This window comes from Phyllostomus discolor, chromosome 2, assembly GCF_004126475.2.
Source record: "Phyllostomus discolor isolate MPI-MPIP mPhyDis1 chromosome 2, mPhyDis1.pri.v3, whole genome shotgun sequence".
NCBI lineage: Eukaryota > Metazoa > Chordata > Mammalia > Chiroptera > Phyllostomidae > Phyllostomus > Phyllostomus discolor.
Genome location: NC_040904.2, coordinates 147301757 through 147373845, shown reverse-complemented (window position 1 = coordinate 147373845; position 72089 = coordinate 147301757). Strand labels below are relative to the sequence as shown.

The 72089-nt window shown below is 34.6% G+C and overlaps 1 protein-coding gene across 1 annotated transcript; it reads right to left on the bottom strand.

The window, feature by feature from the left end:
• Window positions 1-33280: 33280 nt before the first annotated feature.
• LOC114512923 (protein BRICK1-like) lies at window positions 33281-41225 on the bottom strand. The gene is made up of 2 exons (XM_036016527.1): window positions 41176-41225; window positions 33281-33953 (listed from the first exon to the last, which is right to left on the bottom strand). The coding sequence occupies exons 1-2, from the start codon at window positions 41223-41225 to the stop codon at window positions 33650-33652; spliced, it is 354 nt and encodes a 117-aa protein (XP_035872420.1). The 3' UTR covers window positions 33281-33649.
• Window positions 41226-72089: the final 30864 nt, after the last annotated feature.

Genomic DNA, 72089 nt, shown 5'->3' with positions numbered 1-72089 from the left:
ATCAGTTCTACGTTCATTTTCATGATATAATACTGTTATTAGAATTATCATACATTTAAAATGATAGGCAATTCATATCTATTAGACAAAAAGTCATCTACTATTTATAACATTATTACTGTACAGTAACTCACAGGTTTTAAATAAAATTTCCTGATTTGCATTAGGTTTAAAACTGTAAATAGCTGTTTATACTTATATATAATTGAATTTCTACACAAGAGCATCCTACTAAAATATAGAAATTTCTATTAACATTTGAGGTATGATTTTAGGGACAGTATGAGAAGGCACAAGCCAGGCAATATATTAGTGTCATACACAGTGCTGCTAGGTTAAAAAAAACTCACCAAAAAATCATAAAAGAAAGAGAATCAAATAATAATGAAATTAATGGTCCCCATAAAACCATATTTTAAAGTCACTACAGATGCTATTGGGTAAGAGAAAATACAAAGAATAAATATCTTAATATTGATCAAAGGAAAAGCATGTCAGTATTTTGCTTGTCAAATACAGGGATGCTTCCAAGCCTAACTTAATGCAATCATTGCAGAGGAAACAAATAAGCCACTTGACCTGCATAAGAAATTTTATGAATCAAGTGAGTACAATAGTGATTCTGGAATTTAGTAAAAAAGTAAAGTCATTTACATTCTGAAGTTGGGTTGTTTGAAGGTTAATACTTCAATACTCTTGCCTTTGGGCATCCATGACAATATATTTTCATGTTCTTTTCATTCTCCAACTACATCTTCACTATTGGTTATTTTTTCACTTTCATGCAGATGATTTTTAATTGGTTTTAGCCTCCTTCTCTTTTCATTCATTTCCATGAGTTCCAACTGTCACTCTCATGCAACTAATCCTTAATCTGCATCTCTGCGAGCCTGTTCTTTAACCCCTGCCCACATTTACTAACATGAATTTATTGAAATTGCTCTGCATGCTCTGATGACACCTCCAAAATAACATTGACAAACTGAATTTCCTTATTATTTTTCATCACAAACTTTTTCCTCTTCTTGTGTTCCCTCTTTCTACTTACAAACCACTATTCTTTTTGCCACATTTTGCATCTTGGAATGCTGGCTGAGTTTTTTCACTCTCTTTTATGTTCAGTCATTTCCAAAGCCTATCACTTGGTGTTACTATAATCCTCTCTCATTTCAGTCCTTTTTTCTGTATTTCTACTGCCATGTGGCTTTTTATTCTATGTCTTTAACCATCCAACACATATGTACTACATATCTGCATGTATTTTGACAATGATGAAAAATCATACACTACTTTGCTCATTTGTTTCTAACCTGCTCTGGGTTTCACTCATTGGTCAGACACTGCTTTAACTTATTGTCAGACTTTTTTTCATTATCCATGCCAATTTTTGGCTGTGGAAAATGTATCCCATCTTTCTGGCTCTAAAGCAAAACTGTTGTTTAAAGGCATTGGCTTGTGATTGTTCAACTCAACACTGGGTGGTGGGTCAAATCTGGGCCTTTGTAGAAGAACATCAGTGTCTGCTCTGTATATCTCCAACTATCAGTGTGTGGTTACACATGTTAGACAATACAAATAGGAAAAGTAACTTCATGCCCATAAGCTTCTGGAGAAGATACCTGCTACCTGAGTTTTTTTTTACCCCGTGGGCCCAGCAGCAAGTATTCGGTGGAATCCCCCCCAAAAGTTTCTTATACCTTACATATCACTCTTTAAACCTGCTCTTTTCCTCACTTACAACCCAACCAAACTCACTTTAGACATCAGACACATTGGTAAGGATTCAATACCTATAAAAACTCCTGCCCTAGAGCTGATTGTGGAAATACTTTGTTTTGTAAAGATAACACTAACTGCAGTTCTTCTGGTAAACTTCCTGCCATTTATATCTAATTACTCCACAGTGTAATAATGATTATGCAATTCAATAAACGCTAGGTTAAATTGGTTTTAAGTTTTGTTTGACAGCAATATTCAACCTTGTATCTGCTCAGAATTTACTATATATTGCTCATTTTCTATGAGTATCTATACCCCATTTAAGCCAATGAAGGAAACAATTGAAATAGTGGGAAATAATCCAAATAGTGATGTAAAAAGTAAAATTTTCTTAGAAAGTTGTTCAAATTTTGTAAGGAAAAGAAAAAAAAATAGAATTCACAATGGGGTTGTATAACAATATATAGCCCAAACAAGGTAATTCCTGGGAAAAGAGATTTTAGTGTCAAGGATTATAGTAGATTACGATGATCATCTATATTTGATTCCCAGATTCAGAATTCTTCATGGAACTTAACACAATAATGCTTAATTAACTCTGATAATCCTTAGCATATAAGATTTTTGAGCCAGATCACCCTCACTTCTGAACAATAATATATGTCTAATACTATTTTTTGTAGAAATGTAGATTCTCGACATATGCTTGTTGAGTAAGTTTCTGCTCTGACTAGGTATCTGCTCTTCTCAGATTCATATATTTTAAAAAGCCTTTAATATATAGTCTCTTTTAAATTGTTTTGGCAAGTAATGATTTGTGCTAGTTAATATTAATTTTAATTATTTAGAAAAAATGTTCTAGCATCCAAATAGTCACTTCCACTCTTAAACAGAGGTCATTTAGCTTTATGATGACTTTGGAACCATAAAATGGTAATGAATAAACTTCAGAACAAATGGATATTCTATTGATTTTATTTAACAAATACTTATTAAGCAGCAGAGGTTAGCCTTCATAATAATGGGTACACACCCTTTAAACAGGAAGTGTCTGAGCTAAGCAGTTCGGGAGTTTGCTCAATAGTTTAAATGATAATCGTATTCACTATAGTGGTACACAGATTTTTTATTGACTATAACTTACTTGGAGGCAATATTCATAATGACAAGGCTATCTTTTTGGGTGTGCCATCTGTGCAGTAGTATAGGCTCCATGCTCTGAAGGGCCCCACAGTTGTTTGCATGTTCTGCTGTTGCTGTCTTATAATTCTTAATAATTTTTGAACTAGAGACTGTGCTCTTTCATTTTGCAGTGAATTCAATAGATTACATAGGGGACTCTACATAGTATACAAAGAGATTTGGAATCAGAGTATTTGGGGTTTGAATCCTGGTTCTACCAAATTTTAGGTATGAAACCTTTAAACCTAGTTTCTTTATCTATAAGATTATGCTTGCTCTCTTCAATATATTCCATCAACTTCATACTTACTGTATAAATCTGGTGAAATATTATGTAAAACACTCTATGCAGCCAAGGTGAATATTAAGTAAGTTATATCTCATTGTTATCCTTTTAGAATGTTTTGCTAAATATTTCAATAGATATAGGATAGGTAAAAAAGAGGGGAGTCTATGGTTAAATCTCCATTTAACATGGGGATTTAAAAATCTATAAGACTTTTCAGACTTTTGTATCACACATGAACTTTAAGAGGGAAGTGAAATATGCAATCTGACTAAAATAATTTTATCTTCTAACATATTTCTTTTTCTTTTAATGAACAGTGCAAAACAGAAAATAAGTGACTTCTGAAATAGAAAGTCTTCTCCATAAGGTCAGTCTATGGACAGTTTATACATTACACAGAAATGAACTTGGTCTATGAACAACTGGTCCTACATGACAATAGATTTATGGGTTGTAGCTCTTAATCCACATTTCTGTAGGAAAATGGAAGCTTCACTCCTACCTGTATAACCAACACTTTCCAGAGACCGTGGTTCAAAAAGTACTCAGTAAACAGTTATTAAACATGCACTTTTCAAGTCTTCTTGTTCTTTTTGAAAATATCCTGCTACTCAACTCATCCTGGGTGACTTCAATGTCCCTGTAGATAAACTCTGTAGTTTCTCAGTATTTTTAACATCAAGTCTTGTGAATCTTTTTCAGCATTTACCTCACTTAAACTGCTGCTCTTAAACATGAGAAAGAAACATTAAACTTCTCTGATTCCAAAAGGATTTGATTTATTGCACTGTTCATTCACAGCCTACTGTTCTAAATTGTTTGTTCAGGTTCTTTTACTAACATCTTGACCTCTTCGGGGCCTCCTGTCCATTCAAGCCTTTGCTTTCTCCCAGATTGTCATCATTCTCTTTTCTCCTTTTATCTTAGCCAGTTTAGAGTTCATGCATCTTTTTCACTACCCAAAATACTCACTTACTTTACATGGTGCCTATATCTCAAGAATGTAAAAGCATAAGTTGCAATTTATCTTGAGGCTTAGAATCTGGAACTTGCATAAAGTCATCTTAACCAAATTTTGTAGGTCAAAACAATTCACACGGTCTATCACATTCAAAGTGGTTTGGAAATCTACTCTGTCTCTTGATAAGAGGAGTGGTGATATCACAATGCTAGAGAGCACTGTAGAAGTAAAGATTAATTGGGACCATCATTATCACCACCTACCCTGGATCTCCTCTTTTCAATCTGTGCTCTCTCCTGCTGAGCTCCAGGCCTATATTATTTTGTTTGGGAAATATTTATTGAGCATTTACGTATTTCTACATATTATTCTAGATTTTGAGGACTAGATATAATTAAGAGAAAAAATTGTGGTTTACTTTCAGCTTGAACTTTAAAGAGGTAAAAGAAAATAAATAGGTATAAACCTTTTTAAAATAATTGTAAATGATAATATAGTCCAACAGGAAAATAAAATGGGACTTAGTAATTAAATTTCTATTGAGGGAAGAAAACCTTGGGGATCCTCCCTTATGAAGGAATTTTTAAGATGGAAGACTTCGGCTTAGTCCTGACTCTGTATTTCTATATGGAAAGAGTCAAAACAGTGCCACTCTGATCTCTCTCTTCCTTGTTACTCACACTCTTCTTCTTATTCATACCTCCCCATGGAAGCAGGGTTGACTTCACTCAGTTTGGGAGAAGGAACTGAGCGGCATAGGTCTAACAAAGCAAAATAAGGTATTCCTTGTTCTTCCATGCCTTGAAATTTTATAGAAGACCATATGCCATATATTATTTCTACAGCCCCACTTTATGCTATTTTCTCTTGTCTCACTATGTTCTCTCCAGTGGACTTCATTCATTTCCTTGAATGATGTATTTTATGACAAAGCATTAATACATGATACTTCTTCTGCCTGGAATGACTTTTAATACCTTAAGAAACATATTTCCAGGCATTAGTAGCAGATGTTGTCACTTCCTAAGTCATCTTTTTTTGATGTTCAGAAAAGATCATGTTCCCTATGTGATGCTTAATAAGACATTAAGAATTTGACTATAGGGAGTATTTTGTTTTTGCCTAGTGTCTAGCCTGGGTTAACTCTCTGTAAATACTAAATAAAGAATTAGAACAAAAATTTAAAAAATAAAAAAGGACTAAAAGAGAAAGAACAGAGCTTCCATTAGTGATCGCACACAAGAAAACCTAACCTTATTTTAAAAAATAAATTCACTGTAATGTTTGCAAGATATTTTTAATCTCTTATTCCAGCTGGGGAACTAACTTATATTCCAATAAACTCCATAAATTATAGGACATGGTTTTGAGGAATTATTTTGGGTGTTGTTTATACTTTTAAGTGTTTCATTAACTACTACCAACCAGTTGATTATTTTCTCCACCTGGTCATATTAGGATTTCTTATAAACTGTCGACTAAAGCAAACTAAATGATTTCTCTATGTGAGTATTCTTTATTTAATTAATAGTTACTTGTTGAGGTCACTTTTGTCCTAGGCATCTTGTTAGCCATGGAAATACAGTGGTGACATAGGTATGCATAGTCCTTAGATTTAAGAGGCCTTAACTATAGGAGTAGTTTGAAAAGGTAGTTTGAAATGAATGCTTGATTACAATTGTTCTGAGTTCCAGAATATGTGCTAATTATGTAAATATTGGGACTCTCAAGAGTACATGTCCCTACAATGCTATCCTGGTCCTGACTGGAGTGACATGCAGGCTTTCTGATGTTCTATTTTGCTGTTTTTGAGACCAGGTCCTTTGCAGGGAAGCCCCTAAGAATTGCTTATTATAGACAGAAATATCTCTGAGTTAGTTTACATTCTCCCAACCCCCTACAATAGCTACTGTGCTGGGGAGCTGGAATGAGAAGGGATTTGAAAGAGATATATAATTGTGCATAGGGCTCTTTAGGGACCTGTTGAGACTCCTAAGAGAAGACAAAGTAGAAATTAGAAATGTTTTGGATGCATACACTTACCTGTAGACCTGGGAGAGCCACCTGAGACTGCAAGACATGGAGAGCCAGGAGGGGTTGATTGGAGTTCTTAAAACTTGGGCATGAGAATTGCGCCATCCAAGACCTTGTAGAATTTGCAAAGGGTAGGGCAGCCTGACTGAGCAGCAGAAATGCTACACTGTAGAGCAGAGTTTGCCTGAGGTATGGGAAGCAGCTGAGCAAGGAAATCTGCTGTGCCTGGAGACTGCAGCATGGGCAATCCACCTGTGAATAATCAATTTTTGGCTGATGACTGTATATGCCGCTGGGTGTTTTTGAAATATTAATCCTTACTAAGAGAGGGTCTGATAATAATTAGTTGTTCCACAGCCTGCTACATTTCTCAAAAATAATTTTTGTTAAGCAGAATTATCCCCTGTTCTAAAACTGGCAATTCAGATTCTCATGTTACTTATTTGTAATTATTCCAAGTCTTTCCTTTTCACATAGGCAACTTATTATTTATATTGCAGATTTTTTATTAACAATAATCACCATATAAAGCTACAGACACTCTTGCAAGGTATTAAGATGTAAACAACTGCTGATTCTTAGGTAAAATGATTTGGTTTATAGGAATTACTATTCCTTGGGGATCTGCATCTAGTTCTTGGGTATAGAAGTTAAACTCGTCAAAGTTGTCTAAGTAGAGTTTGCAGAAGTTTAACTTTGATTTTTATGCACTACTAAAAGTATTCAAACAAAATAAAATTATTTTTATGTGTACAGAAATGTAGGATGTAAAAGAGATCATGTTTATTTTAGAACTGTATAAAACTTGTGACACTCTTATACAGGTGAGCATAAGAACAATTATTTCATTTTTAATTAAAAAAATGCAATTGTAATTGTAATAAAAATGTAATTAAAGAGTATTACTCTTTCATAAATACACTAGTTTCACCTTAATGTAAAATTATCGGTAGTAATGTTTTGTAGATTATGTAGCAACAATAGATCTATGTTTAAAATGTCTAGTATAGAAACATATTTTTCATATAGTGGGGGGCTATCCTGATTAAGCCTAAGGAGATAAAGGTCAAATGACATAAATTCAGTCAGACTTTGTCTAGAATTGATTGAGGATAATTTTTGCCTTCTTTAGTTGGAACAGTTTGCAGAAGTGCCTGAAAAGGTGCATATAATGGGAGTTGACTATTTGGAAAATGATCTGAAAAGACCTAAACAAAGGCTTGGAGATGGAAGGAGCCGCAGTAGAGAGCACCCTGAAAGAGGGCAAATGGAGGGAATCCACATGCTGGACACTGCCTCTCATGGTCCACCTCCTTTTGTGGTGATCTTTCTGATAGTGCCTGCCTTACTAAAACTGCATTTAGTGAATGGCAAGGCTTCACCTGGAAACTAAATTTTTACATTGTATTGTTTTAATTAACTTTGTAAAATAAATAAATTCATGAATTATAGAAATATGTGATTTCCTCACAGAGGAGGTACAGATAAAAGGAATCATGCAATAGTTTTTACAGACAACCTATTTCCTCCTCCTCAGTTTTGGGTAAGGGTGAGTATTTGCATTGGACTTATTAAAACTACACAGCATTTTAAGATATTATCTAATTTGTTTTTCAAAGCAATATCACAAATATAACTTATTTGACCTGATTTTATAGGTGAGAACAACGACTTAAATATTAAACGACTTTTCCAAGGTTACAAAACTAGCATTTGATCAAGGCAAGGAATGTGTACGTGTGTGTGTGTGTGTGTGTGTGAAAGTGTTTTTTTAACCAAGAAATAACTTCTAAACTCAAGAAATAAATGCAAACCATTTTAGCCCACTATATCTTAAAATTTTTCCTTTAAAGCCTTGAATGCCCACATTAAAGCACATGCATGCCTACTCACTGGGATAAAATTTGAGAAAATTAAGCACAGCAATAGCAGTAATGATCACAACAAATGCTTTCATTTATTGCATTTTCACAATGTGCTAAACTCTGTATATTTAGAGAACCTCAGTTAATCTTTGTAAAATCTACAGGGATAGCTATTATGTTTATATGGTAGCTGTGTAATCTAAGCTCAGAGAGAATGAAAAATTTGGCATAGTAGGATTTTAAAACAAAGACTATAAAACTGTTTATTGATCTACATACAGCCCTAAAGCATTGGTTAGACAATCTGTGGTCTATGATAAACACTGTTGTTTGAAAAAGTGATGCTTGTCATATATAAAAGTGTTCTTTATCTTTTCATTTTTTTCTTTTCCAAACAAGTGCCAGCATGACAGATGACAGCATGGGTAAAGGGAGAATGTAATACAATGTGTTTTGTGTTTTTAGGCCACTAGCAAGTCCTGCAAAGGTCAGGTATTGAACATGACTACGATAATTCTGAACCAGCCTTTGGAGCCATCAAATCACATAAAACTCAGCCGTATGAAAACAAGTCTTCAGCCACCAGGGAGACATTATATTCTCTTCTTTCTAAATTCCTACACATATCACACTGTCAAAGTGAAACAATTGAGGATTAATACCAAGTAGCTACGCCTACAGCTGTATCACAAGAAATAAGTCTCACTTTTTTCCCTGCTATCTTATCAAATTTTTGCTGTTTCCTGCCAGTCATTTTTGGCTCCTTTCCTATTCTTATTTGTTACCTTCTGATGTTATGCTGGGATCTTCCTGAGTGATTATAAATACTGCTGAGCTTTGGATTGTAATTCTATTAACTTTACCTCTATTTGTGACTTGTGGGACACATTTCATATCCCCATAGGCTTTCTTTTTTTAAAAAAATATTTGCTTGATTATGCTATTACAGTTGTTCTGATTTTCCCCCTTTTGCTGCCCTCCACCCAGCAGCCACCGCTCCATCAGGAAAACCCCTCACCATTGTACATATCCATGGGTCATGCATATAAGTTCTTTGTCTACTTCATTTCCTATACTGTACTTTATACCCCCATAGCTATATTGTAACTATGTATTTGTACTTAATCCTCTCACCTCTTCACCCATTCACTCATACCCACCTCCCGTCTGGCAACCATCAAAGTGCTCTCTGTATACATGATTCTGTCTCTATTCTTCTTGTTTGCTTAATTTGCTTTTTAGATTCAATTGTTGATAGATATGTATTTATTACAATTTTATTATTCCTAGTTTTGGTCTTATTCTTTTTTTTAAATAAGTCCCTTTAACAGTTCATATAATAATGGTTTGGTGATGATGAACTCTTTTAGTTTTTCTTCTCTGGGAAGCCCTTTATCTGCCCTTTGATTCTAAGCAATAGCTTTGCTGGGTAGAATAACCTTGGCTGTAGATCCCTGCTTTTCGTGATTTTGAATATTTCTTGCCAATCTCCTCTAATCTGCAAAGTTTCTTTTGAGAAGCTGACAGTCTTATAGGAACCACTCTGTAGGTAACTAATTGCTTTTCTCTTGCTGCTTTTAAGATTCTCTATCTTGAAACTTTGGCATCTTAATTATGGTGTGTCTTGGAGTGGTCCTCTTTGCATACATTTGTTTGGGACTCTCTGTGCTTCCTGGACTTACATATCTATTTTCTTTATCAAATTAAGGAAGTGTTTGTTCATTGTTTTTCAAATAGATTTCCAATCCCTTGTACTTTCTTTTCTCCTTCTGATACCCCTATAATGCAAATGTTGGAATGCTTGAATTTGTACCAGAGGCTGCTTACACTATCCTAATTTTTTAGTCCATTTAAGCAGCCATTTTTCTTCTTATTGTTCTGATTGCTTGTTTTTTTGCTTCCTTATATTCCAAATCACTGATTTGATTATCAGCTTCATCCACTCTACTGTTGTTGTCCTATAAATTGTTCTTTATTTTAATTAGTATCTTTTGTTTCTGACTGGATATTTTTTATGGTGTTGAGGTCCTCACTAAGTTTCTTGAGCATCCTTATAACCAGTGTTTTGAACTCTGTATCTAATAGATTGCTTATCTCTATTTTGTTTAGTTCTTTTTCTGGAGTTTTGATCTGTTCTGTCATTTGGGCCATGTTTCTTTGTCTCTTCATTTTGACAACCTCTCTGTACTCCCTGTTTGTTTCCATGTACTAGGTAGACTTGCTTTGCTCTGTGTCTTGATAGTGTAACCTACTGTAGTAGGTGTCCTGTAGGGTCCAGTGGCATAGCCTCCCCTATCATGCATGTGGGTACTGGAGGTACACCTCCCATGTGGGCTGAGTATACCCTCCTCTTTTGGTTGAGTGTTAATTGCTGTTGGTAGGTCAATGGGAGAAATTTACCCAGACCAGTCAGCTGCAAGGATTGGCTATGATCCTTATCACCAGCCTCAGCCTTCTTTGGAGTGTCAGCTATACAGTGGCAGGGTGATGGTGCTCTGATGTTGTCTTTAGCTGTCCACTGGGCATGCTGGACCTGGGGTTTCCTGGGTGGTGCAGGCCAAGGTCAGCCTCCATCTATGTTTTTCCTGAGGCTACTCTGCCTGAGCTATAAAGCAATTTGAGATGCCTGCTACTTGTGATGGGCTTGGAGATTCACAATTGAAGCTAAGCTATGAATCTAGGCTGGCTGCTGCTAGTGCTGGGCCTGGGGCTCATTGAGGTCAGCTGTTGGTTGTTTGAAAGGATTTAGGAAGTTGTGAAGCATGACCAAGACTAGCAATTCATATGGAAAAGCTGCTTGGGTGGGCCAGTATTGGGTAGGGCACAGTCTCTGGGGATCTTCAAGGAGGGTCAAACAGTGTTAGCCAGGTTGATAGAGTCTCAAATATGGGGCCAGCTTGCCAATGATTTAGAGGGAAGGTTTATAAAAGGGACAATGGCCTCTGTCCACCTTGATGCCAGATATTTGTTTCTCCCTGTATGCCACTGGTGCCTTTCAATCTGCTACCCCGGTGTTACCAAACAGACCCAAGGGGGGTGTACAATATACTATTACCAAAAGGATACCCCACTAGTTTCACTATGCTTGCTGCCAGAGGAAAGATGACTCTCAATGCCAGAGATTTGTGAAAAGGAAAGGAAATATTTATTTAAAGGTATACAGACTTAGAGTAGTGACTTAATGTCTTTATTAAAATATTATTGTCCTTTAGGAAATCCACAGACATGCACAGTCCTTCCTTCTCCCTCTGCCCTAATATGGGGTATCATATCTCAGGAAAAGAAGTAGAAGTCTGTGATTCAGGCTCCCTGTACCATCAGCTGTGTCACCGCCATGATCTCCAGTTAATCCAAAGCCATGTGGCACCTTCTCATGGCCCACCAGCAAGAGTCCTTTCACCCCTTTTCTTCCAGGCAAAGTCTATCCTGCTTCCTAAGCCATGTGGCAAAAGGAAGTACCCCAAAGCCATGTGGTCCTCACTCTCACCAAAGCTGTGGGGTCCCCATATTGCTAAAGCCGCGTGGTTCTCCCTCTACTGCCACAGCCCAAGGGACCCCACTGTGCCAAAGCCATGTGGATCTCCCCTTGTATGGCTGCCATGCCTGGGTTTAAATCCCCACTCCAGTCTTCCTCTGCAGCCCAGTTCCGACTACTCCTACAGTTATACTTGCCAGCATTCTTGTATTCCAGCTTTACTGGGCTGCCATCATAAGTGTGGGCAGGCGTGGCCCCATGGCATGGAGCCAATCTTCTCCAAGCTCTCATGTAGGCACTATAACTGGGGGAGCTGCCTCCCAGTTACATCTTGGGTGGAAGTCACTTCCATCCCCCTGGCTCAAAGTATGGCCACATCTTGTATCTATGAAACCAGTTAAAGGTTATAGATATGTTAAATGACCGTGCCACAGGTTAGCTACAAAGCTGTTGCTGTACAACACAGCTCCCAATTGCCCTACTCCATGTGTCATCCCATCCCCCAACTTAGCCTTGTCTGGGGGGGGGTGCGGTGAGGACATCTGTGTATTTTTCTAATATTTCCTGGACACCTTGAGTTCTGGACCCCATTATAAATGCCTATTTGGGGCCCCCCTCTTGGTTGCACCCGGTTACACTGGTGCTGGAGCTCAGCAGGAGTTAGTCTGCTTAGGTGAGTCCATGCGTGGGTTCTTTAAAAGGAACTGCTTGGGGTTTCGGCAGTTTTTTCCACCAATTGAATCCCTGCTGATTTTTTTTTCTTTTTTAAAAAAGGCTTTAATTATTTATTTTTACAGAGAAAAGGAGAGAGGGAGAGAAGGGGAGAGAAGGAGAGAGACATCGATGTGTGGTTGCCTCTCACATGCCCCCTACTCAGGACCTGGCCTGCAACCCAGGCATGTACCCTAACTGAGAATTGCACCAGCGACCCTTTGGTTCACAGGCTGACATTCAATCCACTGAGCCACACCAGCCAGGGCTCCCTGATGATTTTTGCAGCCAGAAGTTGTGGGGACTTCCTTCCTACATTGGAACCCTGGACTGGGGCAGGGACTCCTTATTCCTGAGATATCCCCTTTGAATTTTTATCCACCACATGTGGGTGAGGGATCAGCCCATTCCACCTCTGCACCCTCCTACTAGTCTGGATGGATGTGGGTCCTTTAATTCTGTAGTTGTCAGACTTCCATTCAATTTGATTTCTGACAGTTCTGAGTGATGGTTCCTCTGTATTTTAGATGTCATTTTGATGTGGTTGTGGGAAGAGGTGAGACATGTCTGCCTATGCCACCATCTTGACCCAGGCTTTCAAACTAAGAAATCAAAACCCACTTCTTGAAATAAATTCTTCATATTTACTTGAAGTAAATGCTTCATATAAAATAAGTTTTCTAAGGGCTTTTAAGAACTACTCATTCTTATATGTCTGTGCAATATTCCTGGTTTCTAGTGGTGCTTTTAGCCTTTATATTTGTCCAATGTTTCCCTTCCTCAGTATCTGTTTTTTTCTTTAATTCACTCACAATTTCCTAGGTACTGTAATTTATATTTTTCTCAAATGCTATATTTTCATTTTCTATTTCTTGGCAGTGTTAATGTATTCCATATTGTATTTTAGCTCTTCCTTATCTTTTTAATAGGCATATTTAGTTTTTTTAAGAATGATTCCTGTACATTGTCTTTGTTGTCATAATACTTTATAAAGTGATCTGTGGAAAGCTTTTATTTATAAGAAATAATTCCCCAGCTCCAATCCTACTCTTGAAGGCTTTTTAAGAACAATCCCTTTATCCCTGAGTATTACTTTTGGGGATGAGCAAAACCTGTAGAAATTGCTGTCTGACTGAAAGATTAGGCATGCGAGAGGTGGAAAATAATTTAAGGGCTAACAGAAGGAAACAAAAACAGAACAGGAGGATGAAAATGAAGAGAATTACTGACATATAAGAGAAAGAAAGATAGTGAATAAAAACTGTCCACATTGGATGAAAGGGGTTCTGTATATATTTATACCAAGCTACTTTAAACATTGTACTATTCCTATGTCACATTTTGCTTTCTTCTATTATTATATCTCTCTGCATTCTGAAGTTTGGGATAGTACTTAGTAAAAATCTTTCCTTTACTATTTTTTTTGCCGTAACTCTACCCTCATCTCTCTGCATTTGACACAAAACACTCCAACCTTCTTAAAACCCTCACTTGTCATTGGGCTCCAGCAGCTGCCCCTTGGATCCATCAACATGTCAAAATCTCAGATGCTAAGACTGTTTTGCAGGTATCACTTGTGGCAGTTTGATCATTGTAGAAAAACATAAAGATTTTACATCCAGTATACATTCATGTATACTTTGTATACTGGATGTAAACACTTTGTATACTGGATGTATACAAAGTATAACTTTGCAGCAGTAATTATATAATGCCACTATGTTATCTCTTATTGTGAAAACAATTGGGCTAAAATACACAGTGATTATACTTTTTCTGTTTTGCAAATTTAATGGAAACAATGAATAAATTTTAGATATGTGATACTATCACTCTTCAGAATGACTAATGGTGCTAATCAGTTTTAATTATTTGAGAAATTTACCTATTAATATTGAATAGATATAAAAGCATGTGTGTGAACAAGTTTCAGGAATCAATTTGGTTTATGTTTCCACAAATCTGGAAGTAAGTTTCTTGAAAACTTTCAAGACTGTCATATAGAGTCCTGAAACACTAATTCAAAAGAACATATCACCCCAATGTTCACAGCAGCACAGTTTATAATAGCCAAGTGCTGGAAGCAACCTAAGTGCCTATCAGTAAATGAGTGGATCAAAAAAATGTGGTACATTTACACAATGCAATACTATGCAACAGAGAGAAAGGAGCTCCTATCCTTTGGGACAGCATGGATGGATCTGGAGAGCATTATGCTAAGTGGAATAAGCCAGGTGGTGAAGGACAAATACCATATGATCTCACCTATAAGTGGAACCTAATCAAAAAAACAAACAAGCAAGCAAAATACAACCAGAGACATTGAAATAAAGAACAAACTGACAGTAACCAGAGGAGAAGGGTGAGGAAGATAATGGGGACAAGAAGGGGAAATGTCATCAAGGAACATATATAAAGGATCCATGGACAAAGCCAAAGGGGGGTAGGATTGAGGGTGGGAGGTGGGGGTAGGTGGGGCAGGTGAAAGTGGTGGCAGGAAAATGGAGACAACTGTATCTGAACAACAATATAAATGATAAAAAAGAAAAAAGACTGTCATATAAATATAAATATATATATATATATATATATATATATATATAAAATATATTATGTTTCCACAAATCTGGAAATTAGGTTCTTAAAAATTTTCAAGGCTGTCATATATATACCCACAATATATTTGAAAGTGAAATATCCAAGCTTTGCATGTAATAATGTGTACTAATGGCCAAAAACCTATAAAACATATAATATTAATTGATATCAATATCAATTTGTAATATAATTTTTTTAGGTGTTGTCTTCCTTGTACACTACAACCTTTATAGGTAACCAGAAGTTTCAAGCCAGGAAACAAGTTAATGCATCATCTTATTGCCAAAGGATCTTGAGAAATTTTGTTAGGCCATCCCTTTTTACATTGGCCTACTGTCCTATTTTTTTCTATGGAGAGGGTTTAATATAGCAGGTCCTGTGGCCTCCTCTTTAAATTTAGGTTCTTGAAGCTTTGGTGCCCCACACTACACCACCAGTGGGTAGGGCCTTAAGGAACCTTTCCTCATAGGACATTCTGGGCATGTTTTCATTGTTTAGACACTGAACTTATATTGTTTTCTCTAGCTACCTAGAGAAGGAAAGCTCTAGCTAGCTAGTCCTTGCTCTTGAAAGATTAGATTTCTTGTTTGGCTGCTCTAAGTTTCCACTCACCTGGGACTTAAAGCATCAGAGACAAAATGCTTCCTTCATATTTGTCAAGTGTCAGTGTTAGTGGAAGTGAATAAAATTGAACTTACCATGTCCAACACTACTAGGGGCATAAGAACTGATCAGTTCATACTGGTGATAAACCCATAATCAAAGGTTTCACTGTGAGGAGTAAATGATATAGGAGAAAATCAATCAGCAGCTATAGCTGGGTATAGCTGGTATAGTGAGGTCCTGTCCTTTTGGTCTGAATGATCCAGATTTGTATCACTAGACAAGCAACTTTAGGATCATAAGCTCACATATGACATACATTTATAGTGTTTTACCACTATTTTGCAATGTAGATTGAGAATAAACCATTTAGCTTAATCATTATCTAGAATAAACCATTTAGCTTAATCATTATCTAGAAAGTGTCTGGTTTTAACCATTTGCAATCTGTTTATTCATCAAGTTAAGATATTTATATATAAATTTAGGAATACACTTTTTTTTAAACAATGATTAGGCCTTATTCTTTTTTTAAAGATTTTATTTATTCATTTTTAGAGAGGGGAGGGAGGGAGAAGGAGAGAGAGAAACATCAATGTGCGGTTGCTGGGGGTCATGGCCTGCAACCCAAGCATGTGCCCTGACTGGGAATTGAACCTGCGATGCTTTGGTTCACAGTCCGCGCTCAATCCACTGAGTTATGCCAGCCAGGGAGGAATACACTTTTTAAAATAGTATAGATGTTAGAGAAATCCTGGAATACTTTAAAAATATTACCTGAGTCAAGAATGAGGGCTTTTTTCCTCTGGAAAAAAATCCCCGTCTTTAATGTATCCATGCATTTTATGAGTCAATATTGATCTGTAATATTTTTAGCCTGCAGGTATGATGTGGGGCAGGTGATACTCATAATTCCAAATATTTAGGTAACTCTCCTCTGGGAAATATGGTAGAAATGTCTTTCCTGAGAGAGAGAAAAGGTTAAATTCCACAGGTATAAAAAAAACACAATCACATATTTGTTTCTGATAAAAATAGAAAGTTCAGAAAACAAACTTTTAATGTTAACAATAATTATCCTTGGAAAGTTACTAAAGGAACTTAGTAATAAAGTTTTAACTTTTAAATAATAATCTAGGAATATATAAAGAAAAATGTCGATTAACTTTTTACTTTTACAACTTTAATTTTCTCCATTGCATGTTACTAGAAAATATATTTATTGTATTTTATATTAATATGAAAATTATATAATAGTGTATTTGTGAAGCTACAGTGAAAAATATTACTCCATCAAACCTTCAGTGTAGACATGTACTATATGCTTATAAAAGGTGTATCAGGGGCACAGAGTGTTTATTTATTTATTTTTAATATATTTTGTTGATTATGCTATTACAAATGTCCCCTTCCCCCCATTTATTCCTCTCTGCCCTACACACCCCCTCCCACCCACATTCTCCCCCCTTAGTTCAGTTCCAGGGGTCATACATAAAAGTTCTTTGGCTTCTCCATTTCCTATACTAGTCCTAACCTTCCCCTGTCTATTTTGTACCTACCATTTATTCTTCTTATTCCCTGTACCTTTTCCCCAATTCTCTCTCCTCCTCTCCCTGCTGATAACACTCCATGTGATCTCCATTTCTGTGATTATGTTCCTGTTCTAATTGTCCGCTTAGTTTGTTTTTGTTTTTGTTTTTGTTTTTAGGCTTGGTTGTTAACACTTGTGAGTTTGCTGTCACTTTATTGTTCATATTTTTGATCATCTTCTTATTCCCTGTACCTTTTCCCTTTAACATTCATATAATAAGGGTTTGGTGATGATGAACTCCTTTAATTTGACCTTATCTGGGAAGTACTTTATCTGCCCTTCCATTCTAAATGATAGCTTTCTAGATGTAGGCCTTTGCCTTTTATTTTAAGAATGACAGTGTGCACCTTTACTAAAATGGAGTGTCATGTTTTAAAATACAGTCTTTTTATTTCACTGTGGTAGACATGCCCCCCCTACACACATTTTATACAGTGTCTTCACACACTTATTTTGAAGTTGCTATTGTTTTGAAGGTGCATCAGTGGTTCAGATGAGGACAGAATTCAAAATTTAAGCCTCTAAGCCTGAACTTTGTTTTTAAATAGATTTAAGTAGTGTGTGAATGTTGAAAGTACATAGCATTGAAAATGAGGCAATCCCAGAAACATCACACAGGCTTACATACACAATGGAAGGAGTAGATAGTTGCTTCCTTAAAAAATATTTGTTTACTGTTTTTCAGTTTCTAAACATACATGTTTGTCTCTCATGTCCTGTGTCTTTGGGGTTTACTTCATTGGTGAGCCCGGGTGCTATACTGTTAATGATGAAATGGTGTATTGTAGGTTTTCATAAAATGAATCTTGTTTTTGGAAAAGTTTACTTACCACAAGTTTTATTGAAAAATTTTGTATTGCATCTACTTCAAATATTTATGTATTATAGTAATATACTGTGGATCATGGTTGTTAAAACAGCACTGTGTTTCGGAGACTTCCGTTCCAGAGATTTAGATGATTAGGTGTTCAGTGCACTTCAACTCTGTTTGTTTATGTAATGCTTTTCTATTTCATCCTGGACAGTGGAAAGAGTATAGCCTTCCTGGACTTACCCATACCCTCTCTACCCACCTACTTCCAACAGCACCAGCTTGGGGAAATACAGAAATGGAGTTATCTGACCTTCTCAGCTGAATGAACTGTTAGTTTTGGTAGTTTGCAAAATTTATCGTGTATTTGAATCACCTAGGGATCTTATTAAAGAGAAGATTCTGATTCAACAGGCCTGGATGGGATATAGCCTGAATTTCTAACAAATTCTCAGGGAGCAAAAAGTTGAACAACAAAAAAGTTTCATCTCAACTGCAGTTATGACCCTCAACCAACCTGCAATGGTTGTGAAACTATGGGTGGCTGTCTGTTGAGTAAAAGAGGAAAAAGATGTTTTTGAATAATGGAATACATACAGATAGAAAAAATTAAGAAATTAAGAGGTGAAATAAGAGCTAAGAAGAATAAAATTAAAAGTGACAGACCAGAAATTGGAACTGGGGAACACCTTGGAAGAAACTGGTGTCCATGCTTATGCAGAAAATTGATAGCCCGTGTCAGAAAGCTGAAGCCAATCATCTGGCCTAAGGATGAGAAGACTGGATGGCCAAAGTAGAGTAGTAATAAAATCTTAGCAAATTGTACATCACAGTGTTGGGGAAGAGCAACATTTTGAATTAGCTCAACTTCCTAGCAACAACTGGCTCTGATGTTTCAATATTGACAATGTGTGGTCTGGAGCCGGGGCTCCAAATTTCAAATAACTTTTTAAAAAACTTTGTTATGTAGGTGTGGCTTAATGCCCAAGTTGGTTCTTTGTCAGTAAATACATTTTTCCATAGACATAGAATTTTCAAGGGCTCAGAACATTTTCCAGAAATTGTATGAAAAATATTCAGTGTTTGAAGTGAACTAAATCTGCCATGATTGAATATAAGCTAGGCAGACTCAAGAAGAATTTTAAATGATTCAGCTATCAATAAAGACCTTTTTGTAATTATGAGAATAGCATAAATTTGCAAGTATTCAACTTTACAGACAAAATAACTATGCATTTTTAATTAATAAAGTACCTATCTTTTCTTTCTTTTAAATGCTCAACTTTCCTCTTGACATTTTAAAAGTCAGTTCAGTGCATGTGATTGATGATAATAACTTTCACATTTAGCCATCTTTCATCACTTTATTGATTTGTCTATTTTCTTATGGCTTTTTTCATTGATCTCATTTAGTATTTGGGTGCACTTTATGGATTTTATCCTGTGGTCCATTTGAATTCAAAGTTTGCAATTGGTTCAGAGAAGCACTTGTAATATTGGGTATGATCAAGGAGTTTCAGAGACCAGTGTCTGAGTTATCTGCTAAAGCTGCCTAAAGCAAATCATAGCTGATGAAGAGGAAATTATTCACATACAGTAATTAAAGGTTATTTAAAAATGATTTTGAAGACACTATTGCTAAAATGAAATTCTCTTGTAATATTATTCTAGCCACAGCTCTGCAGGGACACTTTGTATTTATGATGCATGGTGGGGTGGAAAGGATGCAGAGGAGGAGGGGAAATTAGTCTCTTTCCATGTAGAGTCCATACTTTCATTTGCGTTATACATTCACCTATATTTAAAATCAACTGCAGGTTGTAGAATTTTGCTATCCCTCCCATTTTTTGCCCTGTTCAGTTGATCAAATTTGTTTTTTAAAGATGTTCATCCAGTTTAATAACTCATGTATAATCGGAATGTATATCATGGCAATAGAATACAATTCAATTTTACCAAGACATCATTTACATTATAGGTGTTTGCTGTTGAAAATCCCTGGTGGCCTAAATGTATTTTAATATAGAGTTTCACCTTATACTTTGGTATTATTGTGTTAAAAAATGAGGTGGTTTACTGGAGGAAAATGCATCTGGAATTGACGTGAACTCTCTCTCTCTCTGTTTCTCTGTATGAGGTGATTCAGTGACAAGCTTTTAGAGAGATGATGAATGTAGTAATGTAAAGTTTCTGAACTTTTGTGTGTGTGGGGGGGACCTAATTAACCAACTTAAACTACTTTTATTCAAACATTCCAGAAAGATAACACCAGTCACAAATATTAAATATCTGTTTTGCTTTCCTTTGCTTACTTATGCATTTATTCAACACTTGCTATGGCAGTTTATCTAAAATTAGGTTCAAAGTAATTTAGGCAGCTATACCCAATGTGAAAGATTCTGTAGAAAGCTTTAAATCATACTGACAGCCATTAGAACTTGCTTAAAAGAAATGCATTTCTGAATAACTCCAGAGGAAACAATAGGCAAAAAAAGCTACAAGTATATCCATAAGGTCTTATAAGAAATTACTCAGCACTTATATATGTGGTCCTTTGAAACAATAGAATTAGATATATCGTTTTCTGGATTTTTTATATGTATTTAAAAGAAAAAGATAACTTCTATTTATTGAGCATTTATTCTGTGTTGTGCACATATCTTGGTACTTGGATATTATTTCATTGTATTCTCAAAATTTTTGAGTTAAACTATAAGGCAAATCTCATTTTACTGATGAAGATACATTAGCACAGAAAGATTAAATGATTTTCCTGAAGTCACATAAGTAGTTAGTAGCAAAGGTGGTCTTTAAATGCCTGCAGAGTGATTCCAGGGCCAGGTTCCTCACTTCTGTGTCATTTTCATTTTAGTTCTATCACAGATTTCTGTAAATATGATGAAGTCCTTCTCATTGGTTTTTGTCACCTGTCACAGGTAAGCCAAAGTCACTCCATAATGTTTATGGGGACTTCTAGAGTTAGATCTTCTATAAATTTCTAAATTTTGAAAACACACTAGATGAATGATTTAATTATTTGTTTATTGGTTGGATATTATAAATATGTCCAGAAATACAAAATAATAGATGTCTGCAATATATCAGTTTAACAGTCAAGTGTTGCTATTTTAGGTCCAAGAATGTTGATAAATTCACGTAACTTAGAACTGTGGGCACTAAGTACATAGAATATCATTTTAAAAATCTCAGGATTTTATCTGGAAAAAAATATTCAGAAACTCATTTGATTTTGGGAGATATTTTCTTTCAAATTGTGTCAAGTTGCAAGACTAAATTAGCTTAGAATATTAGTAGTGAAACTTTAAAAACTTTATAACAACATTTTCCCCCAGCTAGATGCTCTCAACTTTGGATAGAAATTGGTAGGAGGAAAGGTACACATAATTTTACAGAAAAAAATTTAAATACTTTTTTACAATTAAGTCTGTGTGTAACTTTGGAGAGTTTTCCATGAAACAGTCTATGCTGACATGCTTCGAAGAAAGCACCTGAGACATCTGGGAAAAAATGTTGGGCTTCAGAAAATAGGTTTTGAGGTGTTTTCAGCCTTAACATTTTCCAAAAGCAAAATCAAATATATCTCAAACAGTCATTGCAATTTTCACATTTATTTTTATTTATAATCATGGAACATGACTACCTTTTTTAAAAAAGAAAATTGAACAATGACTCATTTAACTAATCACTGAGTGTGTAGTTAAGAGAGTCATAGGGAGAATAATATTATATCTACTCCTGGGTAAGAAGATACAGTATCAGATTTGGTTTGCTTTGGCAATGAAAGATTACTGTACCTGGCTAGATGATTCCAATTCCTTCCAGTGGCTTTCTTCATGCAAGCTCTGCTCTGGTCTTGCAAAGCAGAAATAAATATTCTGTGGACCCTAACATACACACCTTGATGTTTTATTTGATTATGGTATACCTCAGTCCCATTTTTAAGGTTCAATTAAAAATCTGCACTAACCATGAAGCCTGTATTGACTAATTATTTTAGTGAAAATAATGATTCTATCTCCAAATCTCAAAACTCTACTAAATCTTTCATGATAACACTAATTTCATTTTCTATTTCAGAGTCCTCAGTTTATATGTATGTGTCATATAGTTCTTAGATATTTATAGTGTGGATCATATGTTACTGTTATTTTTTTTCCTTATAAAAGTAATAATATTCTAAATTCTATTATAAAAAATTTAAAAATTACTTATATCTGCACCCAAAGTTATCTTTATTTTTCTGCTTTCATTACCATTATGTATACATATACATAAATATCTACATAATAAAATAAGATCATGTGGAATACACTATATTTTATTCTTTTATTTTTAAGATAATTATGTGAGTAGACATATTTCCTTATGTTTATGTGGATCATAAATTTTAACAGCTGTATGCTATCAATCTGTACTGTATTATTTAAGCAGTTTCTAAAAATTTAATATATTATTATTTTATAATTTTTAATAAAATAAATTTAATGTAAATTTATATAAATACTTCTGCACATTTCTTTGTATTTTTCTAGATTCAAAAGTTTACTTTTTGACATTTTGCCATTTTTCTCTCTAAAACATTTATTCTACTTCCTACTCTAATAATCACTGACCCTATATCCCTCATCAATAATGACAAACAAGCATAAGCATTTTTTAAACAATTCACAGTTGTTATTTTGTAAATTTTTTGTTCATATAATTTAACCACTTTTTAATTGTTGAGGTTTTAAAAACTTCATTGATTATATATTAATGTTAAATGTTTTACTTCTAGAAATTAAACAAGTATAAACTTAATTTTTCATTTATTTTAATTGAAAATATTTTTAATTTACTTTTCTTGACAATACTTTCTCAAATTTACTCATCAAAACATCAATAAAAATCCCATCACTTTGGTTGTCTAACACATACACATTTTATGTAAGAAAAGAATGCTAGCTGGTGGAAAACTGAGTTCCAGTCAGCTCAATTTTTTTATTCACCATAGCTGTAACCTAATAGACAACTAAAACAGTTACTATATGAATAAACTAAAGAATGAAGGACTGAGTGATGCTTCTTCATCTGATACTTATTTTATACCATTTTTAGCTTTATGTCCACAAATAATGAGGTGGAAATTCTTACTGATCAAAATTTTGTAACTGTAACCTAATCAACAAAGCAAATGAGTAAAATAGAACCAGAAACTTGGAAATAAAGAACAAACTGACAGTAATCAGAGGGGAAGGGACAAGTGAAAGAACACCAACAGAGGGCTTATGGATATTGATGATGGGGGGGGATTGACTGTGGGAGTGGGGGGACAGGGTAGAGGAAGAAGGCAGGACAACAGTAACTGAACAAGAATAAATAAAAAAGGAAAAAGAAAATTAAAAGGTATGTTTGTTTCTTGCATCATCTTCTAAATAAATTTTTAAAATAGGAATTAATGTTGACTGGCCTTACCTTTCAAATAAACAAGCTGAGTTATGTGCACCCCTATTTTCTCAGCAGCACTATTTACAACAGTGAAGTTCTGGAAACAGTCCAAGTGTCCATCAGTAGATGAATGGATAAAATTTGTGGTACATTTACACAAATTTTACATGGCATACTGTGCAACTATGTAAAAAAGAAGAGAATCTTACCTTTCATGACAGCGTGGATGGACCTAGAGATTATTATGCTAAGTGAAATAAACCAGTCAGCAAAAGAAAAATACCATATGAACTCACTTATATGTGGAATCTAATGAACAAAATAAACTGATGAACAAAATAGTGACAGAGGTATGGACACATAGAACAGACTGGCAGCTGTCAGAGGGGAAGGGAGAGGTGGGCAAAGGGGGAAAATGGGGACATTTGTAATAGTGTCAACCATAAAGAAATCACTGAAAGTATTAACCTATGAGGAAATATAAATTATGCATCAGATAGTTTTGATATGTAAAAATACTAAATGTGTATAGAAGAAAAATTAATTGATATATTTCATATATCTGATAATATCTGATAATAACACATATAACTTTCGGTGAATTTAATGTGTTAAAATTGGTGCTTGAAAATTATAAGTGCATGGGAATGAATATACTAAAACAATTACTGGATAGTATGCCCTGTGCCATTTACTAATTTTAAAACTAGAAGAACAGGTACATGGAGAATTCACATTTTTTTTTTTGTCATTGCTAAAATGAAGGTATTTCAAAGTCCATGGAGAGCACACAATCAAGTTTTACATAAGAAGTTAGAAATATGTGCAAAATAGTGTGACATAAACTTCATCATATAAAAATTCAAATCACCATATCTGGAGAAAAATAGTTTGAAAATAATGTTTGGATGCTGAAACAACTTAGAAATCAGCAACAATGGGTAATTTTGAAAAAAAAATTTCAAAGTATAAAACTAGATTTTACTATACCTTAAAGTGTAGTATAGTGTAGTATTAAAATCGTGGAGGTATCTACTTAGAATAAAGTTCAAAAACCTTTAGGATGATTTAAAAAGCCTCAGCAAACTGCCACCTGAAGATTTCTACAGCTTCTCTCTACTTGCTTCCCTTGCATTATCAAAAATGTTCCTTGGCTTCTAGTCTGTGCAGTAAGTTAATTTTGTAATCAGGCTGGAGGGTAGTGGTAATCTCTAAATAATGATCACAGGGAATATGAACATAATGTTTTGTGGGTTACACATGTGTGAAGTTTTGTGTATGTTTGGAATGGGTGAGCATCTTGGAAAATTAAATTGTGATACCCAGGAAGAAATTAAATACATAAATATGGAATCCCTCTGAAAGTGACATAAGCTTTGATACTGATTTACTTCCATATTTTAGTAGAGGAGAAACTGATACCCAGTTAGTGCCTATTTGGCCATGATGCGTAACTACAGATGGCCTTCTTTTCTGTCTCTGAACATAAGGGCCTATATCATACCTATTGTTAACTATTTTGAATATTTTCCTCAAAGTAAAGATTGCTTTTATAGAGAAAAGTAAAGATTCAGTTGGAGATAGGCTGAGTTTTCAAGCCAATCCAATGTATATTTGATTTTGTCTTAATCAGAGTGAGTGATCGTGCCACTTGGCATGGAAACGAGAGACACTCATGCTGTCTATAGCTCATATCCACCTAAAATGTAAAGAAGGAAGAAGAAAGGAGAAAGAAATGTAAAAAGAAAGAAGATTTTACTTACTTTCAAATTTCACTCCTACCCAATTACATTTGTTCTTGAAATTATTTATTAAAATATACAAATAGATTTTAAATTTCTAATTTTTAATAACATGTAGAAAGTATATTGCATCATTTCACCAAATTGATGTTTAAGGTCATTACATTTATATAGATAATATATATCTATAATATACAATAAATATAATATTTTATTTGGAATTCCTATATAAAAATAAGATTTTTTTTCTTTTTAGTTTTTATTTGGGTGCATAGATTTGGTTCTTTGTTTCTCTGCAATTTGGGAAACTCAGACTTTGGGGTGTGGGAGTAATCTTACAAAGGCAAGAGACAAAATGACATTGGTTATTCATTACACCCTGGTCACAAGAGAGACCAAGATCTCTGGCAAATTCTATAATTTATATATATATAAAATACATATGGATTTTGTGTGTGTGTGTGTGTATTTGTAAATGTATGTATGAAAAATAGTTGCTATGAGGGGACAGTAGATACTATCAACTCCACAAGAATTACCCTCTTCCCAAGACTGAGTGTGTAAAAAGTATCATTGAAGGACTCTGAAGGTGGCATGTTTCTGCAAAACCCAAGCAACCACGTAAAAAACAGAAAATCCTAAGCAAGCTCATCAAGAAAAATGGAGAGAGGACCCAAATAAACACAATCAGTAATGAAAGAGGAGATTACAACTGACACCACAGAAATACAAAGGATTGTAAGAAATTACTACAAAGAACTGTATGCCAAGAAATTTGAAAACCTAGGTGAAATGGACAAATTTCTAGAAAAATATAATCTTCCAAAACTACATGAAGAAGAAGCAGAAAGCCTGAAAAGACCAATAACAGCAGATGAAATTGAAGCAGTAATCAAAAAACTCCTGACACACAAAAGCCCTGGACCAGATGGTTTCACAGGAGAATTCTATAAAGCATTTAAGGAAGAGCTACTAACCCCTATCCTTCACAGAGTATTCCAAAACATCCAAAATGATGGAAGACTCTCAAACTCTTTTTATGAAGCCAGCATCATTCTAATCCCAAAACCAGATGGAGACACAACAAAGGAAGAGAACTTCAGGCCAATATCGCTAATGAACATAGACGCTAAAATCCTCAACAAAATAATGACAAACTGCATCCAAAAATACATTAAAAAAAACATACACCATGACCAAGTGGGATTCATCCCAGGGATGCTAGGATGGTACAATATTCCCAAATCAGTAAATGTAATACATCACATAAACAAAAGCAAAGACAAAAATCATATGATCATATCAATAGATGCAGAAAAAACATTTGATAAGGTACAGCACCAATTTATGATAAAAACACTCAGAAAAATGGGAATAGAGGGAGCATTCTTCAACATAATAAAGGCCATATATGAGAGATCTACAGCCAACATCATACTCAATGGGCAAAAACTAAAATCTTTTCCACTAAGATGAGGAACAAGACAAGGTTGTCCACTTTCACCACTTCTATTCAATATAGTATTGGAAGTTTTAGCCACAGTGATCAAACAAGAAAAGGAAACAAAAGCCATCCAAATCAGAAAGGAGGAAACAAAACTGTCACTGTTTGCAGATGACATGATAATGTACATAGAAAATCCTATAGACTCCACCAAAAAACTGCTCAACCTAATAAACGAATTTGGCAAAGCAGCGGGATACAAACACAATATCCAGAAATCGAAGGCATTTTTGTACACCAACAATGAAGCAGCAGAAACAGAAGTCAAGAAAAAAATCCCATTTGATACAGCAAAAAGGAAAATAAAATACCTAGGAGTAAACCTAACCAAAGAGGTAAAAGACCTGTTTTCAGAAAACTACATGCCACTGAAGAAAGAAATCAAGGAAGACACAAACAAATGGAAACATATACCGTGTTCATGGATTGGAAGAATTAACATCATCAAAATGTCCATACTACCCAAAGCAATTTACACATTCAGTGCAATACCTATTAAAATACCAATGGCATATTTCACAGACATAGAACAAACACTTCAAAAATTTATATGGAACCATAAATGACCAATAGCTGCTGCAATTTTGAGAAAGAAGAGTAAAGTAGGAGTGATCATAATACCTGATACCAAACTGTATTACAAGGCCACTGTAATCAAAACAGCCTGGTACTGGCATAAAAACAGGCACATGAACCAATGGAACAGAATAGAGAGCCCAGAAATAAACCCAAGTCTCTACGGTCAATTAATATTTGACAAAAGGTGCAGCAACATAAAATGGAGTAACAATAGCATCTTCAACAAATGGTGTTGGGAGAATTGAACATCTACATGCAAAAAAAAAATGAAGCTTGAGCACCAACTTATACCATATACAAAAATAAATTCAAGGTGGATAAAAGATTTAATATAAGCTGTAACACTATTAAAGTCCTAAGAGGAGAACATAGGCAAGAAAATCTCAGATACTTCTGTCAGCAACATTTTTACTGATAGGTCCCCTAGAGCAAGGGACATAAAGGAAAGAATAAACAATGGGATTTCATCAAAATAAAAAGCTTCTGCATGGCTAAAGAAAACAATATTAAAATAAAAAGAGAACCAATCATATGGGAAAACATATTTGCCAATGATACCTCAGACAAGGGTTTAATCTCCAAAATATATAAAGAACTTACATGACTCCACTCTAAGAAGACAAGCAACCCAATTAAAAAAATGGGCAAAAGGCTTGAGTAGACACTTCTCCAAGGAGGACATACAGAGGATCCAGAGACACATGATAAGATTCTCAGCATCACTAGCTATCAGAGAGATGCAAATTAAAACCACAATGAGATACTACTTCACACCAGTCAGAATGGCCATCATAAACAAAAGCAACAAACAACAAGTGTTGGAGAGGTTGTGGAGAAAAAGGAACCCTAGTGAACTGTTGATGGGATTGCAGACTGGTGCAACCACTATAGAAAACAGTATGGAATTTTCTCAGAAAACTTAAAGTGGATCTGCTTTTTGACTCAGCAATTCCACTGCTTGGATTATATCCTAAGAACCCTGAAACACCAATCCAAAAGACCCTATGCACCCCAATGTTCACAGCAGCACAACTTACAATAGCCAAGTGTTGGAAGCAACCTAGGTGCCCATCAGTGAATGAATGGATCAAAAAACTATGGTACATTTACACAATGGAATTCTATGTAGCAGAAAGAAAGAAGGAGCTCCTATCCTTTGCAACAGCATGGATGGAACTGGAAAACATTATGCTAAGCGAAATAAGCCAGGCGGTGAAAGACAAATACCATATGATCTCACCTTTAACAGGAATCTAAACAACAAAACAAACAAGCAAGCAAAATATAACCAGACACTGAAAAGAGGCTGACAGTGACCAGAAGGGATAGGGGAGGGAATTTCAGGCAAAAAGGGGCAGGGTTTACAGGAACAAATATAAAGGACACATCAACAAAAACTAGGGGGGTGGGTAGAAATAGGAGGGAAGTGGGGAGGGCTGGGTGGGTGGTCTGGCATGGGAGTAAAAGACAGAAAACCATACTTGAAAACAATTAAAATAAAATAAAAATAAAATAAAATAAAAAGCAGAAAATCCTAGGTCCTATTAGCCATTGTTTCATTTAATAATAATGATAAATGAGCCCCTAAAGTATGCAAAGCACATTAACATGTGTCATATATTTTATTTACATTTAATCTTTGCAACAACACTGGGAGTAGAGATTATTATTCTTATTTCCAAGACTTTACATCATTCACATTTGGGGTCGATGTTGAGTCTCCTGCTTTGAAATGACATGTCTAGCTATAAAAAATTATTCAAGAGTACATAATAGTAAATAGAAGACCTACTGGTGCTTTATACCAAGTAAAACCTGAATATTTAAATAGAAGTTAAATATTTTAGAATTAAAATTTATGTTATTTTTATACTTTTATTTCAATAATAACATAAGATCATAATTTTATAGTTGTGCTTCTGAATATAGCAACCTTATGGATTACTTCAGATCTTCAAAAGAAACATTCAGTTAATTAAAATGATAATCACAGTTTATATTCTTGAACTCATTTTGGACCAACACTAATCTTATTAACTATTTAAGCATAATATCGTCAAAAATTGGATTGCATAATTTTTAATCCAAAATTTTTAAGGCAAATTCTCATTGTTAGAGATTAGCACAATTGCGATGATTTTGCCTACTAAAATTATTTTTATTCAACTATAGTATGCATAGGGAATAAACATTAATTTTCCCTAAGTGCTTAAATTTATTTTCTAAACATATATTTCCTATTAGTTAAACAAATCATAGTCCCTTTTGAATAAGCAATGTATATGAAGTTAGAAGTTAAAATTGTATTTGTAATCAACCTTTGAAATTAGCTATATTTGATAAGAAAGGCAGGTTCTTGATTCTGAAACTGTTAAACTATCTTTCATATATTACTCTCCTCATGAACATGGTAATTATTATGCTATAATTGCTAGTTAACTAAACATTAATTTACATGTGATTATGTTGTAATTTTAGCTAAAGATGTTTACACCAAAATGGAAGAATATTACTGTGCAATTAGATATTTTTTCTACCTTTATATTACATATTTGCATAGTTAGCAAATTGCATGAAAATTACCACATAAATATGAACATTAACAGAATTTTATAAACTATGTAGTTGATGTAAAAGATACTAATAAAACAAAGTGACATAAAAAGTTTCACAAAATAAAACACAGTAAGAAATTCTGTTTGAGGAACATTTGTGTTCTTAAGAATTTTTCGTTAGTTTAACAGGCTTGCAAATAGAGTAGACACCGTCAACTGTCAGGTGAATAAACTAAGAATTTTGAGACTCCAAATATGCAAAAGTGCATCAGGACATTTAATTCGCCAGTAAGGTACAGTGAAATAACTGAAAAATGAAAACAACCTGTGTAGACTCTTTAATACTTTTACCATAGAGGACTGAAGTTTTTTTTGTAAACTATATGAATATACTCAGTATGAGCTCTTACTACAACCATGTGGTATCTCTTTTTAAAGTTTAACTGTTCATATGAATTATTCATACCAAGATGAACCATTGCCAAATTGTATATTCGTATTTTCTCTCTATTAAATATGTATTTTCTTTTTTCCCCAAGATTTTGTTTATTTATTTTTAGAGAGGGTAAGGGAGAGAGAAAAAGAGGGGGAGGAACATCAATGTGTTGTTTCCTCCTGAGCATCTCCTACTGGGGACCTGGCCTGCAACCCAGGCATGTGCCCTGACTGGGAATCAAACCAGCAACTGTTTGGTTCACAGGCCAGTGCTCAGTCCTCTGAACTACACCAGCCAGGTATAAATATGCATTTTCTAGCTAAGAATCATTACTTTTTATGTGTTAATGCAACAAAAATTATAGGGTGCTTAAATATGGTCCAGATACTGTTCTAAGCTCTGTAGTTATCTATACTCATCTGTCCTCTTCTAGCTTACATTCATTTACTCTTGTATTACCATCACTAGTAGTTTGTTTTGTAGTGTGTTAGTAATAAAATTCAAACATCTTATCGTGACTTATATTGTCTCATGTGTGCCTGTCTGCCTCCTTCTCCAACCTCACATCTCATTACTTCCTATGTACCTTCTGCTGGGGGCATGTTACCTCCATTCTATTTCTACAAAACAAAAGACACACTTAACACTTCCTTGCCTCTGCTTCCTTTGGATACCGTTTTTCTTCCCATTTTTTTCATGAATAGTTTAATAATAATCCTCCAGGCCTCAACTCAAATGTTATGTCCCATAGAGATCTGATGTGACTACAAAGTTCCCTTTTGCATTGTATTATCCACCCTTTACTCAACATTTAACACAGGCTGTGTACCTGTTTCTGTCTCTCTGCCATACAGGAGCCTAAGCTGGAGTAAAGAAAAATATGGTGAACACTTAGAAAGTAATTGATTCATCAACAAAAAGTGGAAACTAGCTAAAAACAAAAAGATTCCATAATTTTTGTAAAGAAATGCTGTTTTTTATACCTTGGAGATTCACAAAACAAATTAGCATGTTAAGGCTCTACATATTTTATTTTGTTTGACCCAGAATTTCCAAAGAGTTTTTTGAACATGAAACCTTTATTGTTTGTTTTTCAAATAGCACCTACTATTAACATATCTTTTAACTATTGCTCTTTGGAACATTTGATGGCAAACATAAGCATTTATTTTATCCTACTGAGATTTACATAATTCATAATATAATTTAAATAAGCATTCTATGGTAACAGAGGCTTAAAGTACTGAGAGGACCAGAATGGGTTTTCTGAGTGAACCAAGTTTAGTTCCAAAAGAAAAGGCATTTGCCATTAGCTTTCTTGCCTATGGTTGGCAGTTGATGGAACAGTGCATGGAGTAATATGTTTTCCTTTTGCTTTCTAAATTTGTATTAAGCCCATAGCAATTCTGCAGCAAATTTAATGATGTTGTGGGGAAAATGTCTAATATAAAATATTTTATTATAAAAGTACCAAAGCATTAAGCCTATACTATATCTGCCTCTATGTTTGACAGCATGGAAAAAAGTACTATAGTCGTAGGGAGGAATGTACAATGTTGTTAGAAATGAAAGTGAAAACCTGAACTGAATAGACATTATTCCCTAGTGCTTAAGTCTGTGGGATGTTTTTATTGTGCTTTGTGTTTGACAAAACATAGTTTTTCATGCTCAAATTTTTTGGAAGTTTAGCCTGTTCTGGCATAATGGATTAAGTTATAAATTCTCTTGCCATTTCTGAAATGATATGTGGAAATATATTTATGAAATGATGTGTTGTGGCATATTTACTATAATTCCTATGAAAGAGTTTCAAATTTTTAATGAAAAGGGAAGATGTATTTTAAAGGATTTAGAAGTCTTTTTCAGGGTACTAGTTTTATCTACTCTTACTTAGATTAATGAGTTAATAAGCTTCCACTTAAAAATATTGATTACTACAAATGAATCTTAAGTAAAATAAAAAAATCCTGTCCTAGATCTTGGACATTATAGCATTTTCTATCAACTACTACTTCTCAAAAATTAAAGGAAAAATAATGTCTATTTCTAGTGAATCTATTTAAGGCTGAAATTCAAGTTACTTGGATTATTATCAGTGTAAGAAAGTGTACTTTCTAATACAATAGACCATGTCCTTTGAGAACCTGCCACACAAACACTATTTTCTTTCTAAAATAGGTGAATCTCAATAAGGCCAGTTAGCTGATAGATTTTTTATTTTTTTAAAGATTTTATTTATTTATTTTCAGAGAGGAAAGGGAGGGAGAAAGAGAGAGAGAGAAAAACATCAATGTGCGGTTGCTGGGGGTCATGGCCTGCAACCCAGGCATGTACCCTGACTGGGAATCGAACCTGCGACACTTTGGTTCGCAGCCTGCGCTCAATCCACTGAGCTAAACTTTTTATTTTTTATAGATTACTTGGGTTGAACCATTAACCTGGTGGCCATTAAGTGCTATTAAATGGAAATTAAGTATTATGTTTATTTACAGAATCAGAATTCAAAAGCAAGCCAGAACTCAAAAATGGTCCTACAGAATGAGGATTTTTATTGATAAAATGTATCAAGGACTAGAGATGTAAGCTTTGAAATAATGTATAAATCATTGCTAGCTGAAATCAGACAAACGTGTAAATGTCCAGGAGGGAATTACAGATGGGATAGAACAGGAAGCAACTGCAAACTCAGCTTTTTTTTTCAAACATTGTACCTTTTATCGGAGCATACATAATGTATCTACAAAGTAAGTACTTGGCAAATGTCTACTGAATGACCATATGATTCCCAGGATGAATTAGTCAGCTCAAAGTCCAAATATGGGGGCTCTGGCTGGTGAGTTATCTAGGCTTTGATCAAGCAACTTCCCCTGAAAGTGTTATGTTAGAATAATAATCCCACACATCAGATTTCTGTGGAATATACGAGTCCCATCTCTAGCTCCTCTCCCCACCACAGACACAGCAGTGGGATAAAGTTGAGGAGTTTATTTGTGAAATATCAGAGGCAGACAGTCCAAATGACAGAAAGAAAATTGAAAATGACCCTTCAAGTCAAGCAGGGGCTGGGCCTTGACTTCCCCAGAAGGACAAAAAACTGGGGTTAACAACAACATTCTCTGGCAGCCACCGTGCCAGGGCATGAGAGTCTCAACAAGGACTGGCTGCCACCCCCAAACGAAGGTGGGGAGGAGACAAAGACTGTTTATAGAATCAATGCAAAGGCAATGAAAACTGTAAGGAGAGTCCGGGAGAAACTGAGAGGTGGGGAGGACCTTCACAAAGAGTCCCAGTCTTTTGGCTCTGAGCACCTCAAATACATTTACCAGTAGTTCCATGAAATGTTACTGAAAAGGTAAAATGCCTAATGTTTTCAAGAGTTCCCCTAGACTTTGCCCCATGTGCCATATCATACTGTCAGATGTACATGGCAGAGACCAAAGGCCACATGATTGAAGAAAGAAAACCAAGAATAAGCCCTGCTGTTCTTTAAGGAGAGAGGAAGGAGTTGAAGGCTGCTGGGACCTGTCCCACGGAGGCCTGGGTTCTCTAAAGCAACTTCCCAGAAGCAGCCTGGCAAAGTTCTAGGTGAAGGGTCTCACCTTTTGCCACCCGTGCTTCAATGTACTCTATTCTCCGTTCAAGGGCTGTCAGTTTCTCATTTAGTGTTGCGAGTCTTGAACGACAAGACAGATTGAATGAGTTGAGAAAGTACGCAATTTTCTTGATGCTGCTGGTGATGAGCTCAATGTACTTCCGATTGGCCCAGTCCTGGTGAATTTCCCACCGCACTGGGTCCTCCTGTCCAGCCACAGCTGCCGCCAAAGGAAGAGCCAACTTTTTTTTTTTAATACTGGAAATCAATATTGAAAGGGTAAGAGAAGAATCCCTTTTCAGAGACACAAAAAAGAGTGGTTTTAGAGCAGAATAATAAAATTTTCAATAAAGGTGGTCAATAGTGTTAAGAGAGGCATTGGAGCCAAAATTTTATGTAGCTGGTCTGTATTATCAAGTTAAAAGCACCTTATACATCAACTAAGATAATCACAACATGTTCAGATGAGAAACTGAGGCACAGGGAATAATTTGTGACAGTCAGCATTAATCATTCAATGAACATTTATTGAGCACCTACTATATTCTAAGAACTTAGCTGCTTTTCATGTAAAAATACTTGTCCTGCCTTTAAGGACTTTAGAAAGGGCAATAAGTGGGTAATTATCATACAATATGATACATATGGTAAGAGAGTTCTATGTTCAAAGATCATAGCTATGTTATAGGTCAATGTTATTTTGGTGAAAGTTATTAAGGCACAACCAAAAAATGTTTTTCAGAGAATATGATAATGGAAGAGTTTGAAGGCTGAACAAGAGATGCAAGCCACAGAATGAAGAAAGATCATTACTGGCTGAGGCACAAAGTGTGTGTAAAAGCTTGGGAAATGAAACAACTCAGTGTCTATAATATTGGGATATGTTGACAGCTGTCAGAGGGGAGGGGGGTTGGGGAAACTAAAAAAGGGAAGGGATTAGCCAAAAGAACAAAGAAGTATATGCATACATAACCCATGAAGACAGACAATAGTGTGGTGATGGTCTGAAGGAAGGGGGTAGGGGCTGGGTGGGTGTAGTCAAAGTGGGAGGAATGGGGGCATCTATAATATTATCAATAATAAAAATAAAGGGAAAAAAAGAAAGAAAACTCTTGTTTGCCATGGTTTCTTGGTTGTTTTTTCATGTTTCACCTCCATTAATGTCACATAGGCTTATACTAAAAAATAAAATCAGACAAAAGTGAAGCTTTCGATGTAGTATTATCTCTGGCAATCTTTAATTTTCTAGCCTATAATTGAAGGACTTTAGTAGTACTTAATACATTTATTGAATGATAACCTCTGTCTCTACTTGCTGGTATAGATGGTGCATTTTTATCGTATAGTGTATACTAAGTCATATTTACTCTTTGATTATATTTGGTTGTATTTTGAATATATTTGGTTGTAATTAACTAAAAAGAAAATGTGTTGTCAATCCATTAAATTCAAAATCACAAATGCAACCTCCTATAACAGCCAGGCAAACAAAATCCCTGAAAGAAGCTGGCAGGATGCCAAGTGCATTTGCATACTTTTTGTGGTTGGTGGAGCTGAGATAAGATGAGGAGACCCTGAGCCTCAGGGGAGCTTACTGCTTCCTTGTAGGAAAGTAAGTTCCAATTAAAAGCACATTTAGTCTGAAATAGCCCTTAAATACTCTAACCTATCAGTTTAATTTAAGACTAATTTAAAATTGAGCTGCCTTTTATTCTTATATTTTATATTGAAGTTATTTACAGAACTTTTATGATATAAATATAACCACTATTTTCTATGTAATTCTTTTGATATGTTATTTTTTGAAAATTTTATTTTGTTTTCTAAAGTTGCTCTGTCTTCCCTTCTATGTATTGCTTTGTTAAAGAAAAAGAATTAAATGCAAAACATAGTTCTAACAGTTTTAATATGAGTACACTGTGGTGAGAAAACACAATTTAAGTATTCACTGAGGACAACATGAAATAACAAAACAATAAGACTTACTTTAGGAACACAACATCTATTAGGGGAGGCACAAAAAACTACATTCTGGAAAAAATCATATAGCATAATTTTCAGCAGCAGGAGAAAACAGTTAACAAAAAATTGATGTGCAATGAAACATTTCTATTCTAGACATTATGATATTTAAGTGCATTTTCAAATTAAGCAATTTAAATTTAAGGAATGCCATATAAGGCATACATCTCATCCTCACCCTAATAAATCTGATGACACAATATTGTATTATCAAGTATACTGAGTTAATAACGAAATTTTAAAATCATTAGCTAAAACAGATAAATCACCTCATAATCTACAATGTTGCCACTACTATAGCTCAGTATATCATCAGAATATGCAATTACAGTTCATAAAACTTTATCAGAAAATATGTAATGCAACAATGATCAATGTATGTACCATTCAAAATAGAGAATTAGTCCCTCCTGGTGACTCAGTTGGTTAGAGCGTTGTCCTGTGAACCAAAATTTGCAGGTTTGATTCCCAGTCAGGGCACATACCTAGGTTGCCGGTTCGATCTCCAGTCTGGGTGAGTATAGGAGGCAACAAATTGATGTTTCTCTCTCATATCATAAGGTTTTTAGAGATTATTCAGCTCCACTGATCAGCACTGATCTAATTTTCCAAACCAGTATCGTTTCTCAGTCTTTAATCTTTTGTGTCTTGACTTTAGGCATGACCTCTACTGGAAATTCCATACATTTTTGTTATATAATTCATATTATTTTTCCATGTATAATGTCATTAGAAAGTTTATCTCATTCCCTTTAATCTAGCATATAACATGGCTCTCCATTAGAATCATGGGCGGAAAAAGTTTCTGACTCCAATAAATGTATTACAACCAAGATGGTAATGACTTATTTAATGAGGTTTTTTTTGTTTTTTTTTTTTTTGCTTTCAAGTATTTTTTTTTCTGCTCGCCTTTATCCTGCTTAGGATAAAGCTTTATCCTCCTTGAAACAAATTCAAACAAGAAAAATATTTCTATTCACTCATGAATTAATTTAGTAAATAGACTGTTTTTCCTATACAGTTGTATTTTTTTTAAATAGGCCATTTGTGTCTATTTATATTATATTTAAAAATATTATAAACTTTGAAAGTAGCTTATCAAACAATTATAAACAAATAAACACAACCAACCAAGAAATAAAATGCTGTTCCTTATTCTCTGTAATCATAATCAGCTGTTGTTCATGTATCTTTAACCTCACATAAGGGACCTCCTGCTTTGTCCCCATTCTTTCCCTGTTTGGTCCTCTAGAGGCTTCAGGTCTGCTTCTCACAACTTGAATTGCTATATCCTTTAAAACTGAGCCTTTGCTCTTCTGTTTTCTCTTTCTGCACCTTTCTGGCAATGTTATCTCTCACTGCAGTATCAACAGTCCTTTCAAATTACAGCCCTTTCCTCAGCTTCTCCCCTTAGCTCTCACCACAACTGCCTGCTCTTAGACATACCAACCTAAATGTTAGTTTGCTACATCAGTGTGGCTGGCAACTCTATCCCCAGCTTGCTCCCCTTACTGACCGACCAGCTTTCTGTATGTGGCATCATCCTACACCCAGTCATCCTACCCACAGTTTTCAGTCTATTCTGAGTAAACAAATTTCCTCAGTAGTTCCTAAAAAAAGCCAGCAGGAAATTCATTGTGTGGGTTTCTGGGTTCCACCTCTCTCTACTCCCTTTCAGCCAGAGCAGCTGTATGTTTATTTATTTGATACACAGGATTTCTGGATAAAATTTTACCAGTACAGTAGGCAGGTGAACATATAGACAAACAAGCCTGAAAGTCACTGGCTATTTGAAAAATCTCGAAGCCATTCTTAATCACTTATTAACACAACCCCCCTCTCATGAACAATCAACACCTCAATACTTTTATACTGGTATTTACATCTCCTGGAAAACTGGAATGTTTTCCTAATGCTAGACAATAAAGTTGTCATACATTAATGGATCCCCTCAATATTTTGGGTCTCTTTTTAGAGATTTATCACCTCTAAACAAATGTTATTATTTTATCTATTTCTTTCAGAAAGTCTCCTTCCATAACGTATCCCTATCACCCAACTCTTCATGAGATATTTCTACTTATTCAAGTGGTAGCACAAAGAAACCTGTACTGAAACTCCAGGCAAGTGTTGCATCTTTCTCCTCAGAACTTCTATAGCATTTTTTTACTCAGGTCTACTTCACATATTCCATTTCATGCTGAATGGTAAATATTAAGGACATAACTTTGATTTATACTGCTCTCCTGGGTCTATGAGATTTGTTTGTATCTTATTTGTAACACCTTTTATATCTACCAGAATGTCTAATATAAAACACTTTAAAATACATTTAATAAATCCATGTATTTTTTAAAGTTCTTTGTTTTTCAGACAAAAAACAAAGAATATCAGTATAATAGTTCCCTGCTTTCATAAAGCCAGTAGGCCATGGAAAAAGGACTCATATTTATTAACTCTCTGCCCTAGTGGTAAGAAATATTCTGAGATATTCACCGTGATATGCACCTGAATTATTCACTCAATATGTTTCTAGCAAATTTAGTGTGAACTGGCCCAAGGGATACTCGAAAGAAGTTCCAAAAGATCATTGGAGATTTCAGTTCAAGTCGGTTTATTTATTCAATGTTTTTTATCAGAAACCAGCTACAGATTTAGTCACCAAAAAGTCTTTCTCACAGAGTTTCTAGTAAGCTCATCAAAATCCATATGTTGAAGAAGAGTGTTCTATCTCAACAATATGTGCTGAGTTGAGTCTGCTTTATTAAAAAGCACACTTCAGTCTCTTTTGCAGAACGCATAACTTCATCACCAAGCTTATTACCAAAAAGAACATATATTTCATAAAGAATTTCCACAATTAAACTCTCTGCTTAGGCTACTCTTTTTAAAATGGTCTCTGTATAGGTAGAATGAACACAGTTTTCTAGTTTCTCATTTCAAAACCAGATGCACCTCCCAAGTGATGTACTGCTCTCATAACTAAGGTAAGAAGTCAATAGCATGGACCAGTGGTTGCCAATGCTGGCTGATGATCAGTATAACCAAGAAGACTTTACAAATTCATATTCCAGGTATCTAAAGCCAGGTCTATATTATCAGAATTCCCAGGGGATGTGAGGTGTGTGTGTGTGTGTGTGTGTGTGTGCGCACACACATCAACACACATATATACACCCCAACACCACCTCCTGAGGTTTCTAAACATAAACTAGATTTGGCAAACATAGATAAAAACTTAGTGCTTCTCTAGGGAATAAAACTCGAGTGATTGTTTAAGATTAGACTTAAACTCTAGAGGGAAATAAACAACAACACAGAAAACATGCTAGCAGCAAGGTAACAAAGTTGGGCTCTGTTTAGTTTCTCTAAACTCTGGCGAAAAAACACTGTAATATTACTGAATATGTTCATCAGTGTCTAGAGAATAATCTTCCAGATCTTCCATAGCACAAATTAACCTTAATTTAACTAGGAGATTCTATAGTTATAATCGAGGTATTAGAGTCAATGGCATTAAGTATCACTAAAAGAAATTGATTGCATCAACTGATATTTTGTTTTGCAAATCCATACTTTATTAATAAGTATTTATTTTCCTAAAAGTTTATTTTTTATTAAATATATTTCTTAAGTAAATTTTTAAGGATTTATTTCTTAAAGCATAAAAATTTAAAGTAATGAAATTTTAGAGTAAAAACTGGATATGCTATGAATATTATTGCATGAAGAACTATTTTGCTCATTTGTTTATATAACAAATACTTATTTATCATTTCCAGATACCAGATACTAAGCTGGGCACTAGAAATACAAAGACAGATGAAATTATTTTCATGGTTTTAGGGTCCTTGAGATTAGCAAATCTGCATCCAACTTTTAAATTTCTCTACAACCTGATTTTCTATTTATATGTTATTAATTTTTTCAGTACATCTTATTATAGTCATATCAAATTTCCCAGCTTTTTTAGAATGATATGAATTGTGATAAAATGTTTTAGAGGATTATAGATTATAAAATATAACACTTAGCATATAAATTTTCAAATTTAATTGTTAATTCATTATTTTTGTTACTCTAGCAAACAGTGAATTAATTTATCTATAAAAATGTTATCCATTTTGCATAAAAGTATGGCATGCAATTTATTCAAATTGAATGACATTATAACCTGACTTAAGATTTAGAAAAATTAGCTGAAGAATAAATGTATGAAGCATGAACAACCCTGGCAAATTTGCCACACACCACAGTAAGAATGGTAAAAATAGAAAGGGTATCAAGATAGTTGAAAAACTCTGTATGAGAATGGGCTTTAGGAAAACTATTGAGGAAAACATACAGTAGTTTTCACTCTTGTGTGGAATTAGAAGACCAGGCATGGTACATTTCTATGTGATTAGAGTTGATGGTACAATATTAACTAATAAAAGCCCCAGGACTTAATTTGCTTTTCTTTTGGGTTTCTCATTCTTAGCAAGGTCAAATACATGTTTTACCTGTTATGATTAAAATAATTATTTTGCATTGTTTGCATTGGAAAATGGTCAGGATTCAAAATAGTCTGGAAAAAATGTAATAATATGTAAAAATAACTGGGATTTGGAGAGTTCGGATATTAATTTTAAAAATCACCTGTGAGAGTTGGCTGGCACTTAGTTGGTTTGTACAGATGTGGCTCGACTGGGCATATTCCGGCAGACATCCAGTTTCAGTGGTCAGGCCTCTGTTTTGACTGATCAGAGTTCTGGCCTCCTACTGTTAAATGTTATGGCTACTTTTCTCTTGGGAAGTATAACTAAAAAATGTTAGTTATTGTAAAAGTATGGGTTGACCCTGGAATTAATATACTCACTTTTTTAAGAGCTCTAAAAGCATAGGGTAGATGTAGTAAATATCTTGTCATGGCAGAGCAAATGGAAATAACAGGTATTTTCTTGTCTTCAAATTCAGCATGATTGAAGAATTCCATAAGGCTTCTAAAAAGGATCATGTGATTTCAAGTTACATACATAGTTTGGAACAAAGATGAAAGTTCAATCACATTTCTGGCTGTATTTTCCATATTTCACACTGAGTCAGAAGAATTTGTTTACAAGTGTCTTCTGCTGGCACCCTGTTGGGAGGTGCTGAAATAGATGACATAATGATATTTAGGAAGGGAAAAGAAGGAGACCCCCTGCACCCTCTGGGAATAAGAAGACTTACCAGAAATACGATATACAAGGTAAAATCCTATCCACGGAAGTGGATATAAAAAAGAACTGTTGAAAAATAGAGAGTGAGAAAGTGAATTTTTAATCACAGATAACAATTCAAAGCGTGGCTACATGAACACTAATTTGAGGTAATAATGAGAACCTGTTGTGTTAAGAGTTGAACTATATAAATATTCAGTTATCATGCAAAACTGAGATTATTTTATTTTCTGATTGGTTAAATGAGTGGTTCTCACCTGGGGGAATTTTGCCTATTCCAGGGGCTTTCAGCAATGCCAGAATACATGTTTGCCCCCACTAGGGTGGTCCTAGTGGGCGTGTTGTTAACCCCCTACAGGATATGGGGTAGACAGTCTTCCACAATGAAGAAATATGCAGCTCAAACCATCACTAAGACCACACTGGGAAATACTGGGCTAACTTAACAGAAAACAACATTTAATTAAGTATAGCCTCTTCCAGTTAATGGGGTATTTAAGCCTCAGAAATATCTGTATTGATTTTTTAAAAATCCACTCTAAACTTATTGTTTTTGTAACATAGTGTTCTACATTTTTTACATTTTCTAATGCAAACTAATTTGTATTCAATTTTGGGGGTTCACTTTCTATCATTTTTTTCTCCTTACTTTCTCCTATACTTACTTGGCATATATTCCTTTTATTTCCTGTGTTGCTTTCTCACTTTAAGTTCTATTTCTACTACTGAATTAATAGTTTTCCTGTACTACTTCCTATACAGACAGTGATGCCTTGTTTTCCCCCAAATTGCTGGCCAAATTCTAATTGAATAGTTACATTTCACCTTTCAGGATTTATCTTGTAGTTTCTATTGTGAAATGTTCGGCAATTTTCTTACATGCTTGAAATATATAATCTTTAGGTATTGTAACATTTCAAGTGACAGAAGAAAAGAGAAGACCAATGCTCAACCATCTATCTACACATACTGTTACTTAAAAAAATTCTGAAGATTTAAGGGTTCTGGAAAAAGGAGGAGTACTGGTGGCAAAGATTCACTGGTCTGTACGTCACTCTCTGTCTCCCTTGTTAATGATGTTCTGTGTTACTTAAATAGCAATAGCAAACATTGATTTAATTTAACAAACTAATATAGAGCTTTTTATGTGACAGACATTGTTTAGGCACATTAAAAATAAATTTACTGAATCTTTCTAAAACATAAAATATAGGTATGATTATTCTCATTTTATAGATAAGAGAATGGAGGCAGAGAAAAATTAAGTAACTTGTAAAAGCCATTTAAGTAAGAAGTTGCAGAGCTTGATTCAAACCCAGATAGTCTAATTCTATAATCTACACTTTTAAACACTAAACTATGCTATCTCTCCCCAAATTTTGTATTAATATCATGTATACTTACAGAAACACATATATACAAGTTATTTATTTACATAAAATAGTTAGAAAAGAGTCATATAAACTTAATACTATAATTATTAGCTTACTTGACATGCACAGCAACCTTAGGAGATAGGTACGTTTTTTGTGTGTTTGGAGTAGATAGAATAGCCTCAGATCAGTTAAAGAACTTGCTCCAAATTATACAATTAATCAGTGGAAGAAATATAATGTGAACCTAGAAAATTTGGCACTAGTCCACAATCTAAAACACTAGCTTTCTACTAAAAACTTTGTAAATAACTTACACACACTGAGTAATTTTTTAGTATAAACTTTAACTGGGAACTGGTCTCAGCCTTTGCAAATTGTTTTCTAGCTTGCTATTCTACTTCAAATATTCAGTAGGAAAGGCTGTGCAGGTAGGTTTCTTAATCTTATAGCATATATACACACCCTTCTTATGTTAGCTGAAGGTGTATTTTTTTTCTGGACATTATTCCATGCCCCTCTGAATTCCAGGTAAAATGCCAGCCATGCAAATATATCTTTAAAAATACATAAAATCTTTTTGCTACCTTAGCCATGATGTCTCTGTTTGATTATGTTCTCAGTGTTATCCCACCAATCGCTGCTGTGCAAATAATGAAAGTCTTACTTCTAATAATTTTATAACTAAAATAATGTTTTTAACTTGCACTGTTCTTCATAATATTAACTTGGACAAATAAATATGTCTACAAGGAATGTAAATATTAAGTCAATTATGGTATACTGATAAGCTGAATTATAGTGCTGCTATGATATTTATGAAGCATATATAATAACATGGGAACATATATGTTATGTAATACATAATAGATAAAATATAACATCTATTCTTTAAAAATAAACTGCAAATAAATCATTTAAATATATTTTCTAAGAATATTACTAGAAAATTGGATAATTTTCATTCAAAATCTTAATGCTTAATTTTCAGGGCTGGAACATTTTTCTCTTTAGTTGATTAAATCTTGAAAATAATTCTGACATTTAAAATTTATAAAATACATTTACTTTATTTAGGGATGAAATCTATTCTGCTTTCCAAATATATTAATTTTTAAACAGAAATGAGTAGACCATATTTTAATTCATTGAAAAATTACTGAGAAATCGATGTATGTGCAGACCCTCTACTGAAAGGTTGGAGATTAAAATAATAGCAAGATCTGGTCTCTGCTCTCCAGGAGCTCACAGGCAGGTGTAAAATGGCTGGAACACTCAGTAGATTGTGGGAGTTCTCTGGAAGAGGTACAAGTAAAGGACGACAGGCACTTAGAAGACAGTTCTAGACCCTGGGAATCTGAGGAGCCTTCCATGATGTATGGTGTTCAGAAAGAGCTTTGATAACATAGCAAGGGCTTCATAGACAGATAATGGGGTTTTTAAAAGTGACAAAGAACCTAATGGTTCTAGCTTTAAAACTTTTATGTATTAAACTCCAAATGATCATTTTTCAATGTCAACTCCACCTAACTCTTTTTAACATCTTGTTACATCCTCCTTTTGCTTTACAGATGCTGTTTTGAAACATCATTGTATTTTGTTCCATTTATTTTCCATGCAAGGCTAAGTGAGAGTATATGAGCATAGTCTTTATAATCATCGACTATTCATTCTTCCAATCTCATTATTTTCATAATCATGAATTTCTATTTGCTATTGAGGCACCCAAAAGGGGAAGGGGCACCTAAGTAATAATATTTTTATTAGTAGTAATTTCTATTGATCTTCGTTGCTGTAAATCAGTAATTGCATAAGTGGAGACTTCATTTTGTTATACCTCCAAATATGGTTACAGTATCAAAATAACATCTTTGTTTAAATGTACACGTTATAATGAAGAAAAGAACAATAACAACAAAATGTGTATTGAGTGAGTGAACAAAAGAACTAAAATAAATACATTTTGGATTTGGACTTAAGTTGTATTTTTAAAATGATTCCCTAAAAACTCCTTCCCTTAGAAATCTTACTTATGGTAAGTATTTCCACTTAATTTGCTCCTATGAAGACATCATGGTTATTGTGGGGGTAAGGGTTCTTAATTCTTCTTATAAGTTATGTCTAAAAAAGTTCCCCTTGAAGATGGAACCAGAGAGCAGAATGAACTGCTTAGGTTACTGATAACTGCTGTCACCTGAATCTCAGAGTAGCATACCCTAAATCTCCACAAGCTCAGTTGACATTTTCATGCCACTTTTATTCACTCACACCAAATTTGTAAGTATTTCAAGAGCAAATGCAGCCTAGTCATATTCCTATTTCTCTGAAAAAAAAAAAAACCCACAGAATTGAAACAGTAATTCACATACCCTCTCTCTCAAAAAAATACCCTTAAAGATAGTTCACCATCTAAATCACTGGACAGCTTTACCAATTTCATTGAAGTTGTATTCCTTTAAACTTCTTTGCTGGATGTTCATTCTGTTCATATACTTAGTACCTTGTCACTTTGACTGCTCTTGGCTAATCCTCTCTAGCTTAATTTTCCAATTGTGTTCTAATAGTAAGAGCCAGAAGTCAATTGCTTTCAAGCCATATTTTTTAAGCTAGTCTCCATGTCCTAATATGCCATAATACAGAAAACATTTGCATATTCAGTCTTACATGGTGGGCAACAAGGGTACCCACTATTGTTAGAAAGCTGGTGAAAGGAGTGCCTATTCTGAAGTGTTTCTGATATCAAACTGCAAGTCTTGATGTAATAATATATGATGGAATTATTGTTTTAAGAAACAGGAGAGGTTCAGTCTAAATTATGGAACTACTCTACATATTTACTTGATGTACATTTTTAAAGTATAATTGTTCCTTTTGGTATAATTTATCTATGTTTTTACTTATCTTTATCTCACATATTTGTTTTTTACCTTTAGAAATCCATTCATTATCTTCATGCAGTACTAAATTGTTCCCTATGTTATGTTAGAACAGTTGTTTCTGAACATACACAGAAGGGGACAGAAAATGAAAATTATATAAAATATATGCAATTTTCAAAATGATGATCTTTGTAAATTACAATGTGATTAAAATGTGTAGGGTTTGCTGTAAGTATTCTGGCTGCTATAGATGTACCCCATGGTAAAGACCCCTAGCTTCAGAAAATGAAAATAAAAATATTTATCTATAAAGAGGAAAGCTTTAAATTCTTCTGTTTCTAGGACAAAGACTATTCCACCATTTATAAAATCACTACAGCCTTTTCCATTTCCAACATCCATAGAAACAAGACAGTCAAACCAAAAGAAACTGATTACACAGTTATTGGTTTTTTTTTCAGATTTGATTTAGCTTGTGGTTTTTGTACCTATAATTTCAAGAACTACAAGATTTAAAAATTGCAGGCACACACAAGAAATGTAACACTGAATATCAGTAAATGACAGTTTTGTGTTCATACATTTTTACCATATCACTGGCTACCTGTACGCTGCAGAATTTATAATATAGTAATAAGTCAATCATAGCTCTTGGACATAGAAATAAAAATACCAACCAGAGGAAAATTTCTGACACTTTCAATAAAAATTAATATAATGAGAAAATCTAATGTCTATGTTACTGATGATTATTAGGCTAAATAGCCATATTAAATGGTTTTTGAAAGTGAATTTACTAAATTTAAAAACTTGGGGGATGGGTGAAAAAAGTGAAAGGAATTAAAAAGTACAAATTGTCACTTATAAAATCATTCACAGGATATAAAGAACAGCATTGGAAATACAGTAAATAAAATTATAATAACAATTGTGTCTGGTGTCTTAAGGGTACTAGTCTTAGAGTGATCACTTCGTAAGTTATACAAATGTCTAATTACTATGTTGTATTCCTGAAAGAAATACAATATTATATGTCAACTTTAATTGGGAGATAAATTAATTTTAAAAGTAATTAAGAAAAACACATTTTATTCTTTTGTTTATACCACCTTGAGCACACCTGATCTCATCTGAATCTTTTAGTATATAATAAAATTCTGTCGTTTTATTTAAATAGCTAAATAGTTTATACCACCCTGAGCTCACCTGATCTCATCTGAATCTTTTAGTATATAATAAAATTCTGTCGTTTTATTTAAATAGCTAAAATAAAGAATGAGAGGACCTATCAAATATCTTGAAGCTGTTACACCTAGTTACTTCCCTTCCTCCTATCATCTTTCTTTAATAGCCTTCCTCCTAAGATCTGAAATTCAGATCATGGAACAATAAGGAAATTCAGTATGGAAACCAGAGGACTTGCAGAAACCCCGAGGTAATATTGAGAAGTGAATCACTGCACATTGATTTCAATCTGAACAGCATATGTCTGTATGCAGGGTATTTATATAAGCCTTAGCTTAAGAGGCAAAGAAATTGGAATTATGTGGTCTGGACCTCCGGAAGAGAGACCACATAAGCCTGTTCAAAATCTTCAGGTCTGATTCGAATGTGAAGTGTCTCATGGAAAGAAAAACAAAACAAAACAAAAAATGGCCATTATGTATGAGAGTAGGACTGGAAATTAATATTTATAACTATGAGAACTATTTGTTTTGATATTTTAGCATTTATATTTTATAGCGATAAACTACGAACATTTCTTTAAAGACTGTGCTTTTTTTATTAACTTCAATACCAATCAGGGAAAATAAAATGCCTGTGAGTCTGAAATGAAAGTGGATTTGGTTTTTGCTGATCACTGCTGGCAGCAAGCAGCTGGCTGGATGTCTCAAATCTCACTTTCAAAAAGCCTATTTTCTATTGGCGATGATAAATTTGCCCCTTGCTTATACTTATCAGTGGGTGTTCAGTTGTTACAGCAGATTGGAAGTGATTCAGTTCATTTCTTGGGTATTTTCAAAAGCAGGGAAGGATTTCACACTCTGTGGAGTGCTGCTTCACCGAAAGTAAAGAATATTGCAGCTCATGGGAGTGATAATTAAAGCCAATAATAACCTAGAAGTCTCCCTGGCTCTGCAATGTTGGAGTAATACTTTTCCATTGTGTACCTGTCTGATTGGGGATGTCCTAGCTGGCTCCTGAATGAGGCAGAAACTGTAATTCGAAGGGGAAATGCTGAAATCATTCCTAAGCTTTCATGTGGAGAGTTAATATATGCAAATGAATATTGCAACAATGAAGGTAGTGTATGAAGGTAATATATTATGCAGAAAAAATAATGAAAGGTTATTTTAAGGTATCATGCACCATTTTGTGTACAGGTGAGAGAAAGGAAAAATATTTTTAGTCAGCAGGCAAAATAGGATAAACTTACAAGGGAAAATGTCTAGTATATTCCAAATATTGTGGAAATAATGTAACATAACCCATGCCAAATAGTCTCTGATTAATGGGTATTTACTCTTTATTTCCCTTATAACTTGATGCAAGTGCCAGGCTTTTTGTGTTATGAAACAAACGAGATGAGGTATTTCAAACACAATTCAGAGGAAAGAATAGCATTTATTGTCCAAAGAGTAAATGGTTAGAGAAGTCACTGTGATGGTTGGAATGCTTCAATTAGAGAAATAAGAGAATCAAGATTTATTCAGATATTAACTCTGTCTAGGCAACTGATATATTTTTGACCATCACATGCTCAGTCTCAGATTTCACACTTTATAAAGAAGTAATCAGAAATGTTTCCAGAAGAAAGTAGTTTAGTTGACAGTGTGCTATGTCTGAAATGACAGTGTTCAGGAGGTGAAGTAGGAGATGGTTGAGTAAACTTGTAACACTTTTAGCAAGTTGGATTGTAAATTATCATGAAAACTTCTTTGTCTGAAAATGCAGGTTTTAGGAGAAACATTCATTGGGATTGATCTAACACCTACATAAATCCTATTGCTAAAAACAAAAACAGCCACTTATCCACATACTGCCTAAATAGTAGTCTCTGAATGGGTATGAGTACGATGGGGTTCAAATCCAGTATCCACCACAAATGTTTGTTCAAGCTTGATAAAGTTACTTCTTAGCCTCAATTTCTGCCATTATAAATGGACATAATAATAATTATCATAATCTCCAAATCATAGGATAGTTATAACCATTATATTAGAACAAGAATTTAAAATGTTAAGTGTTATACCAAATGTTACCTTTATAATAATTATTATTAAAATTGAGTGAGAACCCATCTTAAGTAACCATGACAATGTGTTGCTCATATAGTTATGATTCAACATTTTTTTCATTTATGTATAAAGTTACAAAGGATTTTGTATATTTTTCATGTGCCAATTCCCACATGATCCTACTGAGATACTAAGATAAGTAAAAATGCAGTTCTATCCTTTATTATTTAGCTTCAGCCTAGTCTGCCATAATGAAGAGAGGCAATTTAAAGAAATTTAAAAAAGAGAGAAGTTTACTTCTCTTGTGTAACAAGTCAGTTAGCAGACAGATCTGTTCTGATAGTTATTCATAAACCAGGTTCCATCTCTTTTTCACCGCCCCAACTGCATTGTTGCAGTTAGGCAGCCGCCACATCTGGGTTGTAGCTCCTGGGAAGTAAAAAAACAGCATGGAAGAAGCATACCCACTCTCCCAAGGAACCTGAATGAAGCACATAATTTATATCTGCTTACCTTCCATCTGTGAAAATCTAACATGACAAGTCTAATTGCAAAAGAGACTGGAAATGTAGTATAAACAGGTTGCCAAGTCTCTGAGTATTGCCAAAGAAGATGGGGAGAAAGGATTTCATTTGACTACTAGCTTTCTTGAACAAATGGCCTCCTGAAACTCACTGTCTCCTGAAGGAGAATGTTAATTACAATGAGGTATAAAACTGCTAATACAGTTAAACTGTGTGCATATAGTTCATTTAAGCAAGTCAGAAAAAGCCTCAATCATGTAAGCATCTTGTCAAATTTGTTTCTTGAAATTTGGTTTTGGGCCCAATGGTAGCCTCTGACAGTCTTCACATTTCTGCAGGGAAGTGAGGAAAATAAAGGTGTTGTAATAAGCTCTCACAAATCTGAATTATTTGTACTAAAAATCTGTTTTTTAATTTTGAATGTATACTCCTCTTACATTTTGCTGTTAAGATTTCCTTTTATGAAGTGATGCTGTCAGAAGACAAGTTGGTTTTCAATGTCTTTAACTTTGACCCTGTCCTTTCTACTACCGCACTCCCTCACCAAAGTGCAGTTGTATGTGGAGCTTCAAACTGTGGGCAGGGCAATGTACCAATCCGTGAATATGTGAGACCCACTTGTATCTTCTGTATCATTTCATAAAATATTGTGTTTCTGAGTGATTAGAAGGAAAGTTTAGAAGGAAATGCAAGATACATTGACTCAATATTAGTGAAATACAATTTTTATAAATGCATAGTATTATCACTCTCATAGAAACATATAAAATAGACACTTGCAAAAATTTCATTTACTTCTTTGATTAGTGAGGAAACCAATATGATGTTAAAACTACCTTATAGGAGAATCCAAAGAGCACACATGTTTGGGCCATCCCAAAGCTGGAATAATTTACAGAACTGTCAGTATCTACAAGACAATCATCAATTGCACCCTCACAAGAGAAAATACAATTTATTTACATTTCTATAGATTAATTTACATTGTTCATTACAATCATATTTTTGTAATTTGCAGAACTGCAAGCAGTTTGAAAAGACAATGAAAAGTAGAGATAATGCAGATAAGCACTCTGGACAAGACACCCAGTGATGGTTCTTGTCCATTTCTAAGTCATTTACAATTTTCTCCTGGCAATATTAAAAGTTTTTAATATTTTTTGTGCATTTTGGCATATCTTCCCATGTTTGTCCTAGTTAAAACTGAATGATGTCAATTTATTGTGAAAACACTTGACTCCCTATTTTAGGAGTAAATAACCACATATTGTTTATTACAGTATTTAAGATATTGTTGATTCCCATAAATTACTATTATTAGTAGTTGGAAATATAACATTTTTTACTATAATAACACTAGACAGTATGATTCAATAACTAATTGAAACAATGCTTATTTTAAAAAATGAGATCCATCAACACAATAAAGAATCTGAATGGAAGGATAATCTGCTTAAAAAATATTTATTACTTGCGCTTAAGTATCCTGTCTGGGTTTTGCCTCTCAGCAAGTCTCTGTTCTCAACGATAGTATTTCCAAAAGCTCATCCAATGTCACTAATTATTTGCCTATTCCAAAACAACAAAGCATTCATTAATTCTAACAACAGAAGAAAAAGAAATAAGTGTGTGTTCTATGAATGTGGAAATGGTGGGGTAAATTGGATGTTGAGAGGCAAGTTTACATAGGGTTTACTTGGAACACATGGAGAACACTAAGCATTTGTTAAATTAAATTAGACCAGCAATAAAAGCTGTGGAAACTGATATGAAAAAATCTTTGAATCACTTAAGTTTGTTTTCTTATGCTAGTGGTTTTCAAACTTTTTAATTTCACATCTCTTATCTCTTAAAAATCATTGAGAACATTGGATAATTTTTTTTAAAAAATTGAGTTATATTTGTAGAAATTTGTTATAGTAGTTATAAAATGGGGAAACATTTAAACTCTTTATGCATTGATTCATTTTAAAATTAGAAAAATAAACCCATTACATGTTAGCTGAAGTAACATTTTTATGAGAAATAACTTTTTAAAGACAAAATTTATTAATGAGTGACATTTTTGTCATATTAATAGGAAAAACATTTTTGTAAATATTCTCTTAGTGTCTCTCTCACTAAAAGGGAGTTGAATTCTTGTATCTGCTCCTGTATCGCTGTTTGTGTGGAATATATAAAAAAATCACACCACACATGGTTAGGCCATTAGAAAAGAGTGGAACCCTAAAAATGTCTTTGGACTCTCCCCACCGGGGCCTTTGTCTTTCATTTTTAGAATCTCTGCCCCAGTCCATTTACGCATACCCTCTTCCAGATGACACTAGCTTCTGTCTTTACTCTCATATAAAGATCTTCCTTCTTATTTTATTGAAAAAACATAATTTCTACTTACTTGCATTTCTGTTCATACACTTTTTCCTTCTTTTTTCCTTCAGATGAAGTAGTTGAGCTCCTTGATAAAGACTGTATGCTTGTCTCCTTCCTAATTCTCATATCCACTGACCACTCAAGGGCATTACTTTAGCAATTCTCTTCATACCCACCATCGTCAATTATATCCTCTAATACATAACTCCCATCAGCATACATTCTTAGTGTTGATTTTCTGATATGTAAAATAAATTTATATTGAGTCTACTTTCCTGTTCACTTACTGCTCTATTTCTCTGTCTATTAGGGGAAAATCCAAGGTATAATGTGATTGTATTCACTATCTCCAATTTCTCTTCTTTTATTCTCACATGAACCTGCTTCAATAAATCATTTTCTCCTACTTCTGCACAAGACTGCCCTATTGTGGTCAACAGTGACCTCAAGTTTGCTAAATTTAATGTTCATTCTCTATACTCATCTTACTTGACTCGGAAACAGCATTTGATGGTTAGCCACTTTCAACTCCTTCAATCATTTTCTTCATTTGGTTTTTAGTACTTTCTCTAGTGTTTTTTCCTTTTTCACTGCCTCTTCTCCCCAATCTCTTTGTTGACTTTCCCTATCTATTCTACTTATTGTATATTTAGTGTCTCAAAGCTCAGTCATCACATTTCTTCTGTTCTACATTTATATCCATGACCCTAAAGATATTAAAGTTTATCTCTTATGGATTGAGTCAAACATCCAAATGATAATCTACTTGAAAACCTATTCATTATAGAAATTTACATATCATCATAATTGGTGTGGCTCAGTGGGTTGGGTATTGTTCCACAAACTTAAAGGTTGCCTGTTTGATTCCCGTTGGGGCATATGCCTGGGTTGTGGGCTAGATCATCGGTTGGGGGTGGGCCAAAGACAACTGATCAATGTTTCTCTTATACATTCATGTTTCTCTCCCTCTCTCTCCTTCCTCTTCTCTCTAAAAAATAAATAAAATCTTTTAAAATACTACATATCAAAAATATTTTAATGGCATTCTCCTCTAATCTATTCTTTCTAATTTTTCCCATTTTTTGCCTGAAAAATTATTATAATTTATTTGATAAATATTACTCCATCTTCCAATTATTCAGGCAAAAACTTTAGTTTTATTTTTGGTTTTCCTCTTTTATCGTACCCTACATCCAATCTCTCAGCTAACTTCCATCTCTCTCCCTTTTCAGAGTAACTATTTTGGTCTAAAGCACCATTATATATCCTTAATAATCCATTGGGATTATATTTTAGCCTTATAACCAATTTTTTACCTTCTATGCTTGTTCTACACTCTAGTCTCAAATCACTAGATATAAAGCTAAGATCATGTTTCTTCTCACTGCAGAATCCTTTAATTTTTTGGGATCCTATAAAGATTAAGAACTAAGGACCCACTGAAACCCATAAAGTCCTACAAGTCTTACTTTTTAAAAAAATTTTCCAGCCTCATTTCACATCACTATCACCTTTCCTTTCTCTGTTCCAGCTACACTGTCTCTTTGCTGTCCTGAAGCATATCAAACATGTTTCCAACTACCTGATCTGTCCTATCATCAGCTCTGCACATGTATTACCTTGTCCCTTTCAAGTCTTTGATCAAAGGTTATCTTCTTCCTGGAATCTTATTCTTTCCACAGTTATCCCTCTTCACTGTGTTTATCCTTATCATTTATTATCAAATTATCATTTGTTATTATTGTTTATCATCCCCATTATTTATTACCAAATATCAGTTTATATGTTTTTTTTCCACTGCTTTTATTAAGTAAATATTTATGAGAAAAATTAGTCACTCAACATGTCTGCTCCCTTCTCAGTAAGGCAGAGGTATATTTATATAAACTCATTCACTTATGAGAGAGAAACTCACTGGGAATCAGTCACAATCATGGCCAAAACTTAATAAAGTCATTATTTCTGTGCAATTCTAACATAATTATATTCTAAACTATGCAGGAGCTCAGAAAATAGCCTTTCTAAAAATATTGCTCAGAGAATTTTAATTTAGTCACAAAAGAGTAAAAATTAATAATATAACTAAGAAACTCTTACTGTAGATAGATTGGGATATGTCAATAAAATATACATATTTTAAATCAGTTAGTAATAATTGATGTAACTGATAGTTATAAAATTGAAGACAAATAAGAAAAGCAATTCAGAATTATAACTAAAGTAAAATACTGTGAGTATGATAATCTTAGTCTATTTTTTCCTTTTGAAAGTAAACAAATATTAAGTGTCACAGGTTTGATTCCCAGTCAGGGTACATGCCTGGGTTGCAGGCCATGAGCCCCAGCAACTGCACATTGATATCTCTCTCTCTCTCTCTCTATCTCCCTCCCTTCCCTCTCTAAAAATAAATAAATAAAATCTTAAAATAAATAAGTAAATAAATAAAGATATTGTTATTAAAAAGAAAGTAAACAAATTTTAGAAAAAAAGGGAAAATTGTTAGAAATATACATCAGGAAGAGTGAAATAATAAATGATAATGGAAAAACACAATAAAAATGATTGTAGCCAAAAGAAAATATATTTTGCTATACAATAAAAAATTCAAGGAAACATAAATTAATTAAGAAATTTTTAGCAAATATACCTTAATCTCTGACAAATCAGGTAATTAAATAGAGAATAACACACAGATAATATAAAAATAAAGTTAATTAATAGATATATAATTAAAGTACTCTACTTTAAATAAAATAAATGTATTTTATTTTCAAGATATACTGAATATTTTAAACATAATATGTATATGATACAAGTATGTTCTAGGCCCTGATCAACTTTATCTGTGTTATTCACGTTATGTTATATAGAGAAAAAAGATTACAAAAGTTTAATATTTAAAACTGCTCTCAGCATATTCATTAAAAATTTGTTAAAGGACAAAATAATTATGTAATGCTAGATCACCTGTGAATTGACAAATGAACTCATAAGAAAAAATGATGATCTAAGCATTAAACTGAAGAAGTATATAGTACATGCAACTGCTACAAATACATAATAAAAATACAAATATTAACCAAAAAACAGACAACAAATAGAACAAAATACAAAGTAAAATGGACTATTTTAAGATTTTATTTTTATTTTAATTTTTAGAGAGGGAAGGGAGGGAGAAAGAGAGAAAGAGAGAGGGAGAGAAACATCAATGTGTGGTTGCTGGGGGCCGTGGCCTGCAACCCAGGCATGTGCCCTGATGGGGTATTTTCTTAAAATATACTTTATTATTTTTTAATGATAGAATAGATAGGAGGGAAAGAGAGGGAGAGAAATATTGATCAGCTGCCTTTCATATTTGCACTGACCCAGAACTGAACCCACAACCCAGGCATGTGCCCTAACAGGAATCAAAACAGAACTTTTGCTTTGCAGGATGACTCCCAACACACTGAGCCACACTGGTCAGGGCTTAAAATATGCTTTATAAAACAAAAACCAGAAATAAAGTAAATTTTTGAACAAATTTTGACTATATTTAGATAATTATTTTAAAATGCGTGCATTTATAATGTAGTTGAGTTGATTTTGTAAAACAGAAATAACTAAATTTGCCTCTATATTCAACTACAGGGACTAATAATCTTGGAGAAAATTACCTTTCCAGAAGATAGTGGGTCCAGAGAACACTTTATGTGAATTTATTTTTACCCTTTCAAACATGATTATTATGTTATAGTGTCTTTCAGAGAATGAAAAAAATGTGAAAAGACATACAGAGACTTCTCTATCTAGTTATACTAATCTTTATACAAAGTTTGAAAAAACAGAGCCAAAAAAAATCAGTGACTAATGTCACTTATTATTGTAAATGTGGACATTATAAATAAACTACCAGCAAACTGAAGTCAGCATTACATTTAATATAATTTTGTATGTAACTCTACCTTTTAAAAAATGTTTGAGTTCTGCCTGTCCTATATTACTGACCATTACTTCTGTTAACAGCACTCTGCTTTGCTTCATAAAAATCTTTCTTGTCATGTGAAATTTTTTGAAGCTGTCGATCAGCACTCCCTACTCTTGTCACAAGAGTGAGAAAATGAAGAATTCTAGCCTATTAGACTACTTTATCCTTCCTGGCTCACATTTCCAGCATGTGCCAATAAATTTTCTCCTTTCATTGTGAACTCTTACAATTCAGTCTTAATAACAGAGACAAATAGTTTGCATAACAAATAGTCTCTGATATTATTATATAGTCTCGGTTACAACAGAGATCGTATATATATACATATATATGCATACATATCTATAAGCCAACATAATCAAATAACATTTATCCTAGAAATTTAATGTTTTAAATTAGAAATCAATTATCATAAGACAAATAAGAAATATCACCTCAAGAACCTGAACATCATTTAATAATCTTTAATAATATTAACAAATATGGAAATGTACAAATGCAGGAGCATTTCCTTAAAACTGTATAAAATATGGATTTTAAATAAAAAACCAACATGAAACTTGATGATGCACATAAAGGTATTCTCATCAAAAGCAGAAGGAAAGCAAAGATGAATTTAAGAGTTATTATTACTTTGTATGATTCTAGAATTGTGGCCAATGCATGAATAAGTGAAAGAGATATAAGAGAAAAGTAACTGCTAAAACTGAAAATATAAATTATAATTTTCAAATACAGTTATATGTCCAGAAGCTCTAGACAACCAATTAGAACTATTAGGTTTAATAAGAACATTTATTAAAGTTAGATATATGATAAATATACTTGTAATAACATCTCTAATCTTAATTGGGAATAAATGCCCATGGGAGGTGGTAGTGGCAGTGTGTGTGAATAAGCCTGTGCTTTAATATCCAAATAATAGAATGTGAAAAACCATCTTCTGCATTAAAGGGAGTCCACTCCTCCACCCAGTATCCCTGAGAATCACCAAGCGTGGTCATCCTTACATATCTCACGGAAGTATCCTGAAGAGTATCTGCCCAAGAACTTTAGCCTTTCCATAAATAGTTCTCCAAGTTGCCACAGCTCTTTCCTGCTCTATTATCCTTCAAATTGTTCTCTTATTTCCTCAAATTAAAGCTAATGCAAGGCTACATTGGTTTAACAAATTTTAATAATTGCTTGAGGACAATGTAAAGGAATTAAAATCCATGAAATCTGAAAGGCAGATAATCAGGTCGGATTTTGCCTTTGGTTCACTGGCTAGAATCCTTCCCAAGTGCTCCATTTGGACTTGGATTTAGCCTGAATTGTGGTATTTTTAAAAAACCTCTCTCTCTAGAGCGCCATATTCTATGAACTTCCAGTAGGATGTCTCCTACCCCAGGTCTGCCCAATTAAAAGAATGAAGGACCCTGGCAGGTGTGGCTCAGTGGATTGAATGGCAGCCTGAGAACCAAAGGGTCATAGGTTCGATTCCCAGTCTAGGGCACATGCCTGGGTTGTGGACCAGGTTTCCAGTAGGGGGCATGTGACAGGCAACCACACATTGATGTTTTCCTTCTCCTTTCTCTCTCCCTTGCCCTCTCTTTAAAAAATAAATAAATAAAAATCTTTAAAAAAAGAATGGCTCTGGCTGGCATAGCTCAGTGCGGGCTATGGATTGAGTGCGGGCTGGGAACCAAAGCATCCCAGGTTCGATTCCCAGCCAGGGTACATGCCTGGGTTTCAGGCCATGACCCCCAGCAACCACACATTGATGTTTCTCTCTCTCTTTTTCTGTCTCCCTCTCTTCCCTCTCTAAGTAATAAAATAAGTAAATAAAATCTTTAAGAAAAGTAAATCTTTATGTAAAATAGTAATCTTTAAGTAAAATAAGTAAATAAAATCTTTAAGAAAAAAGAATGAAGGAAAAGAAATATACATATAGTTAATAATCTTACTAGAGATGCCCTTGTGTTCTGATGAAAACTATTTTGCTATTAAACCAAATGTAATAGCTCAATTGGAAGCATCAGTCTTTGGATATCATCCCATATTCAAACTCTGCATAACTAAAAAGCTTGCTAGTATGGGCACTCTTAAGAAGGGAGAATATGCCTCAGAAACAAGGTTATCGTCTCTCTTTAAAGCTTTTAAAGCCATGGGGGAAGAAAGTACTGGCGATATGAAAATAGCATTTTGCCTTGACTACTAATTATGTAAATATTCAGACCTGTTGGGCCTAATCTCAGAATAGTACCATTCCTGGTAAAGTAAAATAAAAATGCAAAATTAAATAAAATAAGTGATATGTATTTCAGCAATAACCAGGAATGTATAATGTATAATTTTTAAATAGCCAAATTATAGCATCTGCCCTCAAATAAACTGCCACCAAATAGCCATAAAAGGAAATGGGTGGGAACATGTGAATAAAATCACAAACCTTACTGCAAACAAAAAAAGAACTTGAATAATTTAAAATATGATTCACATCTTCTATCATTTCTTGCCAAATTTAAGATAATTTCCAAAAAATCTCACTTATATTGACATGGGAAGAAATATATATATTTAGCTAAAAGAATAAAATTCTAAAATCATTTATCTTGTAAAAGTCTATGTGATTTCAAATCCCAGGGTGTTAAAGAGTAATGTGGAAGACTAGTCTTATGAGATATGAACATACTTTAACACTAAAATAATTAAACTAGTCCTGCTATTGGGTTAAGAATGAGTAGCAATTGGCAAGACCACAATTAAATGGAAACAGTTTTGGTCTAAGATGTATATTTTTCCATAAATAATTTTGAAACTAATGTTTAAGTATATTTTTATTATTTAGTTAACTTTATTAAGGTGGCAATGGTTAATGAGATTAGATTGGTTTCAAGTGCACATTTCTATGATACACTGTCTGTATATTGCATTGTGTGTCCACCACCTGAAGTCAAATTTTCCCTCACTGTATATTTGACCCTCTTTATCCTTTACTACATCCACCCTCCTTCCCTCCAGTAACTGCCATGCTGTTTGTTTTCTGTGTCTATGAGATTTTGTTTGTCTTATTTGTTTATTTGTTGCTTTCAGTTTTATAACCTACATGTGAGTGACACCATAAGGTTCTTAACTTTTTCTGATTATTTCACTTAGCATGATGTTCTCAAGATCCATCTGTGCTCTTGCCGCTGGTGGGAATGTGACCTGGTACAGCCACTATGGAAAACAGTATGTAAACTCCTCGAAAAATTAAGAATAGAGTTACCATGTGACCAGCAAACCCTCTCCTCATTATCCACTCACAAACTTGGAAACATTTATCCACAAAGATATAAGTATTTTTTAGAAAGTAACTTGTTTTCATGTCACAGCATGCAACAAAATGAATGCCAGGTAAACTGCTGATTGTAAAATAAAACACAACAGGGTATTTTTTGTTTGTTTTTTTATCCTCACCCAAGGACATCTTTTCACTGCTTTCAGAGGGAAAGGGAAGGGTGGCGGGGTGTGGAGAAGGGGGAGAGAGACACACACACACACATCAGTGAGAGAGAGAGACATTGACTGGTTGCTTACTCATATGTGTCCCAACTGGGGATGAAACCTGCAGCATAGATATGTGTATTGGTCAGGAATCAAACCCATGATCCTTTGGTTTATGGGACAACTTTCCAACCAACTGAGCCACACTGGCCAAGGCAAAGCAGGGTTGTTGTTGTTTTTTCTTTAATCAAATTACTAGGGAGGATTTGTTTTATCTTTAGAGAAGGGAGAAGACAGCTTTGACTATCTAAACATTTCTACAAAATTAAAATAAAACCATATGAAGAATCAAGAATAACATATACAAATATATATAAAAATAAACAGAGTGGAAAAATCTAAATAACAAATTAGGGAAATATTTATAATACATATAATAAAGGAGTTATATTATTAAAATATAAAGAAGTCAAAATTATGTTTTTTAAAAATTAAAACTCCAATAGAAATCATGGACAATAAGCAGGCAGAGAAAAATTACATACACATAAGCCAGAAGTAAAAATGACTGGCATTTTTTGAAAAAAAAATCAAACTCACTTAAAATCAAAGATTTAAATATATAAGAAGGAAATATTTTTAAACTATCAATATTTGTAAGAATTTATATATTTTTAAAGTAGCTATGTTCTGGAAAGTATAACTGGTATTTTCTTACAAAGCTGATGAGAATGTGAATGAGCAAGACTTTCTTTAAAACAACCTGGTAATATCTCAGGAGCCTTAGGCATGTTTATATTCTTTTACTCAGAAGTTCTAGTTCAGCCCTGGCTGGTGTGGCTCAGTGGATTGAGTGCTGGCCTGCAAACCGGAGGGCTGCTGGTTTCATTTCCAGTCAGGACACATATCCTGGTTGCAGGCAGGGTACCCAGCATGGGAGGTGTGAGAGGGAACCATACATTGATGTTTCTCTCCTTCTCTTCTGGAAAAAAAATGTTCTAGTTCAAGATTTTTAAAAAATTACTGGAAACTATTTAAAAAAATAATCATACATGTGGGGGGAAAAGTACATATAACTACCAAAAGTATTTCTGTGTTTATAATAGGAAAGAGTTAAATATAAAATAATGGTATAGAAATAGTTAAATCAGTAAAAATATTAATATCATCTTATTATGAAATTATAAGCATTATTAAAATGATGTCCTAAAATTCTTAAGATATAGTACTGAATTAAAACAAAATTTAAATTAATTACAAAATTGCAGATTTTTATTTCAATTATATAAAAAAGTATATTTAAAATGAACTGCAATGAATATACCTCAGTTAACAGTAGATGCCCTTCTTTCTCCTTCCCCTCCTTCCTTATTTCCCAAGACTTCTACAGTTAGCAAGAATTTATTTTGTAACAAGAAAGTGTAAAACAAAACCAAAGTAGCTGCACGAGAAAGAGCTTTAGGGAATTTACAAGATACATACAACTGTTAGGTTAGTGTCAAAGTTGTTAATTATTCTTTCCGAGGCAACTTTTTTGTTATCCCATTTAGCTTCTATGCCATATCCGTGTTTTGGTCCGCTCTTACTGCACCGATTGTGCCACCTCAGCCTTCTGTGTGTACTGTTCGTCTGCCTTTCATCTCCTCAACCTCTAAACTTTGCTGTGAATCAATGCTGACTCATAGGAACTCCTCTCTACTCTGACCATACTCATTGCAGGGAGATCCTAAACCAGTTTCATGACTTTCAAAACTCTCTCTATATTGAATATATGTATAGCCTGGATCTCTCCTCTGAAAATCAGTTAAATATACCTACCTCTGTATTTGGCATTGCCCTTTGGATTTATAATAAGCATCTCAAACTTAACATATCCAACAGCAAAACCCTACCGCCTTCCCCAAACTATAAATGCCAATCTATCCTTCCAGCAGTTCTGGACAAAAAAGTGTGGAGTTATTTTTGACTCCACTGCATAGTTCATGACTACCATTCCACCCATTATCAAATCTTGTTGCTTCTAACTTAAAAATACACTCACTTGTCAACCATTTGTCAACCATTTGTCAACACATCAACTACTACTTTATCACAGATCTAAGCTGCAATTAGCTGTTGTCTGCATCATTGTGATAACCACAGAGTGGTATTCCTTCTTCAGTCTTATCACACAGAACACAGATGATTGGCTATAAAAAATTATATATCTCTCTGATCAAACAATTAAGTGACTTCCTACGCCACATTCTCATGTCTCTTATGTCATCTCCTACCACTTTTCTTCTTATGCCAGCCTTCTTTGTCATATATTATGAGACTGAATTTGCTCTTCCTGGAGCCTCCTTCCCTTACGTATCTGAAGGCTGTTTCTAGCCCCTCCCAGATTAGTACTACTTCATATTTCCTTATATTTCCTATATCCTACTTTTTGTCATTTCTTTATCAATTTCTCACTATATATATATATATATATATATATATATATATGGTTTGTTTGTTTACTGATTTATTGTTTGTCTCTTTCTTTTGGAATTTAAGCTCCAAGAGGGATGAAATATTTAAGCTTAGTACACTGTCTGACTCATATTTCATGCTCAAAAATTACTTGTTGTATAAATGAAGAAATATATCTCACATGTCACATTAGTCTACAATACAAGCCAAAAACATTAGTGTAAAAATTCCATAAGAATAAATCAAGTTTAAAAAATTATTTATATCAACCTTGGTTAATGAATAAAATGTTAATAAATTATGTCATAAATACATAAAGGCATTGAAAAATTCACACCTGAGTGTTGACATTTCATGAGTTCCTCAAGTCTGTACAATATCCACTCTTCCAGATTCTCATAAATGTACCAGTGGCCATTATATTTCTTATCAACTTATAATCAAGATACCAAGTGTCATGAATATAATGATTATTTCATGTTCATTAAAAAATATCTCTCCTCTCCTGGCTGGCGTAGCTCAGTGGATTGAGCGCAGGCTGTGAACCAAAGTGTCGCAGGTTCGATTCCCAGCCAGGGTGCATGCCTGGGTTGCAGGCTGTAACTCCCAGCAACCGCACATTGATGTTTCTCTCTCTCTATCTCCCTCCCTTCCCACTCTGAAAATAAATAAATAAAATCTTTAAAAAAAAACCTCTCCTCTAAAAGTATAAATTTAGTGTCAACATCAAAACTCCATCAAAATGTAATGTAACTCTTCCATTAAAAAATCTATTATACTTTAATATTTAAAATTTTTATTATTAAATTTGCTTCCCAGCTGTTGCTCCATATTCCATATTTATTTATTGATTTATTTCATATCTTAAATTGTGTTACAAAAGGCACCTTTATTCTTAATAAATTGCTGAAAATCAAATTATTTTAGACCAAACGTTCTCTTTTAATTTTTTTAAGCTATCAATTTGAGAGAAAGAGAACGATCCATTTTTGTTGTTCCACATATTTGTACATTTGCTTGTTGGCTTTTATATGTAACTTGACTGGAAATTGAACCCACAACCTAGGCATATAGGGATGATGCTATACCCAACTGATATACTCAGGCCAGGCCAGACTTAATGTTCTCTTAGATCAACAGTTTACAAAGGCAAAAATCCAAACATTAGAAACATAGTTACACAGTGACAAATAATTAACACATTGTGTTGTAGTGAGTCAATATTTGTGAATGTATGTCATAGAAGAAAGAGATCTTGATTTGTTGTCTTTTGATTTTACTGTGTTATATTTCTGAAAATCAGTTGTGACTTTCGTTTGATCCTTATCCTCATGGGAATTCTACCAAAATGTTTTTTGAGGTGTATCTGAGGGAATGTAGGAGGATCTTTGCATTTACTTTATTAATCCCCTAGATATTTAACATATTTATCTTTAATCTAGTAGGACTTGTGCTATTCACCTAGCCTGTTAAAGCTGCAAAATTATTGTTAGCTTCTTTGAAATGGATATGTTTAGGTTACCTGAGATAAAAAGAGATCAATGTAGATACATTGGATTACAAAGAATATTAGCAAAATATATTGCAGGACTCAATGAAAAACAACATTCATTATCAGTCAGGATCTAAGAGCAAATCTCATGTTCAGACAACAGCTCTGGTAATCCAGCAGCATTTCTGGCAGTTGGCCTGGAAGGATGGAAATTCAACAACTGTTACTGAGATGGGAAAGCACTCTAAGTGTTAGGGAGTATTAAAATGTTATGCTGAGTTCAGATCCCAAAGGGCTTTGTATCATTAAGTTATTTATGCATAACTAATTTGGATGCAATTACCCCAAAACTCAGGGGTTTAAACAACATCTTTATTATTATATATAAGTTATTATCTTATGATATGGGCTAGAATTCCCTGGCCTCAGTTGGACTCACTCATGCATCAGTGATTAATATTATGGTTGGGGCTGACTGATTCAGGATGGCCACACTCACGTTTAGTGCTAGGTCAGCTGTTGACTGGGGCAATGGATATGACTGGGCCAGATGCGTCAGCACCTAGTAGGCTTATTCATATGATGGTATTAGGATATAGAAAAAAAAAAACACAACATCTCCTGAAGCCTGGATTTGGAATTGGCAAATTGTTGCTTTCAGAACACTCTATTTGACAAAGCAAGTGTAAAGATGAAGAAGCATTCACACCTTGATAATAGGAGATCCAAAATCACATATAAAATCTGTAGAGGCCAAGAGGGTAAAGACTGCAACTAGTAAATTACCAATGTATTGTAGACAATAAATAGCAAATTAAGTTTTGTGGTATAAATGGGTAATGGTAATTTATTCCATTTTTCCATATGCAGACGAAGCAAAATCAGAATTTACATTTTGAAAGTAACATGGGAGCAATAAAAATTTGATTGGAAGTGGGAATAAACTAAAGGCAGAATAAACAGTAGTCATATTATTCAAACATACATTAGTATGGTAATGAAAATGAATTCAGTTTGTATTTAAAAGGAATAGGAAAGCTGAGATGCAAAAGGTATAATTGGCGAAAGCATGGGACTTCCAAATACTAAGAGAATAAAACCACTTCTAAGCTCTTGCACCTTGGGATTTCTTAGGCTGTTAAAACGTGAAAGTCAAAAAGAAAATTAGTTTTGAACAAAATATAATAGGACTGGATTTAGTCATGTTGCATTTGATTTGTTTTCTTTTGATATGGGGGAAAATAGAATTCCTGCTGGAAATCACCATAATCAGTTAGTAACATAACACTAGAATCCCCTTACAAGGAACATAGTCCTCCCATGAACTCCTATTGCATTACTCCTATTCCCTTCCCTTTGGTGTTTTTTCTTGCGTGGGGAAATTCATACCTTCCCTTCATGAGCTTTTCAATCAGTATTCTTCAGGCTATGCTCCTGAAGACTTTCAAACTTAGATTATCCTCACAAGAAAAATTATAAATCTGTGAACTCACTGATTGAGAACGAGCCAACCTAGTCTCAAGATCTATAGATATTTTCCTCAGTTAGAATTTCTCTATTTCCTTCAACTTATCAATAGCTACTTCTAGAGCCAATTTAACTTATTTTTTAAAACTGTATTCCTTCAGCAGGCATCATATATTTTTAATTATCAATGTCATAGAACTAAGAGGGCAAATTATTCTTTTTTGGATTAGTTCATTTTCTTAATACAATTGATATATTCTTTTTATAAAGAACTATAAATTCAGTCTTTTTTAATTATCTGAACATGTGTGAAAATAATAACTATCATTTATTGTGTGATTTATTTTTCAAGGGTATTATAGGTTGAATTGTGGGTACCCAAAATTCGTATCTTGCAGTCGTAACTCATAGTACCTGAGAAAATGACTTTGTTTGGAAATAGGATTGTTGCAGATGTAATTAGTTATGGCATTAGGATGGGCTCTAATCCAACATAACTGGTGTCCTAAAAATACAAAATTTGGATATAGAGACATACACAGAGGACACTATGTGAGGATGAAGGCAGATAGATATTGGTAACCAAATGAATGCCAAAGATTCCAGCAAAACAGCATAAGGTAGAGGAGAAGAATAAGACATTTCTTACTCATCACCCTTGGAAGGGGCTGCCTTAAGACCACAACATAGAAACCCTGCCTAGTTTCAGCCTGCTGACTTGCAAAATTCATTTCAGATGTAATATCAAATCTTACTCCCATCCTTAGCCTGCAGACTTGCCCTACAGATTTTGTATGAGCCAGTCCCTACAACTGCATTAGAGAATTTCATAAAATAAGTATCTCTTTTCTATTTATAGATAGATAAATAAATGTTAGGTAGATATAGATATATGGATAATTATATCTATGTCTATATCTACATATTGAGAAATTCTGTTGATTTTATTTCTCTGGAGAACTCAGAGTGATACAAAGGAATTATACAATAGCCTAATGAGGTAGTTACAGTCTCTTATTTTATATCCAGCACTGATATAAGCTTAGTAACTTGGCCAAGGTCACAGAGCTTGAAATGACAAAAAAAAAAACCCCAACTCTGATCTCTCACTCCATAGCCCATTATTGTAGGCACTGTGATGTTCAATAATATCCTAATTCAGATTGTTAAAAAGTCAAAATTCAATTTAATAAATTTGAAGATCTAATAGGCTTTATTCAATGATTCATGAATTGGACAGCATATCATCTAACAAATGGAAAGGAGTTCCAAGATGTTGTACAAAATAGAAGGCTTTAATGGTAGAAGATGGTGGGAAAAGGGAAGTTTCTCTAACCATGCAGAAACTTCATTTCTTTAATATGACCTTTTTTCCCTATCTTTCCTTTTGATCTATACTGGCCTCATGCAGCACCCTGACTCAATTGCCTTCTTTTCCCTTGCATGTTCACTCCCTTATTTATTAAACTCTCAAGACAATGAGGGCTCTGGTCAGCCTTAAACAATCTCAGGAAGAAAGCTTTGGCTTTATTGACCACAAAGACAGAGTTTCAGTTAAACTAAATATAACATCCAGGCCTCAGTTGTGTTTTAGCTTCAGACCCAGAAAAACAGTGAACCAGACAAAGCTATACCATGGCTGACATCAGGGCCAGATGAACTAATCATCTAACTCCCACCCTAATGCTAACCAACCAGTAGAGATGTTATTATAGGTAGTTAACTAGTTATTAATAAAAGAAAGAAAGCACAGGGAATTAAACATTGAGTTTAGTAAACTATGAAGCATGAGCCTGTTTTCTTCACCAGGATGTTACAGCTTCACAGCCCTCAGGGGGTTACAGCAGTGCTCTTCCAAGGGGAGGAACATTCTTTCCTTGCCCCCAGTCCAGTACCAGATTGTTGCAGGGTACAGGGGTACAGGAGTACAGGGTACAGGGTACAGGTGCTGGACCATAAAGGCCTGTTACTCTAACTAGGGGGATGGACTTTACAAAAGCTTATGAAAGCTTGAGAAGTTCATTGGTTATTTTAAAAATGCACCTGGCCCATCCCAAATCAAAACTAATATAATCCCAGAGGAACAAAGAAGCTCTCTCGGTGTTTCTCTCTCTCTCAGGAACCCATACTTGCCCTATTTGTTCATGCAACCTGTCACCCAGGATCATGCCACCATGTGGGTCTAGCAGCTACTGAGGCCCATAGCAGGTGGCATAGGCTCCAAAGAACTGAACTATAACGTGAAGCAGAAACTCTGGACATTGGGTTTTGTTTTGGCTTTGCTCAGAATATGGTTGGACTGTTTCCATGGTGGGACAGAGGGAGATGGGAAATTAGAAACCCAGGGGCAGATTTCCACCAAGTAAACAATCTTTTCACAACACAATCTCCCTTGTGTGGGTCCTTGGAATGCTGTGCTCATGATCCCATGGAGAAGCCTGATTTCCACCCACAACAGAGAAAGAATGCCCTTGGCCAAGACCCTAACTCCCTTAGTCACCATGATTAATGATTTTTCTCCTGTATAACACATTCCCTGGAAGCCATCAGGGAGCCAGGTCTCTGAGCATTAGCTCACCTGTGACCCTGGGTGTGGGCCATTTCCTCAAGTAATGAACTCTTACTTTATTTGCTACAAACTCCTGTTCACGTTTGATTGGGCTCTGATGCCCCCAGGCACACAGACCCCTTTAGTCTGATAAAATTTCCAGCAAAGGGTGGAGTATTGCAGGCAGGGTCAACTTTCTGTGGGGTAGTGTTGGGGTCTATCAGGTAGATTGCTTCACTATTGCTGACCAAGTAATGTCAGATTGACTGATTAAAGTCACATTTCTGGTACAGGCTGAAATTGCAATTAAGTCTTGGTTTGCTGTTATGGGACCTAGCACAAGTGACTTAATTTGAGGCCTGTTGTTTGTTCTTAACAAAACTGTTTTCCATTTATTTTTATGTGACTTGAGGGAGAATATTTCTCTGTTATTCTTTTAGTACATTGATAGAAACTGAATTGCATTGTTCATAGCACATACTTATAATTTCAATAATGTGGATGTTGAGAAGATTCAGTGCCTTAAAAGATATTTCAGACATTTTGGTAAAATGTTTAAGATCATTAAAGTTAGTCTGACTGTGAACTCCTACCTGACCCCAAAATATGCAAGAAAATGCTACTATAGAAGGTAGGAATTAGTCACAATTTCACTTTGGACATGTTTAGACTGGCTTCATCAACTTTAAAGTGAATCCTCACAACCATAGTATCTGCTTCCTGTATTCAATTTAGAAATATTTTTTCTTTAATATATCTAAAAATATATACATTAAGCACTTCCTGTCAAGATGGTAAACATAGGTAAACATGGCTTGCCTCCTCACACAACCACATCAAAATTACAACTAAATTATAGAAAAACTATCACTCGGAACTGGCAGAAATCAAGTTGAATGGAAGTCTGAAGACTACCGAATTAAAGAAACCACATCCACCCATACTGGTAGGAGGGGCAGATACACATGTTGTGGATAAAAATTAGGAAGCATATCTTGGCAGTGAGGAGTTCCAGCCCCACACTAGTGGACTTCCCAAGCCCAGTGTCCCAGTGCCAGTTGGATAAGTCTCCATAACTTCTGGCTACTAAAACTAGCAAGGATTGCATAGGTAGAAGAAATGTCTGGAGTCCCAAGAAGTTCTTCTTAAAGAATCCACACATGAACTTACTCAAACTCACTCCCTCTGAGCTCTAGCACTGGGGTAGCAGTTTGAAAGGCACCAGTGGCATACAGGGAAAAACTGAAGTGTTTGGCATGAACGAGAGAGCTGGAGGACAGCTTTCTCCCAGACAGAAAGTCAGGCAGAGGCATGAAGCCAGCAAGAGGGTGACATATCTGAGATTCTATCAACCCAGTTAATACTGTTTGCTCTACCTTGGAGATCCTCTAAGGCTCAGCTCATTGCAATTTATAGCTGTTAACAGCAGCTTTTCCATGTGAATGGCTGGTCTTGGCTCAAGCTTTACAACTTCTAAATCCTCTCCAACTAGAAACAGCTGGCCTCAGTAAGCCCCCAGCTCCAGTACCTCTTGCTAAGTGGTCCCAGGGAATATGGTAGCAGCTGCCAGCCTAGATTCACAGCTTGGGAAAAGTACAGGTGGGGGCTGATCTTGGCTTGCACTACCCAGGAAACCCCAGGGCCAGCATACCCATGGACAGTTACAGACTGCATTGGAGCACCACCATTCTGCCATTGCATACCTGATTGTCCACAGAGGGCAGAGGTTGGCCAGTAGTCATAGCCAATCCTTCCAACTGAATAGCCTGAATAAATCCCTCCCATTGACCTGCCAACAGCAAACAAGGCTCAACTATAAGGGGATGGTGTACTTAATCCACACATACGGTGCACCTTGATTACCCACTTGGGTAATAGGGGAAGCTATGTCACAGCACCCTGTACAACACCTATTATGTCAGGCCCCGCCAAGACAGGGAGTCATAGCAGCTCTATCTAACACATAAAATCAAACACAGGGAGATTGCCAAAATTAGGAGGCAAAGAAACATGGCCCAAATGAAAGAACAAATCAAAACTCCAGAAAAAAGAGCTAAATGGAATGGAGATCAGCAATCTATCAGATGCAGAGTTGAAAACTGGTTATATGAACTTAGTGAGGACCTCAACAGCATAAAAAAGACCCGGTAAGAAATGAAGAATACACTAATTGAAATAAAGAACAATTTACAGGGAAACAACGGTAGAATGAATGAATCCAAGAACCAAATCAATGATTTGGAACATAAGGAAGCAAAACAATCAATCAGAACAACAAGAAGAAAAAAGAATCCCCAAAACAGAGAACAGTGTAAGCAGTCTCTGGGACAACTCCAAGCTCCAACATTCACTTCATAGGGGTGCTAGAAGAAGAGATAGAGCAGAAAATTGTAAATCTATTTGAAAAAATAATGAAAGAAAACTTCCCTAATTTTGTGAAAGAAATAGACATGCAAGTTCAGGAAGCACACAGAGTCCCAAACAAGATGGGTACAAAGAGGTACTCCAAGGGACATCATAAATTAAAATGCCAAAGGTTAAAGATAAAGAGAAAATCTTTAAAAGCAGCAAGAGAAAAGCAGTTAGTTACCTACAGGGGAGTCCCTATAAAACTATCAGCTGATTTCTCAAAAGAAACTCCGCAGGCTAGAAGGGACTGGTAAAAAATATTAAGTCATGAAAAGCAGGAACTGCAGTCAAGATTGTTCTACCCAGCAAAGCTATCATTTAGAAATGAAGGTTAAATACAGAACAACCCAGACTAGAAAAAAACTAAAGGAGTTCATCATCACCAAACCATTGAGGGAATTATTTAGGAAAAAAAGATCAAAACTGTGAGCAATAAAATGGCAATAAATACAAGCCTGTCAACAACTGAATCTAAAACAACAAACTAAGGAACTAAGAAGAACAGAGACAGAATCATGGATTCAAAGAACATGTTGATGGTTAACAGATGGGAGGAGTGTGTGGGGAAATGCGTGAAGAGGTGAGGGGATTAAGAAATGCAAATGGAGCCCTGGCTGGCATTGCTCAGTGGATAGAGCACGGTCTGAAAACCAAAGTGTCACAGGTTCGATTCCCAGCCAGGGTACATGCCTGGGTTGCAGGCCATAACCCCAGCAATCGCACATTGATGTTTCTCTCTCTCCCTCTCTATCTCCCTCCCTTCCCTCTCTAAAAATAAATAAAATCTTAAAAAAAAAGAAATGCAAATGGATAGGTACAAAATTGGGAATGGAGTAGCCAAAGAATTTATATGCATGACCCATGGACTTGAACATGATGTGGGGATTTCTTGGGGTAGTGGCGGTGCTTGGTGGAGTGGGGCAAACACTTTTGCAATATTGTGATTTATAATAAACATATATATTTGGTCATTCAGATGACAAAAAATATTTTTCATATATGTTTTGTCTTCAACTATAGTTCCTGGCTCATGGTCAAAATCTCTTGGAATTTCCTAAGTAGTAAGATCAATGGGAGCATCTGTTGTTATAGTATTTTGGCCTCTTGTCTTCAGTTTCTGAAAACGCTTCAGAACCATAAAGGTGAAATTGATATCTTGTCATTCATAGCAAGTCCCATTCCATCACAACTAAGTTTATGTTAAAGAGGTGACTTTTAGAAAGCAGATAATGGTAGGGGAACCAAGCATGAATAAAGGGTTAGAACTTCAGTCCCATCCCGATTACTAGGAAGAAGAGAGGAGCTAAAGTTTGAGTCAGTCACTAATGGCCAATGATTCAATCAGTCATGCCTATGTAAAGGGGCCTTCATAACAAGCGAAGGGGAGGGTGTTCAGGGAACTTGCATACTGGGAAGCCAGAATACTTCCACATACCCTCATTTTGGACTGCAAGCTTCATGAGGGTAAAAGTCCCTTTGTTCTGGACCTTGCCCTATGTACCTTTTTGTCTGACTTTTATCTTGTATCTATTTTTTTAAAGATGAATACATTTTCATTTTCCAGGTCCCTTTTTTTTAAGATTTTATTTATTCATTTTTAGAGAGGGAGAAAGAGAGAGAGAGAGAGAAACATCAATGTGCAATTGCTGGGGGCCATGGCCTGCAACCCAGGCATGTGCCCTGACTGGGAATCGAACCTGTGATGCTTTGGTTCGCAGCCCGCACTCAATCCACTGAGCTACGCCAGCCAGGGCTTTATCTTGTATCTTTTAATCCCTTTGTAATAAATCAATTATCTAGTGAGTAAGCAGGTTTCCTGGGATCTGTGAGCCATTTAATGAATTAAGCTAATTCAAGTAGGTGTAGGAGGAGCTGCCAGATTATAGCCAGTTTGTCAGAGGTACAGTTAACAACCTGAAGTTGCAATTGGCATCAGGAGTGATGGAGGGGCCTATGAAATCTGATGCTATCCTGGGTGTGCAAATTGGGTTGAATAGCCCAACACTCTGCTGGTGTCTGAGAATTGCTTATTGCTGTGGAGAAGCTTACATGTGAACATATGCACTCAAGCACACACACTTGTATATTTAGTCCAAGGTTCTCAACTCTGCAAAGTAGACTTTTCAGGCATAGGTGCTGCTGCTGAGAAGTAGATATTTCAGATAACTCAAAGAGGAACCAAATAATAAATTCAGTTTTATATATATTTATAAAATGTCATAAAGCCAATTAAAAGACATTTAAGTAAATTGCATATAGAAAAAGCTGCACCTTATCCTCCACACTCATCAAATTTCTTTTGTCACTTATCTAGTTATACTTTGAAAAACAATGTCATTGTGAGTGTGAAAGGAGACTCTCTGAGATACAAAAAAAGTAAATATATCATATTAATCTAGTCCCTGCAAGACTTTCAGTGTTTACATACATGGATTCAAACATGTCACACTCATCTACTACTTAATGTCAACCTTAGAAAGTAACATAACCTTTGATTCTTTTTTATTGTTGTTCAAGTACAGTTGTCTCCATTGTTCCCGCACCACTGCCCCCACCCCAGCCATCCTCACCTCCCATCCTCGATCCTACTCCCCTTTGGTTTTGTCCATGTGTCCTTTATACATGTCGCTGAAAATCCTTCCTCCTTTTTCCCCCTATTATTCCCCTCCCACCTACCCTTTGGTTACTGTTAGTTTGTTCTCAATTTCAATGTCTCTGGTTATATTTTGCTTGCTTGTTTGTTTTGTTGATTAGGTTCCAGTTATAGGTGAGATTATGTGGTATTTATCTTTCATGGCCTGGCTTATTTTGCTTAGTATAATGCTTTACAGTTCTGTCCATGCCATTGCGAAGGATAGGAGCTCCTTCTTTCTTTCTGCTGCATGGTATTCCATTGTGTAAATATTTCTGCTGCATAGTATTCCATTGTGTAAATGTATCATAGTTTTTTTATCCATTCATTTACTGATGGGCACCTAGGT

Coding starts and splice junctions, on each gene's coding strand:
- LOC114512923 (XM_036016527.1), bottom strand. CDS start 41,225: ATGTATTCTGGCATTGCTGAAAGCCCCTGGAATAGGCAAAATTCCCCC. Junction 33,954..41,175: donor AATAGGCAAAATTCCCCCAG/GTGAGAACCACT, acceptor ATTGATTTCCAG/TATTAAAAAAAAAAAGTTGG.